Source organism: Odocoileus virginianus, chromosome 18, assembly GCF_023699985.2.
Source record: "Odocoileus virginianus isolate 20LAN1187 ecotype Illinois chromosome 18, Ovbor_1.2, whole genome shotgun sequence".
In the NCBI taxonomy this organism is placed as follows: Eukaryota; Metazoa; Chordata; class Mammalia; order Artiodactyla; family Cervidae; genus Odocoileus; species Odocoileus virginianus.
In genome coordinates this window covers 29881088-29953176 of record NC_069691.1, presented here as the reverse complement: position 1 = coordinate 29953176, position 72089 = coordinate 29881088, and the positions used below count along the sequence as shown (strand labels likewise).

At 38.3% G+C, this 72089-nt stretch overlaps 1 long non-coding RNA gene across 2 annotated transcripts; it reads right to left on the bottom strand.

Moving 5' to 3' along the window:
- Positions 1–23081: 23081 nt before the first annotated feature.
- On the bottom strand, positions 23082–32493 carry LOC110130557 (uncharacterized). 2 transcript variants are annotated; one of them, XR_011492804.1, is made up of 3 exons: positions 32318–32493; positions 31982–32200; positions 23082–23875 (listed from the first exon to the last, which is right to left on the bottom strand). It is a non-coding gene; the product is annotated as an uncharacterized lncRNA (long non-coding RNA). The 2 variants fall into 2 exon arrangements; XR_002311885.2 differs by having other exon boundaries at positions 31982–32493.
- Positions 32494–72089: the final 39596 nt, after the last annotated feature.

Genomic DNA, 72089 nt, shown 5'->3' with positions numbered 1-72089 from the left:
ATCCACACATTCAAAGCTTTGACATAGTCAATAAAATAGAAGTATATGTTTTCCTGGAACTCTCTTGCTTTTCCTTTGATCCAAAAGATGTTGGCAATTTGATCTCTGGTTCCTCTGCCATTTATAAACCAAGCTCGAACATCTGGAAGTTCTCAGTTCATGCACTGTTCTCTCACTTGGAGAACTTTGATCATTGCTTTGCTAGTGTGTGAGATGAGTGCAATTGTGCGGTAGTTTGAAAATTCTTTGGCATTGCCTTTCTTTGGGATTGGAATGAAAACTGACCTTTTCCAGTCCTGTGGCCACTACTGTTTGGGTTCTCCTAAAAGCAGGTCCTGAGATGAGGAGTTTGGTCCAGAGAATTTATAGGATATTGATCACAAGTAGTAATGTGAGGAGCAAGGAAATGAGACAGGAAAGGGAGGACAACCAGTAAGTGGTTGCCATTGACTGAATGTTTGTATCTCCCCAAAACACATACGCTGAAAACTATCCCTACTGTGATAGTATTTGGAGGTGGGTTCACTGGGAACTGAGTAAGTCATGAGGGTTCTAGCCTCATGACTAAGATTTGTTCCTTTATAAAAAAGTTTCCAGAGAGATCCCTCACCCCTTCTATCATGTGAGAAAGCAGTGATAAGATGGCTATCTATGAACTGGGAAGCAGGTTCTCACCACACACTAATGCTCTAGCATTTGATCCCAAATTTCCCAGCCTCTAGAGCTATGAGCAGTACATATTTGTTGTGCATAAGCACCATCCCTCTTCGATGGCAGTCTTCTATAGTAGCTCAAAAGGACTAAAATAATGATCTCTAAGGAGGGGATTACAGCTCTATGCCACTGGGCTCCATCCCTCTGGGATTTAAATAGATTGAGCTGAACACAGTTCAGAATTGCTCCAACAAGGAATAAGGAAGTTGGGGTATTTACTCAGCATTTCCTGTACCTTGCTTCAGGGTTACCTGCAATAGTCTGCAAGCATGTGGGCAAGCACCAGCAACACCTGCTGCCATGACCCTAGGGATCACCCCAGTCTATTTGACCTGGCTCCTGGGACATTTCCTCCTTGGCACTCACATACCACTCACAAGAGTCTGGTTGAGATCTAGTCACATTAGAATACAAAGAATTATCCAATTTATAAATATCCACAGTGCATCACCTGTATATATTTGTCCCATCTGAAATTGTATTCCATTTAGTCCTGCAGTCATGTCCTATTCTTTGCAACCCCATGGACTGCAGCATGCCAGGCCTTCCTGTCCATCACCAACTCCCAGAGCCCACTCAAACTCATTGAGTCAGTGATGCCATCCAACCATCTCATCCTCTGTTGTCCCCTTCTCCTCCTGCCCTCAATCTTTCCCAGTATCAGGGTCTTTTCAAATGGGTCAGTTCTTTGCATCAGGTGGCCAAAGATTGTAGTTTCAGCTTCAACATCAGTCCTCCCAATGAATATTCAGGACTGATTTCCTTTAGAATAGACTGGTTGGATCTCTTTGCAGTCTAAGAGACTCTCAAGAGTCTCCTCCAAAACCACAGTTCAAAAGCATCAATTCTTCTGTGCTCAGCTTTATTTAAAGTCCAACTCTCACATCCATACATGACTACAGGAAAAACCATAGCCTTGACTAGACAGACATTTGTTGGCAAAGTAACGTCTCTACTTTTTAATATGCTGTCTAGGTTGGTCATAACTTTTCTTTCAAGGAGTAAGCGTCTTTCAATTTCATGGCTGCAGTCACCATCTACAGTGATTTTGGAGCCCAAAAAAATGAAGTCTGACACTGTTTCCCCATCTGTTTCGCATGAAGTGATGGGACCAGATGCCATGACCTTAGTTTTCTAAATGTTGAGCTTTAAGCCAACTTTTTCACTCTCCTCTTTCACTTTCATCAAGAGGCTCTTTAGTTCTTCTTCATTTTCTGCCATAAGGGTGGTGTCATCTGCATATCTGAGGTTATTGATATTTCTCCTGGCAATCTTGATTCCAGCTTGTGCTTCTTCCAGCCCAGCGTTTCTCATGATGTACTCTGCATATAAGTTAAATAGGCATGGTGACACTATATAGCCCTGATGTACTCCCTTTCCCATTTGGAAACAGTCTGTCGTTCCATGTCCAGTTCCAACCATTGCTTCCTGATCTTCATACAGATTTCACAAGAGGCAGGTCAGGTGGTCTGGTATTTCCAGCTCTTTCAGAATTTTCCACAGTTTATTGTGATCCACACAGTCAAAGGCTTTGGCATAGTCATAATGAATCAAAATACCATCCCAGCTCTTAAGACCTGTCTACTTTACTGGACAAGATAAAGTAGGTACAAAATGGGCATTGCATAAGAAAGTTAAATACTAGTGGTGCACATTAAATATCATCAGGGAGAAATGGAAAGCTTTCTGCATAAAGAAGAATTTGTCTGGATTATAAACAACAAAAGATGGTAATATTTAGATGATAGATTTGTTTGACAAGAGACATGATGTGCAAGAGAGGTTAACGGGAGAGGAGTTTGGAGGCTGGGTCTAGGTACTGGAAAACTGTTAGTGCTATGTGATGAATTAGGTTTCATTGCCAGTGCAGGATTGATTAAAGTGTTTGGGATAGATGTGACATAGTCATAGATTATAAAATAAATAATATCCTGCAGAGCCTTTACATCTCACTTACAATGAACAGGATAGAAAATGGAATAAGTTTTTTGGGTTTTTTTACAAGTTATGTTTAACGTGAACTGCTATTGCAATTGTTACTATTGATTATGTTACTATTTTGGTAAACTCTTAAGCACACCTTGTACTCAAGATCCCAGGTCAAGGAACTTTCCGTAAGTGATCAGATAGCAGACATTTTCGGCTTTGCAGGTCACGTGGTAGCCTGCTTCCATTACTCGTTTCTTCCGCCGAAACATGAGAGCAGCCATAGACAATACATAACTAAGTGGATAGGGCTTGTTCCAACAAAACGTTATTTACAAAAACAGGCCGGATTTGACCCACTGGCTATAAGTCACTGAACCCTTCTCTGGACAAATGTTCCTCTAATGTTCATAAGCAAAAATGACTGAGATTTGTTGAATATTTCAATGCAGCAGGTCAGAGGTAGAAGTTTGCATTTCTGACAAGTTCCTGGGTGGTGCCAATGCTGTTTGTCCTTGAGTCTCAGAGGGGATTATATCAAATTTTCAACTAAAAATGTTATTTTCATATTTGACTCTTGGTATATCTTCTCCCAATTACCCCTAGGAATTTATACCTCATTTCGAGAGCCAATGCTTTAAGCCTGCATTCCCTACCTTGCCTTAAATTGAGTCACTTGGGACACTTACTATAAATACAGATTCTCAGGCCCCTCTCCCTGGGGATCCTAATTTATCTAAGGATCTGTGATGGCGCTTCAAAATCTGTGTGCTAAAAATCCTAGGTGACTGTTATGATCAAGCAAGTTTGGAAAACACTGGAAACAGAATCAGCCTCCAGTTTTCTGTAACTCTCAGGAGTGATTAACATTGTTGAGATCCTGCCATGAATACAGTACAGTACATAAGGATATATAACATGCTGTCTTTGGCCTAAAGGATCTTTGGTCCAAGGCATCAGGGTTAGAGGCAATACTTCCCTTAGAGCATTCAGAGGATCTTACCTTTAAACTCATATTATCTATAGAAACATAGTCACTCAGTCACTTCCCCAGTGAATGTTGCTTTACTTTCTTCTTCAATTAAAGCCAGTCTAGAAAGAATTGGGAGTGATATTTACACTCCCCTAAGGAAAATGGGGGTAAACACACCTAACACTCTCACCTTAAGAAAAACACTTAACTAATAGAAACAGGGATTACAGCACACCCTTGGTACTTGGGGCAAGAGACTCCATGACCCACATCCAGAAAAAAACGTTCTTTAGAGAATGTCTTCTTCAGACAAAGAAGTGCTTTTGCTCACTAGTCAAATATCAGTACTGAAAAATACATGGGTTTCCTTTAAGACAGCTATTTCTGTTCAAAACACTAGCACTGTGCAGAAAAGAAATGATTTGATTTAAACTATCTGAAAATCAATTCTTTAAAGAGAAGAAGAAGGAAGAAGAAAAAAGTGTATCAGTGGTACTTCTCAGACTATTCGCTCAAAAAAAGCCTAGAAAAAGAAGCACTGTTGCCAAAATATTTCCAAACTTTTGTCAGTATATTGTTCTAAATTTCTGAGGAAAAGGGACCTTCTGTTTTTGCTTATAATGCCTCTCCAAGGGTCTCTGATCACTGCAGCTCCACCTAGTAACTGCTTGCTTACACAATCCAAAGGACAGCTCAAATAGCCATGAGTGCCCCCAGAAGACTTTCTCTAACCTTCAGTTCATACGGTTCCCCTTCCACCATCACGCCATGATTCACCAACATCTACCTAATAAAAGCTAAACTCCATGGTATGGCATGCAAGCCCCTCCAGGATCTTACCCTTTCCAGCTCTTCCAGCCTTATCTTTGGCTAATCCCTCCACCCAGAAACCACCACATGTCCTTGACTGTACAGTGACATCAGCTTCATCGAAGCTTCCTGAGCACATCAGACCTGATCATTCCTCAGCGCTTGCTGGTTGCTCCGCGTGAACCCCTACTCCTGTAGCACTCGTCCCCTCCGCACTGCGTGCCCAGCAAACTGACTCATGCTCCAAAATCAGTGCAGTGCAGTCTTTCCTGGAAAGTGACCTCTGACACAGGAGCATGAAGTTCTGTGTCTCCACCGAACCTCATATCTAACTCCATCAAAGCATTATCAAATCATGTCATTTATGTTTTATATCTAATTCCAAACAAAACTAAAAACTTCTTAAGAACAAGGACTATGCCAGCTCACTTACCTACTTCTAGTTCTCCTCCAAAATGGAGTACTGGATATAAAACACAGGCTCAATACATGTCTGAAAATGACATTGAAAGAATCAACTGTGTGAAGATACTTACACGGAAATTGCTGTCAGACCTGACCTTGGCTAATTAAATGATGAACGTATAAGCTATTAGCCTGTGAAAAAGTAGTGAAAGTGTTAGTCGCTCAGTCATATCTGATTCTTTGCTACCCCATGAACTATAGCCCACCAGGCTCCTCTGTCCATGAAATTCTCCAGGCAAGAATACTGGAATGGGTAGCCATTACCTTCTGCAGGGGATTTGCCCCCACCCAGGGACTGAACCCAGGTCTCCAGCATCACAGGCAGATTCTCTACCATATAAGCCACCAGGAAGCCCATTTACACAGAAATTGCTGTCGGATCTGACTTGACTAATTAAATGATGAATATGTAATCTATTAGCCTATAGTTCCCACAACATTCCTCCTGTTTATGAAAAAGATCTAGTTTCTAGGCTTTTCATCCATTAACTCTATCCTTGTACCGAGCAGATGGCATCACATACAAACAGGTTTCCAACAGCCTCCGATCGGTCACAATCTTATTTCTGAACTACTTGTCCTAACCTACTTCTTATACTATACTCCCTGTGTTCCTAATTCTTCTGGCTTATGACTTCATTACATGATCTCCAGTTTACAACCTCACCACGTTCTGTAGGCCTGAACTTGGTCTTGTATTCCTGGCTAAGGCCTGTGTTCTTCTCCTTGACTATATAATTTGAATTCTCTCTTTGCATTCATGATTCTCTGTGAGTAGGCACTCTTAGCATCCAGCCTATTTTGAGAATTCCTGTGGTTAATCCTCTTGTTGAACACATGTCCAGTCTTCTGAGTGCAACACAAATACAAGGGATGACCTTGAAGCACTAGTTGAGGAAAATGACTTATACTGCAGACTTTTAGAAAAAGGGAGTGTAGAGTCAAAACCATAATACATACACCATGTCAACTGGTACATATTATTCCATTGTAGAACTATTTGCATTCACCTAAAAAAAACTTATTAGTCATCAAGAGAAAGATGCACTGAAGTGAGGGAAGAGAAACATATCTTAGAAGTGTGTAGAGGAAGATGATAAAGGGATGAATGAAAATGGTAAAAGAAAAGCAATTTGGTATAATTATCTTTGGTGGGATATTTAAGGTAGAAAAGTTTTGCACCTGGTACCAAATCTACCTGAGCCAAGTTCTATTGCAGAAGAAGTAGAAGCAAAAACATTTAAAAGAAACTACCAGAGAAATGAAACATAAAGAGTCTCAGCCCAATACCCTGAAATTGTATGTCACCTACAGAATCCTTATATTTCAGTGTTATGAGAGAGAGGAGTAAACTGTGTTATTTTGGTTTTTTTTTTTAAGAGTAAGAGGTAGAAAAGAAACTCCCAGGTCTGACAAGTCATTGCCCTAGAAATGGGAGAAGAGGAGGAGATACTGGTGGTTAAGAGCAGAGAAAATAGGAGTCAAGAGGACCTGCGTTGGAATCTAAGACCTAACCATTTTAGGCAGGGAGACTTTGGAGAAATGACTTGGCTATGCTGTGTGTCAGTTTCATTATCTATAAAATGAGAATAAATATACCTAACTTTTAAGTTGATTTAAGGATTAAATGTAATAATTAATGGGGAATAGTTGGTGTAACATGATTTGAGAGTGTCCTCATGTCTGATATGGCCTATGAAAAGATGGAGACCTAACTCCTACTCTTCTGGATGGTGTCCATGCAGTTTATAGGCTAAGAATAATCTGTGATTCACCCGTGGCCATGACTATTAGATTGTTACTGATGAACCAGAAAATGAATTAGCTATTTTGTGGTTTCCTTTTCTTTAAATTAAATTCTCTTCATTTTGCTCAGGAATTCTCTCTTGGATACTTATATTGCCAACTTCATTGATAGCAATTATTTAGACTGAAAAATTCAAAGACATCATTAATTCCTCTTTCACTCTATATCCAACCCAAGAACCACTTCTGTCAAGTCATCACCTTCACTGCTACCACCATAGTCCAAGTTACCTGAATTATGGCAAAAACCTCCTACATGGTCTTGGTAATACTACCCTTGCTACCCTATAAGTCATTCTGAAAAGAGGAGACAAAATGATATCTTTTAAAAACACCTTTCAGATACATGCATTTGCTCAAAATCCCCCCATTGACTCCTTTTGTCACTCAGAACAAAAGCCAAAGTCCTTTTGATGACATGTAAGGTCCCTGGGTCAGGAAGATCCCCTGGAGAAGGAAATGGCAACCCACTCCAGTATTCTTGCCTGGAAAATCCCATGGACTGAGGAGCCTGGTAGGCTACAGTCCATGGGTTGCAAAGAGTCGACACGACTGAGCAACTTCACTTCCCAAGGTTCCACTAATCTGGCATCCTGCCTCCTCTGGTACCCTACCTATTATCACTCTTACTCCCAGTGTCCACTCCACACAACCTGCATGGGTTTCATGGTGATTCCAAAATACGCCAACTTGTCTTACAGCATTTGCTCTGGTCTGAAACACTCTTCCTCAGGATACTTGCCTGACTTCCTACCTCAGAATTCCGACATCTCTTCTGAAATCACATGTCACTATAGAGTACGACTGCCTTTGCCTGGATTTCCCCAAAAGCAGAGCCTGAAACAAAAGTTTGCATGCATGTGGTTTGGGGAGAAAATTGATCCCAAGGAAAGGAGTCAAGGAGGAAGGAGCGAAAACTAAACCAAGGATATCTCAGTGACTTGATCAAGCTCAGTCTGGCTAGGTCGCTCTGTGGTTCATGAAGAATGTGCCCCAGAATCATCTACTCAGATGAGGAAAAGGCAAATATGTATCCACCACTCCCCTCTCCATTCAGTCAAGGGTTATTGAAGGGAATGTTACTTCCCTTGACCAAGTGAGCTCATGCATTTACTAGTTTACAAGTGAGTTTCATGCATGTGTGCTAAGTTGCTTCAGTCGTGTCTGACTCTGTGACCACCTGGGCTGTAGCCCACCAGGTTCCTCTGTCCTTAAGATTCTTCAGGCAAGAACACTGGAGTGGGTTGCTATGCTCTCCTTCAAGGGATCTTCCCAACCCTGGGATCAAACTCATGTCTCTTACTTCTCCTGCATTGGCAGGTGGTTCTTTACAACTAGTACCACCAGGGAAGCCCATTTATTAGGGCAGTCAAGAAGAATAAACTCAGTGGGGCAGAGAAGTCACCGTAAGGAGACTAGAGGTGAAGGTATAACTAAGTTGATAAGCTCTTAAATGACAGGAATCTGGCTGCTGCAGCAAAAGATAGAATAAAAAAGAGATGGCTAAGTGGATATTAGACAAGAGCTTAAGAGTTACCTCTACCTCCTTAACCCCTTTATCCAAAATAGCATCCAACCCCTACCCTGTCATTCCTATCCCGTTATTACTATCTCATATATTCATTTGCTTATAGACTTAAAGTTCTTCCCTACTAGACTGGAAGCAGCATGAACCATGGTTTAGTGTATTCTGTTTACTACAGTATTCTCAATCTGGAATGGTATGTGATCAATTCAGTTCAATTGCTCAGTCTTGTCTGACTCTTTGCAACCCCAAGGACTGCAGCATGCCAGGCCTCCCTGTCCATCACCAACTCCCAAAGTTTGCTCAAATTCATGTCCATCAGGTCAGTGATGCCATCCAACCATGTCATCCTCTGTTATCTACTTCTCCTCCAGCCTTCAGTCTTTCCCAGCATCAGGGTCTTTTCCAATGAGTCAGTTCTTCGCATCAGGTGGCCAAAGTATTGCAGTTTCAGCATCAGTTCCTTCCAATGAATATTCAGGACTGATTTCCTTTAGAATTGACTGGTTTGATCTCCTTGCTGTCCAAGAGACTCTCAAGGGTCTTCTCCAACACCACAGTTCAAAAGCATCAATTCTTCAATGCTCAGCTTTTTTTATGGGATGTGATACACTGCAACAAATATTTGTTGGTAAATGAATGGTTTTGTACCTATAAGCTGATATGTCTGTGTGTGTATGAGAGAGGGAGGCCTAAATATCAGGCTGTCTTTACATAATCAAAATATGTTGGTACTTTTTGCTGTTGTTTTATCTGTCCATTCAACTTTGCTTACAAGGGCTTCTTCATTCCCCCTAAGTGAAGTTAAATTAGGTTTAAGCCAACAGGCATCAACAAAAATCCTGCTGATGCTCTAGATCAGTGTTTCACAAATGCAAACATATAACTTCAGAGTCAATTGAAGTGCTTGTTATAACAGTGTGCTGGGCCCCACACCAGGGCTGGATGGGGCCTGAGAATGTACATTTCTAGTAAGCCCTGTGTTACTGCTGCTCAGGGTCCACATTTGGGAAACCACTTCATTAGACTGTTCTAACAGCCCCTTGAAGTGGGCACCTTGCCCGTTACATAGCCTGGCCCAGGATTGGTGAGACCCAAGGGAAGAAGCAGGTTTGTTTCATTTAAGCTACTACAAAGCCCAGTACAGTCCTGCTTCTTGGAGACTTTACAAGGTCACCATTCAACATGGGATTTACTTACTGTGTTCAACTACTTCTGATGAAGAGTTCAGGCCTGTTTAAGAGCTCTCTTTACAGTCAGCACTAGGACCATATTTTTTAAATAAACCATATCTTTCTTTAATTGGCACGTCTAAGTGGAAGCAGAAAAACAGGATATGAAGACCAGAGTAACAGCAGTGAAAATCTCAGAAATCATGAGGAAAATGAAAAAGGGCAATCCTGATTTGGGGGCAGAGTTCTTTTATGCTTGATAACTTTGGAGGAATCAAACTGATTTCTTTTGAAGAGGAGAAGAAATTGCAAGACAAGCAATTAGTTCTCCATTCCCCAGGAAAAGGTAGTTGACTATATGCAATGGTCTGCTGCTACTATTGCTTTTAACGCTGTGGTTCTCAATCAAAGCCAGCTGTCAGCTGCACTGAATTCATGGGTAACTTGGGGAACAAATCAGATGTGAGAGACAGATACACAGTGTTGCAATCCTGGTCTTTGACTTTGCTTTCTCCAATGACCATTTAGGAGGTGATAGAAACACAACATGCTACTCCAAAAAATTAAACCTCTCATGGTTTGCTGCACCCTCTTACCCCATCCCACCACTCTTAACAAATTTGGCCATATTTTTATATAGAACCTATTTGGGTGTTAGATTTCACTGGAGTGATTCTTTTTCAACAAGAAATATCATTTGCTACTCCATGAATAGAAAATCTCTTATGGCCCAAGATTAGCAAAGCTAATCTTTGCTATATTAGAGAATATAAATTTAATTTACTAGCTGAATTTAACTGACTAGCTAATCTACCAGAGAGTTGAATCTCTCTCCAGCTAGAGTGGTTTTTATTCCTATTGGTTATGATAAACTTGGGAATTTTCTTCAAAGCTTATCCTAATTCCAAAAAGATTGTCTGAGTCTTTTGCATTCTGATGTTCTGGTGGAATTATGCATCACTTTGTATGTTAAGGTTTTGAAATTATAGTCCTTTATTAAAACTGAAGTCTTAATATACTTAAGGTATACAATACATACATAGAAATATATGTAAAATACAGGTATATAGATATAAACAAAGATGCTTACAGTATAACAATAAAATTCTCCACAAATGAGCTTTGGGCCAAATTTGAATCTCTACAAATAGCCTTTGCAAGTCTCATCTGAAATATCTTCCAATTCTTGAAAGCACATCTCATTCTCAAAGTTTTATTTCAATTAAAATCATTATTCCTTTAACTTACTGCGAAGAACAAATAAAATTTTGTAATTATCCTCTTAGAATAATTTCTAGAGCTCTTTCTTTGACTTCATCAAATGGCAGAATTCCAGAAAGCATAACCTAGTATTCTACAAGACTTATAAAGATATTACTTTACCCCTATCCATTTACATCTTCTGCCCCCAATTTTCTTGAGTATCTTAACAATATTTGGTATGATCTCAGACTTGCCTTAATAGAATAGGTGTATGCAGGTTGTCCCGAGTTCTAGTTGTGGACCTGCCATGGGGTCTTATTGCACATCTGAAATTGAGCTATTTGCATTATTCTAAACAGGATATGATCAGATACAAACTCCTTAGTTAACCACTCAGGAGTAAAATGCATTTTTTAAGTTGGGGGCATGTTTCAAAATAAAAAAGCAGATTTGAATCAGAAAGATGGCATTCCCAGAGGCACCTTCCAGAATGATATGATGTGATAGTCTCACTAGGCAGCACCCTCCAGGGTGATCCAGGGTCAAAGATATGGGCTGACAATCGGTAGAATTATGTCTGGACTATGAAGAAAAAAAATAAAAGAGCTCCAAGAATGAGTGCAACTTTCCAGTTAAACATACACAAGATCTTTTTCAATATTAAGCAAAACACATGGACATTTAGTTTACTTCATTATAAACCCCCAAATCGCAGCAGCATTAATGCCAAAGTGGTGTCTGAGGGCCCATTCAAAGCAAGCCCGGAAAACGCTTCTTGAGCAAAAAGGCAACTCTCAACACAGGGTATCAGGGCTTTACCATCTCATTGTTCATCTTATGCTCATGTTGGCAGTAAATAAGAAGCAAATTACGGATTGAATACTTCCGCTAAGACAATCTTTTCCCTTGAAGAATCTAACTAGTTTACGACAAATGAAAATGTGTGTGTGTGTGTGTATAACTTACTCATTAGGTGCATAAATGGTTGATGGATTTTCATTGTTCATTTAGAAGCCATCTGATAATGCTGGGTCACTACACACCATAAAATGTCTTAAGTCCCTTTGCCACAGTACGCTACAGAGCCCTTATATTTATCTGACTCCACAGCAGTGGTGATCTGGGCCAGAGGACTGTAGAGGGTTTCAGAGCAGCTTCCTTCTGTGCATCCATTGTGAGAACCCTCTGGTGGGCTGATCTAATATAACGGACTCTGGATGGGTAGGTCTAGTGAATAATAAAGGGATAAAATTCAGAAGTGACTTTGATTTAGATGACAGAATCCCCATGGAGCCAATCATCATCTGGAGAATGACCTCAGAAATATCCCTTTCTTTGGATTTGTCTTATCTGTAGAGAATTTCCAGGCTAAAAACAAGAATTGCACAGTGTTTGTAGATCGGAAAATTTGACATGTGTGAGTGCTGAGTCACTTCAGCCATGTCCAACCCTTTTGCGACACGATCGTTGGTAGCTCTCAGGATCCTCCGTCAATGGGATTTTCCAGACAAGAATGCTGGAGTTGGTTGCCATACCCTCCTCCAGGGATTCTGACCGACCCACAGATCGATTCTGTCTCTTATGTTTCTTGCATTGTCAGAAGGGTTGTTTACCACTAGTGCTACCTGGGAAGCCACTGGAAACATTTTAAGTATGGACAAAAATTGAAATTTCTGGTAACCAGAGAGAATTGGATGGCAGCAGGGAATATGGAAGCAGAAACCAAATGGAAGTTTGGAGTTTCAGCCAAAAAATGATACGAAGAGCAAGGACACACTGCACCTTATTTTTATATAGAAGCACTTGATCTCAACGAGTCAATGGGACAGAAAAGGGAGAAAAAAATGGTTTGTGGCTTGTATTTTGGCCTCTAGTTTTTGGAGGTAAAAAGGGTGATTTTTCTAGGTCCCGAGTTTCCCATCTACAATAAGAGAAGTTCATCGGAAACCTCCAAATTTCCTTCTAGCTCTCAGATTCAATAATTATAACACATAAGTAACTTGTAATTCTGTCGCTACCGTTTCAAAGCACCTACGCTGATTTCTGTGAGAACCATAAATAAGGGAATAGAAAACATGTGTTATATCTCATTTTCCATTACACCTTAATTTTATGGTAGGGCCAAGGCTCTAAGAATATCTCTATGATCTGCTGTGTACACACCCAGCCTGTAGGCCAAGTCTTGCAAAATCAACCGTTCTGTTTCTATTACTGCATTGAGTCACTATAGCTGTGAAGTATTATATCAGAATCATGTCAGAAGACAATATTCAGTGACAAGATACAAAGGTTCTTAGCCTCATTCAAGCCAAATATCTATTATAAAAATAAATAAAATTTAGAGTGCTCAAGCCATCTGGGTTGTTGGTACTGAATCTCCCCAACTGATTGCAACATTGAACAATCCTATGCTTTCCCAGGCATTAGGAACCTGGTCTTTGAATCTGAATATGAGCTGTCTAACCTGCATTAGTAATGAGCAAAATGAGTCCAATCCATGGGCCTCATTAGTTGCTTACTTTGATCAACTCTAGGCTCTGTTATGTGATTTAAATAGTCCTTCTACTTGATAAACATGAGTGGGAAAATAAACATGACTTTTGAAAAGTGCAGTCATTGTAATTTAAATGTGCATATATGATGTGTCTTCATTAATTGCATAAATAATACCTGCTACATTCAAAGAATACCTGAGTCTGTTAAAATGTTACAACATTTTCTTCACCTTCTCCAAACACCAAGCCGTGATGGACTTAGGGAGAAAGGAAATATCTTTTCATATTATTTCAATCAGCCAGCCATGATCTATCATCATTCCAAACAAAGACCTTATGACAAAGTGCTGTTTCATTATTCTCCTGTCACACATAAAATGGATTTTTCCCATGAATCCTACCTAAACCTCCACTGCCCATGGAAAATTTGTGCTTAAGAGACTAGATGCTGTTATTCAGAAGCATGAACACGTGATATTGCAAACTCTGCTAGTGCATATGCACACTCACAGGCACACACAGACACACAGTCAGCACCTTGCTCAGACATTTCTGCATTATTGGCCGTGGTACACAGCACACTCTGCTTCTCCACATTGTAATTCTGAGCTGCAGCTCATCGGAGCACATGCCTTATTTTTGGCAGCAGCACAACCCAGATGTGCAGCCCTTGGAAGGAATCAGTCCACCAGTGTCATCTGGCTATCACCTCCCTCGCCTGGATTCTCCAGTGTGTCCCAGAGTGGTGCTGGGTTTCCTGCCAGCTTCACCTACTTTCACACCATCCTCTCATACATGGGAGAAATTGGTTCACTTCAGATGTTGCTAAACTGAGAAGAAACAGATCACAGGCAGAAGGAATTTTCACTTCTAAATTATTGGGAAAATGGGAAAGATTTTTCCATGCTTTCATGTGTAGTAGAATGCTCTGTTCATACACGAGTGGCTGGGCTGGGCAGTAATCAACAGATGCATGACCTGTTCTGGAACGGAGCTGAATTCTCAATCATTCTGCTCACTTCGAAATCACACATGGTTGCAGGTAAAACCCCAACCATGGGCTCGCTTTGGACAAAGAACGATTGTTTGTGGGATTTTGGCCCCAGAATTCTCCTGGGCTTCTGTGGTTCTAGGCAGAAATGGTAATTCAATCAGTTCAACTATACACAAAATAGGAACTGATTCTGACAGATTGCTCAGTTTCAAACATACCCAGTCCCTGTTTGAAACAATTTTGCCTGATTTTCAGGGAGGCTCTACATTAATGCCTTGCATTACTTCGACATAAAGGCAAAGCACTGACTTTCTCTAGTAGTTTTGATATAAAAAGGAAGCAATTCCCATCCAGGCTTAGCAAATCAATTGTACTACAACCTCACGGTTCTGTAGCTCATGGACAAAATTTATTCCAAATATCTTTGGAGGTTCTTTAAAACAAGAAAAGAAAAGAAGGGCAAAACAGGTCTATTTTAGACCAGATTGCTGTAGTAATGGAACATCACTCTCTTAAAGGAACATTAGTACTATTCTTAACACATCCAGAAAGAGTTTCTTCTGCACTTTCTCATGCTGTCCAGAACAGTGTGATGTTAATAAAGACAGCATCCTTGTTTTCTAAAAGTTTTCGTCATTCATTTGGACGGTAATGCTTAGGCAACACTGAAGAAATGTAATAGATTCATAGATTCATAGATTCAACAGTGTGGTATCCTTCAGGTCTTTCATGTTTACTGTTCCATGGGGATTTGAACAAGATATTGACTATCCTAACAGTGGAAATGGCATTGATGTCATTAGGTGATTTGAGTTCTCATGTTGGCCCTGCCAATAGCTGGCTCTGAGTTCTCAGGCAAAGCACTTAATTTCTCTGGGCCTCAGAATCCTCGTGTGGAAAAGAGATCAGCAATTTTCCAATTTCTTTAGCACCAAAATTCATTTATGCAACCACAAATCTAACATATAAAACAGATGAAAGTAACTCAGATATTAGTGTTGACTCTTCTAAATTCAGACCCATAGTATGTTGACTGGCCTTCCAATAACCCCTAAGATCATGTATATGAGAAAACCTCATTCTAGTTATAATGGAATCATCAAATGATGCCTATTTGCTGAAGATTTTATGCAATTGCTTTACCAACCCTGAATGTCCAACTTCTGGAATTTTTATGAGAATAAAACCTCAAGTATTTAAGCCATAATTAATTTCAATTTTCTTTCCAAGTCACTGAATCTAATCTTAACTAAGCAAGTTGTGAACCCCCCTCCTCAAAAATATTGAATTACTTTTCCTGTTTTCTATCAGATGTGCTCAGGGAGGAGTCTTGCAACAGAAGTACTGGGACCAGAGGAGTCAGGTGCTTTCCTGTGCAACCTTATCTTTCCCATACTTCCTATTATCAATTGTATCTTACATTGCTACAGTTTAAAAAAGCCAAACTAATACTCACTTGTTCGAGGCCTAGAGAAGAAAGGTGAAGATAGAATTGGCAAAGAGTTGGAAGAGGCGAAGGTCGATAAGGAAATCTGTATCATCTGAGTTGAGACAAGATTTGGGGGATTGTACATTCAATCCATTGCTTAATTCCCTGTAGAATGTTCATGCCACACATTTAGATGAAGCACCACTGTGTAGTAAGTAGTAAGTGTTAGCCATGTAGCAATGAGTTACACATTCCCTGGGTCAGAAATGAATATGTAAACTGGTGGGATACACAAGTATAGAAACATGTATTTCTTTATATGAAGAAGCACTTTGCATCCCTCCAAGCGGGTCACTCAGCTTCTACTGGAATATTATCTATGATGGAATCTTATTATCCCATGCCTCCTGCATGGTCTCTTCCATGAGCAGATGGTACTAATGGACTTTATCTAAAAGGGCACCCTGCTGCTCTATCCCCTCTTTCTTTACAGCACTTAATCACCTCCAGATATATTACATAGTGTATTTTTGTTTCTCTGGTTAATAACTCATCCCCCTCACCTTAGAACGAAAGGAATGTGATAGTAAGAACTCTTATTTTGTCCACTGCTTTCTTTCCAGTGCCTAGAAAACTACCTGGTACCTCATAGGTTTTCAATAAATATTTATTGAATAGATTTGTTTTAAAATGGTTCTTTTTGCTATTGAGCCAAAACATACCCTTATTAAGTCTATTTAATTTCAGTTTATTGTTGGATTCACTTTGTGTTATATTTCACTTTATAATGGTGAAAGAAAGTTGTCTATATCTAATGCTAATATCTTGACAGTAAAATGAGACATTAAATGACAATTCTTTCAATTAATTCTTGATAAGCATTCTGGAATCAAATCAAATAACTTTCATGTATTTTCTGTACGACAGCTCATCAATTACTAGGAGACAGTTATCCTATCCTATCCCTCCTACACCTTCACCAATGGTTTCTTATTCTGCCAAAAGTTTACAATTCCTTAAGTTCTAACTCATGTGGCTTATCATGCCTCTTTGTCATTCTTGTTTCTCCCCTTCAGTGTACCCTAATTGATCATAATTCATTTTAAAATACAGTGCCCAGCACAGTGTAGAATAGTACTCTCAATTCGATTTCCTGAATACCATGTTTTTATTAATGCCTCCTTAGAGACATTTGCTTCAATTCTTAAGTCATGTCTTCCCCTTTCTTGTACCCTAAACATTATGGAATATTTAATGTGAATATAAAAATGACTATTTAATAGTTGGTTCAGTCCAATCCTTATTAGTTAAGTCAGAAAGAAGCAGTCTGACGCTGAAGAGCAAGCCTGGAGGAAGCAGGAAGTAAGTAGCCAGCACAAAAAGTGCTCTGGCTGAGAAGGAAAAAACTTTGCTGCACAAGTATAATATTATGCAAATTATGATGTCTTCTGCAAACACATCTTCCAGTTGTAACAAGGCTGCTCATTCAATACTGAGAAGCATCTGAGGCTATTTCTACAGGCTACCAAAACATCTGGAAGAAGAGAGGTAAAAATCATCCAGATGTTTGATGAGCGAAAGAATTAAGATGGGAACTAGTTGCAGCTGTCATTAGTCCTTTTTTCAGTACATTTATAAGACATCACTGAACCTCTTAATTTTTTCCAGTGTATCAGCTTTAAACACACACACACATGCAAACATATATACACACACACCTAGAAGATTGTAAAGAACTTCCATACCTTTTACAAGGAAAGGAAAAGAATTTAAAGTTCAAAGAAGCTCATCAATGAAACTCATCAGTTTGAGATCACTATTTACAGTTGAAAGTTATAGTGGAATTCAGATTTTAGTTTTTCAATGTCTGTGAACCTTCAGAAATTTTTTGTCTTATACCAAAAAATGTGTTGGTTCCTATGACAAATATCAAGTACCTGTTTCTAAAACTTTCAGATTCTGTTTAGTCAATTCTCTCAGAAATAGCTGCCTCTTGTGTCCCATGATTCTGGCAGTCGCTGATACAATGATAAGAAAAATCAAGATCCCATGAGTCTGTGGTTACTGCTTTTTCCATAAATCTAACACCATGAGATATTTCATACAGTGAAATATTATATAGTAAAATTATGTTCCTCTATTGCATTCCCATTAGTAGAAAGACTAGCAAAAAAAAGACAAAAGAGCATTATAGATGGATCTGTTTCCATAAACAAATATTTCTGCCAAAAATTATACAGATTCCTTGCATTTTAGTTTATACTCTGAGTTATAGTTTATTTTTCCAGTGGAAAAGAGACATATCACATTGGCTAAGTGAATAGGAAAGTTAGTGCAGGCATTTTTTTTATCTTATTGCAATGAAAAATATTACTATGATAATTAGAGAAATTTCTATGCCACTGAAAAATGGGAAAATAAAAGAGTGTATTGCAAAATCTAGAAATTTATAGCACCACCTATTGGTTTCAAAATAAATATTGAAATTTTTCTTCTTTTACTAATTATGAAGAATAGTATACAGAGGCATTATTATAATTTTGAGTCATTGTACGAAGATTAATTTTTTACGTCCCAATGAATGATAGTATGAAAAGTTTTTGAACAAAACTCATATGTAGGACTAATACAAAGTAAAGTTTTTATATGCCAGGGAAGTAAAATAGAGTTGAGATTTGTACTCTTGCATTGCTTATGCCTAGTTGTATTAAGTTTTTAAAATTACCTTTTCAGTGTTATTTCTAAACCCATGAAGTGTACTGGGCTGCATTTTTTCTATTGGGCAATTAGAACAGTTGGGTTAAAACTCACTGGGCTTTTAATTTCACCACTCATGCCTTCCATAAAAGCTGGGAAAGATGCTGAAAGTCTCTGGTAACATTGGCTACTGTAGCCTCTCATTCGGATGCTTGTTACACTTTTCTTCAATCCAGCCTTCATAACAATGAGGGAGACTTTGTGGGAATCTTAGAAAATCTTCCTTTCCACTCTTGCTTTCAGCATGTTCCAGTTTGCATCTTTCTCCAGAATGCATGACCCTTCCTAGGGGCAGGGAAGGAAAGAACCATTCATCTCTTTCCCACAGCACATGGACAACACTATGGAAACTCCCTTCCCCACCCTTGGGACTTCCGAATTTACGAAAGGATCAGTTTAAGTCTGTAACAGAAATTATGAACGTATTTACTCTGACCCTTTTCTTTTGCATAGATTATTTTTAAAGTCAACTTTTCCTTTATAAGACTTGAAGTAAAAGCCTTGAGGGCATCAAATATGACAACCTGCCCCTAATATTTGTAGTGGGTGAATGATTTGGAAAACTAAACTATATACAGAGAGCCTCAGAATAGAACTGAAAGGAAAACAATCCCATTTTGACCCCACATTAAACACTAGTTTTAAATGGTTTCCATTCATTAAACCAACTATTCTCTAAATTTTCAACAGGCATTAAAATATGAAGAACGACTATATTTGAAAGCAGAGAAAAAGAAAGAAAATAATACAAAAATAATAGTGGACTCTAAAATGAGTCAATCAGAAGAAAATAGATAATGTTCAAGGAAGGAAGGATTAGGCTGAACTATATAAAATTACATTTTTGTAATTCAAAAATTGTCAAACAGTCTAAATTTCACATGATTCAATCTAGTATTAAGTGTTAGAAAAAACAATTCAATCATGTTTAGAAATAAAAATGGAAGTGATAGAGGGAAAGAGCCAATAATACTTCACATAATTCAGAGAGTATGACTTGGCATTTGAGGATTTATTCACCAAAGCTTCAAAGTGGCTCATCTATGTCTGGCCTGGCACTCATTTCTAATCTTGAGCATTTGTTACTACTTTCTTTCAAATGCATCACTTCTCATCCAGTTTCTAACAGGTAGTTTAAATGTTTCCATATTTGGAACTACCTGTCCTTAATGGAATAGATTTCAAAATGGGATCCATGATCTTATTTAGGAATTTTTTCATAAAACTGTTATTTTGCTTTTTTTTTTTTTGCATTTTTTTTTTTAGATTTTCAGACGGTTGCAAACAGCCTGATTAGGCTCACTGCACACTCCCCACCCCCCAACTATTCTAAACAGGCTTCACACTAAGCAGCCTTCACAGTCTCCCTGTGGGTCTTACTCACAGAGCAAGTCATAATAACAAGCTTCTATGCCCTGGCTGGCTTTTTGGCTCAATGGGACGTTTCTGCTGCCAAATTCTGCTTCGAGGGCTTCATGGGTTTATCCTTACATGCACCTTAGTGACGTCCTGTATTTTGTCTCTTCTAAACTCAAGTTCATTTTCTATGTCTACTTATTGCTAAGCGGGCGACAAAATGTCTACATCTGAAAGGAAAGAAACCCCTCATATATTTTTGCCTTTTCCTCTGAAAAATATCCTGTTGTGCATGTGGGGAGAAGCATGTTAGTAATAAGAGGAGGAAATGATGGGGTCAGCCGGACTGTTAGAGACAGTCCAGATGAAATTTAAAGACGGAACTGCGGTGACGGTTTTTGAGAAAACTGGGTGATGTGCGTTTCAAAATCTACAGCCCAAAATCCAGACTCGGCTAAAACATACCAAGAAGCTTAGCTCAGACCTGCAAGGTTCACTCCTTCTAAACATAAAACAAGGAAACGTGGAAGGTTTGCTCTTTCTCTTTAATAAAGAACATTAACAACCTGCTTTGGGGAACACAAATCTTTTTATGGAGTAAGAACTAGCTCTTTAAAAATGGGAAATACATGTGGGATGGTGTTTATTTATGCACACGTAAGTATACACATATGCAGTGATTATTAATATTTACATACACATACACGTATGGAAATAATTGTCTCCAAAAGTGGTTTAGATCTAGAAACAATTGGCAGACAAAGAAAGTAAAGCTGAGAATAGTCCAGTCTGCAAAACCATCCCAAAGGACAACAGTCCCAACAATAGGAAGGCTGATAGCATAATAATCCCCATAAAATAACATGGGGAGGAGGGAGTGGAGGATTCTCCAGTATTTTTATGGATTCATAGGAAAGATTTTAGAACACAAGTTCTTTTCAAATCAACTTTTATTTTCTTATGCAAAGAGAGATTGATAGCTTCAAAGGAAGGTAGGTGGGTGTTAGAATCTTGCCAATGGGTGATAACTGCCACACTTGGGTGGGTGTTTGCTAGATGGAGGGAGAAAAAACAGAAAGCAAGCTGTCCCTTCTGAAAAGATATTCCCAACACAAACATGCCACTGTCCACTACAGCGGATGTGCTTTTTTCTGTCCTTACAGCATCCCAGGTTGATTTTTATCTCCGTACAACACATGCCATGGAATATTTACATGTTTGGGTACATTAACAAAGAGAAAAAACACAAAACAAAATAAAAAGACCCACACAGCACACACACACACACACACACACACACACACACACAACACATGGGATTGTGCTCCTTTGTTTTGCATTTTCTGTAACCCAGATTGCGGTAATTATCTCCCTGGCTTTACAAGCCTTGTCTTTCATTCTAAAGGCAGTTTTTGGAATCGCGTTACACTTAACTCAGTTTAACAAATAAGAGTAGTCTGGCAAAATGGCACCATGTGCTTTCCACAAATATTTGTGGTATAGGCAAGCTCTCAATGTTTTCATTATGCCCAAGGTTCTTTGGTTTGAAAGCAAGTGGAATAACGTAAAGAAGAGAGAGAAGCATGGATTTGGGAACTGGGTGCATGTTGGATGCACTTTGCAGATCCTTCTGTGCCAGAGAACTGAAAGGAGGGAAAAGATACAATTTAAAAATAACTGGGAGAATAAAAAGAGCGAAGGTTTGGAGGCATTTAGCAGAGCACAGTTTACCCTGGCGTGAGCTCCGGGCTAATGATGAAATAATAACATTTGGCGCTCAGAGCCCCAGAGACTGACAATGTGTGCACTGTGGGCTGTGCGCTTCCCATGTTTGCCGGGCTCTGTAGTCGGGACAAAGAATTGTAGCACAGAGGCAAGCAGAGAAGGGGTGAGAGCGAGAGTCTGCACTCAAGTTGACTGTAATATAAATATACATACACTGTGCTACAGATGTTCCTCATTGGCGAAGGCTGGCACATCATTATGCTCTGTGCTTCATAATATTTTAATGAGCTTTTTCTCCAAATAGCAACAAAAATGAACAATAAGAAGCTCTCAGGGAGAGAAAGTTGGTGTTGTTTTTGTCCCTGGGAAAAAAATTCTCATAATAGGTTATATTAGTAATGGCAGAAAAAAAAAGAAAAAAAAAAACACTAGTCTGGGCTTAATAAGATGGAATCGAGTTTAAAATATAGTTTCTGAAACTAGTTTCCTTTTTTTTCCCTTTTCTTCAACTCTAACAGTTCATTTAGGCTAAAGGAATAGCGTAACGGGTTATAGCGTAATTCTGGGTGATTGTTTCTCTAGCTCTCCCCTTTTTCTCTCTCCCTCTTTTTCTCTTTTTAGAGAAAAAAAAAAAGAAAGCCCTAAGTGGAACTGTTGCAACAATGCTGTTAATATATTGTGCCAATTAAAGTCTTGAAATAAATAACAAACCACTTAATCTGTGTTGTAAATGTCGTGCTGATTTAAGCATTGTTACGCATAGATTATATCTCTTCAGGGTCGGGATGGCTGGGTCCTCAGTGGAGGTTTCCTTTTTGAATATGTGTGTGTGTGTGTGTGTGTGTGTGTGTGCTCCCTATTATTCTTTTTTTTATTTTGCTATAGGGTAAATTCCAAATAAAGACCTAAAGACTTAGGGAAAGTTTGCTACCTTCTATACTGTAGCCAGTTTTCAGCATTAGTACCCCTGCAAGGGAAAGAATTATTTCTGGCCATGTTCAGTATTTCCTTTAAAAAAAAAAAAACTCTACGGCAAAATGAGAATATGTCCCTTATTTTAGGCTGTAGTCTTTTGAAGATGTACTTTACACAGATCTTCTTATTTTAAGGTAAGACAAGTGAGAATTTAGTTTGTGAACATGTGAGCAACAAAATTAAAATAAATAGAATAATACCCACTAACCTCTAGATGTTATTTTGAGAAAGACAAGAAATTTCCACATGAAAAATTTTGTATATTCAGGTATGAAGTACAGATACTGTCTTAATCAGTGGATTAGACATCATTATTATTTGGAATGCCCATTTCTCATGTAAGCATTCTATCATTTCTAAGGTTGATGTTTTTTATTGATGATAGAATATGCCCAGACCTCTTCCCTTTTTGTAAATCTCACTGTACTATATGTAAGGATTAATGAAAGAGGGAAATCTCATTTCAAGGAGTTCATCAGACAATTAGGCTTAAGTAACTCAAATTTGCTTTCACTTTTTTGCATTTTGACATTAGGAAATGACAAACAAAAACAGAAGACCTCAAGGATAAATTCATATGAAATAACTTTTAAAGAAAGTTTCTAATATATTATTTAAAGACGACTTAATTGTCTACCCCTCTTATATATCTCCTTCTTTGGAATATAAAGTACTGTTAATAGGGAAGGCTGGAGGCACTACACATCTTGTCATGCCCTCCAAATCAGAATTTAAATGAAATTGAATTATGATGAGTACAGTTTTAGTGTCAAGTTTATTTCAATTTTTTTAGAAGTGGATATCATATGCATGACAGTTTTGTTAACTTAAGTGGCCAGAATATATTAACAATCTGAATTTCACTTCCAGGTATCCTAGATAAATGCCCTGGATGTCATAATGCAGTGTGTATGTATACGTGTGTATATGCTGAAAAAGAGTTTTCTGTGTATATAAATAAACTGATGTAAAAGGTACAAAATGGGTATTTGTGGCTTTTCATGAATTCTTGATTCCTAATAAGTGGCCTGAAGAGTTAATAATTTTTTTAAGAAAAACAGATTAATAAGAATAAGTTAAACTGCATGTGGGTAGAAACAGCTTGTTGAATAAGATGTAGTAGAGTAATATAGCTCTGTGCTTGAAAACCTGGACTTGGTGGTAGGGGGATCATATGGACTCAAACCTTCACACTTTCATTTAATAGCTGGGACCTTGAGCAAGTTTATTAGCCTCACCACACTTCACTTTATCCATCTGTGAAATGGAGATGATGGTAATACCTTCCTCATAGTCTCATAAGGATGATATGGGTTAATAAATGTAAACTGCTTGAAACAGTGCCTGGCACATAAGTACTGAATAAGTATTTGCTATCATCATCATCATCATTATTATCATTGCTATTTAATGAATCCAGTATGCTACTATTTTATCTTTCTGCTTGCTCTTTGAACCAGGCATCAGAAGTCCTCAGTCTCAGATTCAGCTCCACATTGACTGGCTTTGTGGTCTTCATTTAGCCTGTCTCGATCTTCTGTTTTCTTTAGCTGTAAAATTAGAGGAAATTAAGAGATAATTTATGAGCCTAGCTACATGTTAGAACACAAGCCTTTTACAATAATTCACAAGTTGACTACGGATATCTAATGATGCTACAAAGAAAAAAGTGATTCAGGGGAGCTGAAGTTCAGGGCAGAGGGGTTGAAAAGTGTCAAAACTGTCACCCTCTCCCAAATCGTGCCTGAGAGAATTTTACCTTCTGTATGTAGTGCCTCAAAATCTAAGGGGCCACAGCATAAAATATTGGGGCTACCATGAACAGCTGAGGGCCACTATGGTCTAAGGCTGCCTTTAGAGGCTTTAGTCTCCATTTCTCTCTCTCTCTCTGGAGAATAATTATTACCTAGATCCAAACCAGGGATGAGACAAACCATAAACTTGTCTTCAGGGATCTACGTCTTCTTTTCTCTAGACCATCAGCCTTCCTGGCTCTCTGGAGTATTTTAATCCATTCCATAAAATTAAATTAATATTTAAAAAACCAAAAACAAACAGAGGCATAAGGAGATTCTCTTGGGAGCTGAAGTTGCATTTTCTTTTTCAGGAGAGTCTCTCCTGTCTGACCAGAGGACACTATGCAAAACAATGTGCTTCTCAACTGGAGTCAGTGTGGAAGATAAAAGTTTCCCTAGATGTCAGCACTGACAGTTTCTACCTATGAGTGTTGAAAAGATTTAATACTCTATCTATCTAATGGCAATAACACCTAACAGGTCCTGTGTACTTACTCTGAACCATGCTGCTTTCTAACTGCCTTCCATACATTAACTTGTGGATTCTTCACCAAACTCTCTAAGGGCATTTTTCTTCCATGTCTCAGATGGAAAATTGGACACCGAGGTGCAGGTCGCATCAGTAGTAGAGCTAATGCTGAAATCCAGTCTTCCTCTAACTGGAGCCCCTCGTCCCCAGGCAGACATGCCAGGACCCAACTCCAATAATCAGTGCCACACAATAAATTTTAAAAAGCAAAGTCCAAAAAGCTTCCCAACCAGCTATTAGGATTTATGACTACTAACTCAGATGATAAGATACATCTCTCTGCTACTCGCCAGTTTTAAAAATAAGAATGTTTTACTCTTTGGATGGTGATTTCACATCTTGTTCTGATTTGAATTTCCCAGTGACTTTGAGAAGTAAGAAAAACATCCAGATTTTGGAAAAGTACAAGTTAACACTTCCTTTTCTTGCCCATAGTTTTTACTTTAGGTTGTTTCTAAGGAAATTTACTCGGCACTACTTATACACTACTTATACTAGCAAGCTGCGTAAGAAAACCCACTAGTTCCTCTTAAGATACCGAACCAGGATCTAAGCTTGGTAGCAGTGGGAGAATCTCTGGCTTGTGTGGATCTGAGAGACCTCCTTCAAGGTGTATTAAGGCTGTTACTATTACTCTACCACAGTCACCACGTGGGTTAAAACCTCTAGTTCAATTAGCATTGTAACCAAATCTAACCCTTCCACAGTTGCCCAAGAAACAAGTGACTCCTTCATTGAGGAGAGAGTCCTGGCTGCCCTGTCTAGCCACCCTGCCTAGGCTAGCTTTGATTCCTTCTGCACTGCCAACCTTGGAGGACGGACATTTTATTTTATTACAGCAGTGCCATCAAGCACACGTCTCCACTGAACTAAAAGGAAAAGGGAAGCTCAGTGTGATTTAAAACTCTGAGTGAATTTTGAAAGAGTAAGTGGAGTTGAAGCTGGATTAACTCGGAATATGAATATTGTTTTCTATTTTAAGAAGTTAAAAAAAGTAAGTTTATGTCAAAAATATATTTTGATATTAATATCTTTTAATTTTTGCCTCAAGAAAATAAATGGCAATGCCAGCAGTATTAAGCAGAATTAACAAATTGTGGTTCTTTATTAATATCAATTATAGCTCTACATATAAACATCCTTTTCATCTAATCAGGATGGTGTAATGCAAGACATGTGTTACCAAAATCTTGATCACTATTAGAATGTGTTAAAAAGCTCAAGATTTAATGAAAAGAACTCCAGATTATGCTGGGAATAATGTAAGTATACATGTACATGGACTTGCCTGGTGGCTCAGACAGTAAAGAATCTGCCTACAATGCGGGAAACCCAGGTTCAATTCCTGGATCAGAAAGATCCCCTGGAGAAGGGCATGGCAACCCAATCCAGCATTCTTGCCTGGAGAATCCCATGGACAGAGGGGCCTGACAGGGTACAGTCCATGGGGTCGCAAAGAGTCGGACACGACTGAGCAACTAACGCTTTCACTTTCACATACATGCACACTATAGCTTGTGACCTCAAAAAATAGTACACTAGGTAGTTATGCAGCCAAGTCTAGAGTACTTTCTGCTAGGTGTGTCAAGCCTAGGATTTTCCTTTTTTTTTTTTCTTTTTTGTTTCAATTTTTTTCAATAATTCATTTACAATGGTGTGTTAGTTTCAGGGGTACAGCAAAGTGAGTCAGTTATACATATACATATATCCACTCTTTTTTTGGATTCTTTTCCCATGAAGGTCATTATAGGATATTGAGTAGAGTTCCCCGTGCTATAGAGCATATTCTTATTAGTTATGAGTGTGTATATGTCAATCCCAATTTCCCAATTTATCCCTCCCCCATCTTACCCTGTAGTAACCAAAACTTTGTTTCCTACATCTGTGACTCTACTTCTGTTTTGTAAATAAGTTTATTTGTATCCTTTTTTTTTAGATTCCACATATAAGTGGTATCATATGACATTTGTCTTTCTGTGTCTGATGTTCTTCACTCAGTATGACAGTTTCTAGGTCCATCCATGTTTCTGCAAATTGCACAATTTAGTTCTTTTTTATGGCTGAGTAATATTCCCACTGTATATACATACTATATCTTCTTTATGCATTCCTCTGTTGATGGACATTTACGTTGCTTCCATGTCCTGGCTAACAGTAAATAGTGCTCCAATGTGCATTGGTGTACATGGAGAAAAGGGAACCCTCCTAAACTGTTGATGGGAATATAAATTGGTGTAGGCACTATGAAGAACAGTATTGAGGTTCCTTAAAAACCTAAAAATAGAACTACCCTATGACCCAGCAATCCCACTCTTTGGCATATACTCAGAGAAAACCATTATTTGAAAAGATACAAGCCCAGAATTTTCTATTCACTTCTTTACTTGCAACATAAAGTTTAGAAGTTAGGGTAAATGGCTTTGAACTCTCACACGACCATTTAAGAGCAGCCCAAACTGGGGAGAGTGACTTAAATTTTTTGAGCCCAAGTTTAGTTGTCTTCAAAACATGAGTAACAATTCCTGCTTTATAGCATTACCAGAATTTAAGAAAATGTGTATGTGGTCCCCATCAGAAGGCATGGCTGATAGTAGTTGCTCTATAAATAATAGAGCTGTTGTTTCTGTCATTATTTCTACCTTACATTCTCTATTTATTTGTATGTTGCTAATACCATCTCAAATCCAGTCAAGCTCTTTGTGATTAGACTGAATACTTCTACCTTGGTCAGAGAGCAAATAATCACGTGGAAAAATTATACAAAGGGCATGACAGTATAGGGATTGAGAAAGAGAAGATCAAGACAAGAAAGCTGAGTTCTCTCTTATTGTTTTCCTGAACCTGATATTTGAAGGGTAAGGGAGTAACATGTGATAGTTTTATCTTTAGTGCTGAGAGGTGGCAAACTGTCATGCAACTCAAGAAAAGATGTGATACTCAGGAGTAAGACTTTGGTTGCAGAAGCAGTCCTTTGTCAATATGACTCACTGGCAAATATCCAAGAATGTACAATTCTAATTCCTCTTTACTCAATGAATGTTTATGTTTATTAAAAAAAAAGCTTATAAGCATTGGCTTGATTTCCCTATGAAACAAAATTGCCATCATAAAGAAGACCTTGTTGTAGTTACTGAGTAGATTTGTTTCAGCACACCCATCTGAAAGCATACTACTCCAGCACATTGAAAAAAAGAGTCCTACTCAAATTTAGGGAAAAATCTCATAAAAGAAGGCCTCCCTCGAAAACCTAGTGTTGAGCAGTCTGCCAGTTCTTTCTTTTCCAGGGGACTGGGAAATAGTGCCTATGAGTGTGTCCCTAGATAAGCAGCCCAGGAACAGAACTGGAGGAAGTTGAGACACAGATGGCAAATGTCTGGGCTGTCCTTCCTGGCACAGGCATATTTGTGACCAGCTCCACGTCCCATGCAATGGATTCAACTGGATAGGAGCCTAGCCCATTACAAATGATGGAGGGAATGGAGAAAATTGTTTCCCACAGAGAGGATGAAGTTCAGAAGGCAAACTGAATCTGCAGGAGAAACTTGCAGGCCTGCATGACCCTGGAAATATAACACAATCCAATCTAGCCCAGAGGAGGAACTTCTTAGGCTCCACCATATGGTTCATAGCTCTCACAGTGCTAAAAGGAGCTTTTTAAAAGAAAACCTAATAGACATTTTCCCACTAGAATGGGCCTCAAAAGCAGAGAAAATTTTTACTGTAATTAGAAAATAAATTTGATATTTGCCTGGGGAAGACGAGTGAGGCTTAATCTGGGTGATTCCAAGACATTTCTTGGTGAATGTAACAGGCAGGTCAGATTTAGCTCCGTAGGAGGAAAAACTCTGACAATTACATCTATCCAAAACTGGATTGGTGTTTGTGGTTTAGTTGCTAAGTCATGTCTGAGTCTTGTGACTCCAAGGACTGTAGCCTGCCAGGCTCCTCTGTCAATGGGGATTCTCCAGACAAGAATACTGGAGTGAGTTGTCATTTCCTTCTCCGAGGGATCGTCTCAGCTCAGGAATCAGTCCCAGGGCTCCTGCGCTGCAGACAGATTCTTTACCGACTGAGACATGAGGGAAGCCCAAACTGGAAAGCACTGAAGGTATTCCAGCAAAGACTGAATAAGCACTGATTGGGCATGTTCTGAACTTTTATACCTTAGAAAAGTACTAGACTAGAATCCTGAAATACTATTAAAATATTAGATAAAAGAGAAATGTTGATATCAGAAAGCACTGAAAAACAAAGCTGCATTGAATTATTTGTAGAAAACAAAGCTAAACTGCTTTCCTCTTAGCCATCCCACTCGAAAGCCCTGCCATTAACGTAGGAGTTTGGTGTCCAGAAGCTAAGAGCGTTCACTGGGGATAGTGCTTGCTTCCAGTGACTTCAGGAGGAGGATCAAGCAAGAACTAGATGATGTTTAATCCATGTGTTTCCAGTGGAATAGAAGCACCCTGGTTTATTTGACTCTAGTGGGAGCCTTTTCATAGCTCACAAGGTGTCCTCTGCTGATTTGTACTACAGAATAGAGTATATTTCTCCAGCCTATATTCATAATATCTTTGCTTTTCCATTTTTTTTTTTTTTTTTGCTTTTCCATTCTTAAAGAGAATAATTTTAGTCACAACTGTGTCAGAATCTTGTTTAATATCCTTGATCATAGAAAATTCCATTGACTTTTGCTTCTCAGTTTTCATTACCTGAATGCTCTCCGCCCTTTCTCCACTCTTCAAAATCTATCTGATACTTTTTCACCCCTGGGACCCTCCTCTGGCTTTCCAATGAATTCTTTCTGAATATTCTTCCATCTTTTGGGCTTCCACAGAGCGGTGTATAGATCCCTACCATAGAACATATGACCAAGACCCACTACAAAGTTTGCATAGCCCAGTGCAAAATGAAGATATGGGTCCCTTATTTATAAATGGGACCTTTGTGATTGCATAGATGAAATGTTCATGAAGCCAACCCTATTTCTGATGCTGTAGTCAGATCCTGTGTTACATATTCTATGTTGATTTCAGGCTACTAGTCACCAGTCACCCTTTTTTGTGGTAGCATCCAGAGTTCCACTGAGGGGTTACTTCTTCCCCCACTGAGTATGTCTCAGTGCATCTATAGATCAAGGTGCCCCAGCCTCTCCTTCTAAGGAATAGATACGTGACTAAATTCCATTAACTCCTCTCTCTCCTCCCTTCCTATCTGTTCTCCCTCTTTCTTCCTCTCCTTCTCCTCAGTTGCTGAATCTTGAAGAGAAGGATAAAGAATAAGGACAAAAAGGTTGTAATGTATTTGTCCCCAGCACTGCCCTCCAAGGCTGTTGAGACATTCTGATACTCACACCCTCACATGTGCTGGTTTTCGAGTTCTATTTTCTAAGCCTGTTTCTCCAGGCTTCCAGTTGGTCCTGTGAATGTCCCAAGAGCTTTCCCATAACTTTATCTCCTATTCAAGCAGCCAAAATTTGTTCCTGTTTCTTGCAATCAAAGGACCCTATGAATGATAGCATATCTCACTCTTACTGGACTGGGGATTCTTTAGTCTAATTAAAATTATAGCATACACACATTAAGTAAATACAGAAAAGTGCAAAGTGTTTCATATATGGGATTTCTTTTAATTTTCAAAATGAACCTACAAGAGTGTCACCACCTCCACTTTTTAGATGACACAAATGAAGTTCTGGGAGATCAAATAATTTCTGAAAGTCTCCTAGTTACTTATTTATGGAATCAAGATTTAAGGTTTTTTCCAACTCCCAAGACCACATTGTTTTTGTTGTTGTTGTTCTTTGTGTATACCAATTGTCTAGCACGTTTCTTGGCACATTGTATTCCCAGTAACTATTCAGCGAGTGATTGAATAAAGAAGAAATGTTCCTACCCATGTCTTCATTCAGTAGCAGTTCATACCAATACCTAATGGCTGACAATTATAAAGTCAAGTTTTATCTTTTGCCTCTCTCATCATAAAATTTTATTTGTCATTTACTACTATGAAAACATTAGCAGATTCATCACTTATTTCTAAAACTGGCTTAGCATACCAATAATCTCAATTTATTAAGTGATTTTTTTTTAGTGGTTCACTGTGACTGTCACTTTCAAGATCAAAGGCACAATGACTGGCACAGATATATATATATATATATATATATATATATATATATATATATATATATATAATATACATTTTTGACTGCCAAGAAACAAACTGAAACTTTAGCTATGTTGGCCTTCACTTCAATAGAGACATTCGGAAATGATTTTCCTTTATCCATAAATCTTTGCAGAATCAATAATGGGGAAGGGGATAAAGGAATACAGAGTCTGAGAGTCTGCCTGAAAATGTAATTGTGCCAAAGTCCAACAGCACTGAGGAGAACCAGAAAGTCGAGAAGGTAGCTAGAGCAGTTCCAAATTCTACATGGGATCTATCTAACTATTGTATAAACAGAGGAAATACATCTGGCAGGTAAAAACAAAACCCATTATTTTCTCTCTTATGTGCGTCTAAACAATTCAATGTAAATAAGATGTTACTGAGTAAAGGACTAATCTTTACTGTTCCATGTACAGGTTCAGAGGTAAAAAAAAAAAAAAAAAAGGCAATTAATTACAAAAGCTTCCAAACAATGCAAACAGCATTAAGCACAGTAATTATAAGATAAGCACTGAAGCAATTTTCAGTTGATTGGGTGTGGGTGTACAGACGTAAACCTACAGTTTGCCTGCTGATGCAAGAATGGTTTACATGCCAATTAGTAGTTATTGCTACTAATTATTAAAAACATTTTTAAGAGTAATTAAAAATTAAATGCACCTGTATGATGGCTCATAACTATGTGGTGGTAAATTGCTCAGATTTTCCATATCAATCACACAGGAACTAATCGGTAAGATGGAGAAGCAGCATGACCCCAAGTATGAGAAGTCCAACCACATATGCATGTGCCTTCTCTGAGGAAGCATTGCTGGGTTGTGTTTTTTCTGCTCAAGTTTCTATGAATAAATGCTACCAAGTCAAGGTCTTTACAGCTCATGAGGATAGTAGTTGAATGTGTAATCCTTTGCTTCTGACTTTAGTTATAACCTCATTGCCATAAAATATTGTTGAGAAACCAAAGAAGCAAGGGAAAGATAAGACAGCCCCATCTAAGATCTCACTTGCCTTCTTAAAAGCTGTGCCAGAGAAGACAGCTTTAAAATTTTAGAATGAATACCAGGATCCCAGTCTCACCATTAACTGTGTGACCATGGTCAAGGGCTTCCCAGGTGGTGCTAGTAGTTTAAAAAAAAAAAAAAAGAAAAGAAAAAACCCACCTGCCAATACAGGAAATGCCAGAGATGCAGGTTCAATCCCTGGGTTGAGAAAATCCCCTGGAGGAGGGCAAGGCAACCCACTCCCGTATTCTTGCTTGGAGAATTCCATGGACAGAGGAGCCTGGCGGGCTACAGTCCACGGGATCACAAAGAGCTGGGCCCATCTGAGAGGAAGAGAGATGGGCACATCACTAATCCAGCTGCCACCAGCTTCTTTACCTTCAAAGCAAGGAGACGGATTAACTGCCCTTGTAAATTCCTTCCAGTGATAAAATCTGTGTCCTGATTGGGCTAATATTCATGGGACATGAATGAGAAGAAATGGATAATATTTACTGAGTATTCATTCAATCTCGGGCTTTTCCATAAGTGGTTCATATCCTTGGCTATGGTGCAGAATCACCTGAAGAGCTTTTCAAAGTATGTTGTCAGGGCCTGGTCTCCAGAGAGTCTGATTCAATTGGATGGAGGTGGGAACAGGATATCCATAGCTTTTCAAAGCTCTCCAGGCAACTCTAATGGGCATTATAAATTACCAACATGCTTTCCATACATTAGATCACTAGTTCTGATATTTTAAAATACTCTGTGAAGTATGCATTTTTGTCCCCATTTTACAAACAAGGAAATATATTTAGGGACTTTCAGTGTCTATCATAATACAAATGTGACAGAGACAGGATTGAAATTTTGGAAAGCTGACATTTTCTAAGCATCTCTAATCCAAAGAACCTGAGTTTTCTTAACCTTAAATATACTACCAGTTTTATATGCTATTGACTGACTTATTGGTCTTCTTTGGTTCCTATTTTTGTTATCAAAGCACCTACCCTTAAATGTGTTTTCTTTAAATTTCTTTACAGTTCTCAAATATATAAATGGAATCAAACACAAAATACGGGTTATGAATTTGCTTGTCATTCCTATAAAGGATTCTTTAACATGCATGTGAGCTCAGTAGCTAGGTCATGTCCAACTCTGCGACCTCATAGACTTTAGCCCAGCAGGCTCCTCTGTCCATGACCTTTTCCCAGGCAAGAACAACTGGAGTGGGCTGCCATTTCCTCCTCCAGGGGATCCTCCTCTACCAGGGATTGAACCCACATCTCCTGCGTCTCCTGTGTCTCCCGCATTGCGGGCAGGTTCTTTACCACTGGAAACAAAATGTTGGCAGTCCAAGTGTGATGTTCTGGAAGGTGAGAGCAATCAGGCTCTGTCAATAGGTGATGAAGACCGAAAAGTGTGCAGGCGCAGGAAGAAGAGGCCTGAGAGGCTCCTGCTGTCTCACCACAGCCTCGTTGGCGGAAGGTGATGGAGGAACAGGAACCTGGGCGACCAATGAGAAGCGAGGGGAGTTGCTACTAGCCTCTGCCTAGGGCCTTGAGGTTTTGTTTGTATTTTGTTCATCCTAAGGCAGTTACATCTATTTCTTATGATTATCTCCCTGGCCCCAGGACATTCCTACCACTTATTTAGTTACTATCTCCACTGGAAATCTACTTATCTTTTTAAAAGGCAGGGAGCAATTTATGTCCCATCATCATTCTATTTACAATCTTAATCCTACACAGCCAAAATAAAGAAAAAAGAGTCCTTACCTGTACATATTGTGAATCTACTATTTGGTATGTTATTGGAGCTTCAGGATAAAAACAACAACAAAAACCAAAAATACGCCTCACACGGCATTTACTGCTCTGCTTTTGATGGAAGATCCCACTACCTACCTGAAAGCAAGAAGGAATTATATTCTCATGCCAGCATATAATTGGCAGGCCCATATTTTGTTTTTGCTTGTTTCTTTCTTTCAGCAAAATCAGCCTGCCTTCTTTCTGACTTTCCCTGCCAACCATATCGAATTGTGTGAGGTTTACGGATGTACAGTCATTCCTGGGCAACCTGAAAACAAGGGAGACAAACAAGAAGATGCTGCAAAACAAAGGAAAAAAATGTGGTGAAAGTATGAGTGAATAATAGAAGACAGATTTGAGATAATTATTGGAGAGATGACAGAGTATATCACCATGATTTGTTTTGCCAGATTGTCGTTTCAAAGATAATGAAGAACTATTAAATCAATTTCTTTCTCCCCCCCTCAAGGAAATGAGTACATAGATATTAAAGAATAAATGAAATGAATATTCAGATACTAATTATAAAATATTAATTATGATAAGCTTGAACAGCTAGTTATTTTATACAACACTAGAGATACTCGTTATGCAAATACACAAAGTCTACCCAACGGTTTTATAGATCCCTGGCATTAGGTCCAAAGCAGAAACAGGATAGAGGTCCAACTTGGTTGGGGGTCACTTTTATTGCCAATTTAAGTAGTGTCAGATTAGTGGGTATTTAACTATCACTAAAACAATTTAGGGCTCAATTCACCAAAGTATCATTTTTACTAATATTTTAGTGAAAAGTGAAGAATTATGCCTCCCGATACTATCCTGCCATGTGGAAGCACCACTGTTTTCTAGTCTCTAGTAATGAAACTTGCATTAGCAAAAGTGGGCTGGTTGCCTACCAAGACAAAAAAAAAAAAAATAATGTCCTTGAGAACTTGGTATCCTGCTGTATTTTATTGCAGTAAAACCATTTCACCATTCCTCTTCACTGAATGAGATTTTTTAAAATTCCTAAATCATGAGCCAAATTAGTCTAACCCATCCAGCATTTCATGGAAATCCTTCAGTGTAGGATTATTATATCGAACGACCAACTTTTCTGTTTTAGGAAAGTGAAAAAAAAACCCACATATTTCTCTACCAACAAGAAACATGATCCACTCCACATTCAGAAAGATTTACAAATGCCACAACACAGTTATCTACCAGCAAACATATCATTTCTTTGTTTCGTAGGACACCGAGTATGAATTATTCATGAGCCCCCATTTCAGATGCTTATTGTGTCTGGTGGCAAAGTCTCCGCCTGTTCAGCCCCAGGAAAGCTCGGGCACTCTGCTCGCTCTGTGCCATCCAGGGACCAGCCGTGTGCTCTCGAGTTACTAGAGCAGTGCGGGCGGCTCCAGAGGCCTCAGCTGTGGAGACAGCTGTTTGCCCACAGTCTGTGATGGCAGAAATGTGTGGTAGGCTTCCCCCTAACAGCATGCCCCCCCCCCACACACACACACTCCCGTGCCATGCATCATGCACACACCACCACCGAAGGGATGCTAAGAAGCCCCACAATTTGGGGACCAAAATGAGCAATGCACCGCAGTTTAGAATAGCTCTGTATCTTGTATACAAAATTATTGGATAGTAGGTACAGTCTCAGAATCTAAACCCTTCTTGTAATTTATGTATCAAAAAGTTTGTGCATGTGTGAAATTCACACGATTTATTATTTGGTTATTGCCTTATTTACTTGTTTAATGGATTGATTGATGTGCCAGGATCCCACAGGCAGCAGAGGCTTTTTATTTTTTTAAAGATTATTTTAAAGGAAATAGATAGCCAGCAGGCGTTCCACAACACAGTCAAGGCCTCCTTAGTGGTGTGTATTCATAATGAATTCCTTTCAGTTCTTGCTTGCTACCTGACTGTGGCTCTTCCTTGACACAAAATATTGCACCTTGTGCACAATAGGAAGTGACAAGGGTGGAAAAAATTATTAGTCATGGAAGGGTAAAATATGGGGAGAAAATCTGGATCGAACAGCAGCATCAAACAGCCAATATAGTCATCTATAGTAAGCAATCCCTTGCTTGGAGCTTGAGCTGGAAGTGATAGAAAAACTTCACTACAATGAGCACTGTTAAAATTCCATCTGGTATCACTTCTTTGCAGAAGAGCGAGGTTGCAGACAGAAAAACATCCCACAGTAAAAATTCCTCTCATAGACCTTGGGTCATCTGTTTATCTTACAGGCACTGACTTACTTTCATTTTGTAAATAACTGAATTGGTCAATGTAATAAAATTAAATTCTCTGTAAATGTTGAAAGATACTTACAAGAAAAGTTTCATAGATGTCTTACTAGCACAGCTCTTGAATTCTATTCATTACGTTATGAGGGGATTTTGATGTTGTAATTGGTCTTGGTGAATAGGGATCAGATCTGGAGATGGGGGCACCCGTTTACAGAAATGGGATACTGAATTCTGCAGACTCACATTCACTCGTCGTTCTATGTGTATGATGTTTGCGTAAGATCTCTGTCCCCTCGCTTTCAACCGAACTCTAACTTGACATAATGCGGCGTAGAATGGCACCAGTCATCGGGCTTGCATCAGAAATTCATTTTATTTGGATTCAATTCAGACTCTTAACGAACTGATTCCTGTAAATGCAGCAGATGGAAGTGAAGCAAATGGGAGCGTGTGTGCGGCCTCACACCCAGCATCACTGCTGCTTCCCTGTGCTAAAGCCTTTCCTGAGTTAGCTGGTTAGTTAGTTAGCTAATTAGTTAGGCACACTCCAACTGAAAGTTTTTATTATAATTAACACATTTATCCTACCCATCCACCAAACTGAGGCATGAAAATCTACTGTCCAGCCAAGGCAAGTCCATTCTTTCCTTAGCTTTCTCTCTCCTCATGATAAATGTGGTGAGTTTTGCCAGAAGATGGCCCAATGGTTTATAAACCTGGCAAAGCTGTAGCCAGAGCTTCTTTGCTAAAGGTCAATTAAAAATGCTCATTGCACTGTAAACAGAATTCTCCATAGAAGATTGCCACATAGTGCCCAGAGTGGTCTCTTAATACAAAATATCAATTTGATTTTCCTCAGGAGATTTGCTCTCCTTTTGCAATGCAAATATTTTCAAGTGTACTAAACACGTTTTAGCACCTCAACATAGGCACTAAAACTATTTGCATGCAAAATTACCCAGAGTAGGCAGACAGGCACAAGCTTATGCTAGCACCATATGTGCTGAAGAATTTGAGCCAGGAAACAACTAGTATCTGGACGTTATTTACAATTTAAATTTAATTTTACATTATTATTCAAACGAGAGCTTATATATAAAGTCTCTATTAAAATTAATGTTTCACATGGAACAAAATTTCACCTAAAATTGCATGCTTAATAGTGTTGGGCTTTTTTGTTCCAGCTGTCTAAACCACTCAAGAAGGACAATACGGGCAGTTTTGTCCCTTGCTTTCCAGCTACCTGAGTGCGGGGTTCATTTTGCCCTCTAACAACTCTCAGAAAGGGCAGCAAAATTAATGTTGATTGGAAGGCCCAGAAAGCAACACAAAACATAGACCAAGCCAGACCCTTGCAAGTGCAGAAGTGATTTGAAGAACTACACACCACTTGGACATAGCCTAGAACATTGTCCACGTTCAGATTGTGAAAGAAAAAAGTCATTTTTTTCTTCCAAGAAACTCCCCTTCATATTTTGTGAACATGAGAAATGACTGGTTAGACATTTAGTTTGCAAATTGCAGTGTCTTGTGGTGTCCCAGGAAAAGAGCACTTCTTTATGTACCCTGAAACACTGTTAACCCTTTCTCTCCATTATGCTTTCAGAGTGCCTTGATGGGGAAATTAGAAGTCTATTGGCAATGTCTGGACGGTATGTTTAACAATTACTTGTTCATGCAGATCAAAATAGAACTCTGTCCATCTTTTCAAGTAATTTAGCATTTCGAGTTTGGTGAGATTTCATCTCTTTCATCTCATTAGTTTAAATGTTTACTAGTTTATTTTTGTATTCATTTTAGGAGAAAAAAATTCAGCTGAAGCAGAATGAGTATTTCTAACCCACAGCTATGGAAATAAATTTAGAGTGGAGGGAATATAAGAAAAATCAGTATACTATATTTCATCACAAGAGCCAGGTCAGATATACCCAGAATCTTAACTGCAAGAGATCTTTCCCTTGGATTAAAGATCCTCAAATATATTGTAAATCTAGCATATAAAATTTTTCTTTGAAAATTTCAAGTATTGTTCTAGGTTAAATAACTCTTTTTGCTTCCTTTTTCTTCTTTCTTTCTTAAGCAACTTTCTTTCTTGACTTACAGTCAGCCTTAGAAATGTTGAATCATTGCCTAGGTGCATGAACTGAGTTCTGAGCAGCCAACATTTCTATAACATAAGCTCTCTAAAAGAGGCCCACAGAAGAACCAGAAATCTGTGGTTGTGTAGAAATTTTAATGAGAATGGAAAATCTCCACGTTTAGGCGTCTATCCTTGCATATTAATATCATTACATTTAAAGGGTGGTTTGATTTCAAACATTGAATTAATTAAAGGAACTTCCAGGTCGAGTTATAAGGCCAAATCAAATGCCAACAGCTCCCTCTACTGGCTACTAGAGGAAATTATTTGCTCTCTGGCTGAAACTCCCAATACTTCGGCCACCTGATGCGAAGAGCTGACTCATTTGGAAAGACCCTGATGCTGGGAAAGATTGAGGGCAGGAGGAGAAGGAGACGACAGAAGATGAGATGGTTGGATGGCATCACCGACTCAGGGAGTTGGTGATGGACAGAAAGGCCTAGCGTGCTGTGGTTCATGGGGTTGCAAAGAACTGAACTGAACTGAATGAAAACTTGTTGTTTATTTGAGAAGCATCTTCAAAAAAATAAATTCTTTGGAAACATTGAAGCTTCTGGGGAAAGATGAAAGACGTTCATATGTGATGATGGAAAAACACTAAGAATCACAGAAATTGATAGTCATGTGAATTTTCTACTATCAATAAAGAGTTCCTGTCTCCACTAAAAACCATCTGCTCATTCTCTTGCCCTGAGCCATCTATTATATAGACTTTGGATTACAGTTAAAATATTATTAAGGCTACCTTTAGCTTTTCATTTTCCCAAATCTAACACAAATATTAAATTTATTTTCTGGAAGTTGAAAAATATTTGTATAAGTATCAATTTTTTCCATGTTATTTGTCACTTGCTGAGTTCCACAAAAGAAAAAAAAGAAAAGAAAAGAAGGACTACTTTTATTGTTATTTCATTGAGAATAGAAAGATCACTTTTAAGTTGCATGCCATTTGGAAGCAATAATGTTGGTTTCTTTTATTTAAACTCTAAGATTTGGTATAACAAATAATCTAATTGGGGCAACAAAAGTAAAATGTAAAAAATAAGCTACATTTTCCTCCCAAACTCTGTGCCTCGACCTTCATGGAGAGTGCCATCCTCTCCCACCTGAAACAATCGATCTATTTGGTTTCACTCACTTAGAGCTGTCTATCCCTCCAATCTCCTCCCAACTGCCTGCAACTCTTGGCCTCATGGTCACACAGCCATATTCCTGGAACATAAATGGAAAATGTAATAGCACACTCAGAAGTTTTTAAATCCCACTCATTTCAACAAGTGAGACTTGAAAAGATTAATATGATAGGTGTGTGAGAGAAGTTTTAGAATTTTGACATGAATGCACCATGAAGGAAAAAACTCTCCTTTTTTAGAAAGAAAGGAAAGGAGCATGGCGGAGACATCAACATCCCATTCTATGGATGTGCTTTAACAATGCAGTCCCCCTCCCCCAGCTCCGTTTAGCATGTAAATATTGAAAACAATCATGTAATTTTTGAAAGATTACCAAGGTAGAATAATTACTTCATTCTTTCTTACTCTTTCTTGCTCTACCAAACTGCCACCCCATTTCTTCCACCCACACAGCCTCAAACTGTATGTATGTATCCTTCATGTTTGGGAACGGGCCCATTTCTGTTAAAAGAACTATCTTGCATCTTAAACTTGATATCTTAATTTAGAAAATCACACTTATTTCCTAAAGCATCCATAATTGGTGTCAAAAGCCTCAGAGAAGATTTTTATGACACGTTCTTCTTTGTTTAACAGTATAATCACTGTTGAATTACAGTTCATATTGGTATGCAACATTTTAGGATTTTCTTATTTCACTAATTCACTTTGAACACTAAATCTATTTCAGAAGTGGAATTTTTGAAATGTTAACTTAAAAACATGACTTTGGAATCAGACAGGTCTGGATTCAAGCCTCACCTCTTGTGTGACCTAAGGCAAGTCATTTAAACACTGGGAGCCTCTGCCTTCTCTTTGGTTAGAAGAGAATAATAATAACATCTCTGCCTCATTGGGTGGTTCGCTGCGGTTGCCAAGAGACAATATGTATAAAATGCTCTAGCAAAACTGTACCTAACAAGCAACCAATGTTGCTATTCCTGCTTAATAAATAAGAAAAAGGAGTCTTATGTGAATGAAACAATGTAATTGATTATTTTATTTCCTGAGGAAAAAATGCCATAATAGTCAACCAAGGGAGCATTGGATACTGATGGCTTTGACTAGAAAATTGAAAAGAAAACATTATCTAAAACAAGGATTCAAATCCGATGAGTAAAACAGACATACTGCTCATCTGGGAGAGCACAGTAGAATTCTTCCTTGTGCTGGGACAGGTACTGGTTTGCAGTAGGGCAGTAGGTTAGAACCTAGAGCCAGAGAATAAAGTTGTCTTGAGGAACCATATGGAGAGAATGTCTACAGGACAATATGACCACAAAGGATTGTGAATCATTGTTGTTGTTGTTATTGTTGTTGTTGTAGTCGCTCAGTCATGTCTGACTCTTTGCAACCCCCCATGGACTCAGGACGCCAGGTCTCCCTGTCCTTGGCTGTCTCCCAAAGTTTGCTCAAACTCATGTCCATTGAGTGGTGAAGCCATCCAAACATCTCATCCTCTGTCATCCCCTTCTCCTCCTGCCCTTAATCTTTCCCAGCATCAGGGTCTTTTCCAATGAGTTGGCTCTTTGCATCAGGTGGCCAAAGTATTGTAGTTTCAACATCAGCCCCAGACTTTCCAATTAATATTCATGGTTGATCTCCTTTAGGATTTACTGGTTTGATCTCCTTGCAGGTCAAAGGACTCTCAAGAGTCTTCTCCAGCACCACAGTTGGATAGCATCAATTCTTTGTTGCTCAGCCTTCTTTATGGTTCAAATCTCACATCTGTAGATGATTACTGGAAAAATCATAGCTTTGACCATATGACCTTTGTTGGCAAAGTGATGTCGCTGCTTTTTGATATGTTGTCTAGGTTTGTCATAGCTATTCTTCCAAAGAGCAATTTTCTTTAAATTCCATGACTGAAGTCACTGTCCACGGTGATTTTGGAGCCCAAGAAAATAAAGCCTGTCACTGTTTCCATTTTTTTCCCCTATTTGCCATGAAGTGATGAGACTAGATGCCATGATCTTCGGTTTTTGAATGTTGAGTTTTAACCCAACTTTTTCACTCTCCTCTTTCACCTTAATCAAGGGGCTCTTTAGTTCCCCTTCAATTTCTTCCACTAGGGTGGTGGTATCTGCATATCTGAAGCTATTGATATTTCTCCTGGCAATTTTGATTCCAGCTTGAGCTTCATCCAGCCATTTTGCATGATGTACTCTGCATAGAATTTAAATATGCAGGATGACAATATACAGCCTTGGCATAATCCTTTCTCAAATTTGAACCAGTTTGTTATTCCATGTCCAGTTATAACTGTTGCTTCTTGGCCTGTATACAGGTTTCTCAGGAGGTAGGTAATGTGGTCTGGTACTCTCATCTCTTTAAGAATTTTCCACAGTTTGTTGTGATCCGCACAGTCAATGAGCTTCCCTGATATCTCAGTTGGTAAAGAATCCACCTGCAATGCAGAAGACCCCAGTTCAATTCCTGGGTCAGGAAGATCCCTTGGAGAAGGGATAGGCTACCCACTCCAGTATTCTTGGGCTTCCCTGTGGTTCAGCTGGTAAAGAATCCGCCTGCAATGTGGGAGACCTAGGTTCAATCCCTGGGTTGGGAAGATCCCCTGGAGAATGGAAAGGCTACCTACTCCAGGATTCTGGCCTGGAGAATTCCTTGGACTGTATAGTCCATGGCATCACAAAGAGTTGGACATGACTGAGCAACTTTCAATTTCACTTCACAGTCAAAGGCTTTAGTGTAGTCAATAAAGCAGAAGTAGATGTTTTCTAGAATGCCCTTGTTTTTCTATGGTCCAACAGACATTGGCAATTTGATCTCTCATTCCTCTGCCTTTTCTATATCCAGCTTGTACATCTGAAAGTCCTTGGGTCACATACTGTTGAAACATAGCTTGAAAATTTTGAGCTTTACCTTGCTAGCATGTGAAATGAGCACAGTTGTGCAGTAGTCTGAACATTCTTTGGCATTGCCCTTCTTTGGGATTGGAATGAAACTGACCTTTTTCAGTCCTGTGACCACTGCTGAGTTTTTCAAACTTGCTGGCATATTGAATGCAGCACATTCATAGCATCATGTTTTAGGATTTGATATAGCTCAGCTAGAATTCCATCACCTCCACTATCTTTGTTCATACAATGCTTCCTAAGACCCACTATAAAGAAAGCTGAGTGCAGAAGAATTGATGCTTTGAGCTGTGGTGTTGGAGAAGACTCTTGAGAATCCCTTGGACTGTAAGGAGATCCAACCAGTCCATCCTAAAGGAGATCAGTCCTGGGTGTTCATTGGAAGGACTGATGTTGAAGCTGAAACTCCAATCCTTTGGCCACCTGGTGCAAGGAGCTGACTCATTTGAAAAGACCCTGATGCTGGGAAAGATTGAGGGCAGGAGGAGAAGGGGAAAACAGAGTATGAGATGGTTGTATGGTATCACTGACTCAATGGACATGAGTTTGGGTAAACTCAAAACTGGTGATGGACAGGGAGGCCTGGCCTGCTGCGGTTCATGGGGTTGCAAAGAGTCAGACTCGACTGAGCTACTGAATTGAACTGAACTGAAGGCCCACTTGACTTCACACTCCAGGATGTCTGACTCTAGGGAAGTGATCACACCATTGTGGTTATCTTGGTTATTAAGACTTCTTTTGTATAGTTCTTGTGCTGCTGCCTCTTCTTAATATCTTCTGCTTCTGTGAATCATTGAGAGAATCATTTGAGCACCCATACTTTGGAAGTAGATAGACCTTGTTCCAATCCCACAGCTGGGTACCTTTGAACTGTGTGAACTTTGGGCCATTTCTTCAGTCAGCATGAGCTCTAATTTCCAATTCTGAGAAATAAGAATATTGTCTAACTCAGAGCTAGATGAGAAAATTGTGGTCATGGATTATTATAAACGATTCTACCTGATCCAACTCCTCTTTCTTTAGTCTTTCTCTTTGCTTCTTCTACTGCAGACAAAAGGGTCTTCTTGGAAGCCTGAGGCTCTTATTCTTGCCATGTTCCTCACAGCACATCATCTTCTTAATGGTGGCTCTGTCATCATCTCTTAGCTCAGCCATTGTTTCTTGTGTACACTTTCTTTGATTTTGCTGAGTGAGCCAAATTCCTTCCATGCCTTCTTCAACTACCTTACAGTTCTCCTGTATCATGGCACAGGTTTAATATAATTTGATCGAGTCTCTCCCTACTGGACTATGAGCTGCTTAAGCACAGGAAGTGTCTGTTTTTGTTTACCATTGCATTCCCTAGCAGCAAAATATAATTACTGTTGAATAAATAAATGCAAATCCAACCCATAAGAGATACTTGCAAAATGGTAGTTATTCCTACAAAAGCTTAGCATCAAATAGAACTTAGAGGTCCTTTAGAGATTAGTCTAAATCACTTTTCCTTCCACTATGTCACTAGCACATTCACACCCTCTTTAGATTCATGAGCAACGCATCAAGACCTCAGAATCAACGCATCAAGACCTCAAATGGATGTCTGTTAAAATCTACACTTATTATGCAATGGCATCCACATTTCCCTTGGTTCTCCTAAATCACATTCTCTTTTGTAATTAAAACAATGTCTCCGTTGTAAAAAGCTATGAGTGTGATGACAGTAACTCTGAACTATGCCCTGCAGTGGGGGATTTTATGTAGTGATGAAACTGGAAATCATTTACTTTGGGGAGAGAATCCTGTTGGGATTTCTGCACAAGACTTTGTATACAGTGAGATGCTGTACATATTTGTGGGCTGGGGGGGTCCTAGAGCTGGATTTTCAGATGTTCCTTATTCCACTATTTGTGTATTTACTCAGCTCCTATCTCCTACAAATTCTGTCACTTGGTAGAAATGGCAATTATGCCTGGGAAATGTTCTAGTGCCATAGTAAATGTCAACAGGAGTGTGGCAACATGAGAAAGAAAGTGTAGTGGTAAAACTGCAGAAACATGTAACAAAATTTTTTCCATTCATTAAAAAAAAATTACCCTGAGAGACCTGAAAGGCAGGAAATGCTGCCACTTTATTGCCTTTTTAGTCAACTGCCTTTATAGGCATATCCCTCTAACATATATTATTGATATTGATCCCCCAGGGCCCGCCACAGTTTCCACCTCCTCCCTGTTCTGACTACCCCAGGACACTCTGACCTTTTCTATGAATTTCCATTATGCCTCTTTGCACTCTCTACTCTTTGTGAATTGTTTTTGATATTCATTTTTCTCTCAACCACCTTGGAAGTAGGAACCCATTGGAGAGGACTAGGTATGAACACTAAGGACTTTGAAAGTGCATACAAATTTTGCAGGAGAAAGACTCGCTTGGAATTCCATTTCTTGATCCTTACTTCCAGGATCTAGATCATTTATAGATATCTTACCAAATTACTAGAATTGAAGTAGATTAAAACATGGTGAATTAGTAACCGATTACTTTATTACCCTTCCTCCTACCATGTTGTGGATTACAAAAATTTAGTTATATTAGTTTAAAAACTTTTTATACAGCTTTTGTACTTTTGTTTTTATTCTTTGGTTAGGAAACACAGACAAATTCCTTTAGAAAATTTGAACAATTCAGAAAAGTATTAAAAAAGAACTTACAAATTAGCAGTTGTCATATTTGAGGGACTACTCTGTATGGTAAGTAAACACACAGCACAGGAATATATACATTAAAATCTTTATTATATAAACTACTTATTATAGGAAGGAGATATTATATAATCTCCTAGATGTATCCCTTGTGATTTAGACCTTGTTAAAAAAAAGACTTTTGTAATAATCCTCCAGCCCATTGCATTATGACATTTCATTATTATTTCCTAACAATGATTAAAAAAATAGCTGCCCACCTCACTAAAGTGCCTGGAGGCCAAGAATGAAGGTCATAGTCATTTCACCAGGTTTGGTCACTGGTTTAAGAAAGGCAATGTGGTGTCCCAGAGAAGGGTAGACAGAAGTCCAGGACTGTTCTAATCATGATGACCATTTACTACCGTGACCACATTTAGAGCAAGGAAAAGTGGTCATTGTTTAAGTCTCAGTCCCTGGGGCCTCAGATGGTAAAGAATTCACCTGCAATGAAGGAGACCTAGGTTTGATCCCTGGGTGGGGAAGATCCCGTGGAGGAGAAAAAGGCAACCCATTCCAATATTCTTGCCTGAAAAATTCCATTGACAGAGGAGCCTGGTGGGCTACAGTCCATGGGGTCTCAAAGAATTAGACACAACTGGGTGACTTTCACTTTGACTTTCCTTTTTGTAAATTATTAGCAATATTTTCTCTACTGTCTTATAGAGTGGAGGTGAGAATTAAATGTCAGGGCATTCTGTACATATGATATTACTATTATTTATACTTGTCTAAAAAGACATTCATTTATTTAGAAAGAAAAATCACAAAAAATTCTTGGGTCTATCCTTTTCAATGCATAGAAATGTCTACAGATTTCACAGAGATGCTATTTGTTCTAAAAAAAAGAAAAAAAAATAGTGGACTATTTGTGCCCCATGGAGAGGAGGAATGTATTGAGATTGGGAACTAACTTTATTTTTAATAGAATATATTTCTTAAGAGCCTTTTTTTTCTGTCATTGAATTCTATTAGAAACTTAAAACCACTTCTGTGTTTTCAATCATCTCTGCTTTTCCTCTTTTGGGTCCATAACACAAAGTCTTATACTCTTTAGAGGACAGAGAAAACAAAAATTAGTCAGAGTTCTTCCCTTAAAGGCAGGCCTGATGCCCTCTCTGGATGTGGTTTCAACAGGTCCTTTGTGGTCTGGGACAGAATGTCTGGCCAGGAAAGCAGAAGGCTGTTGGCCGGTGTCCTGGCATAGTGGATGTGGACACTTCTCTGTTCCCCCTCATCACTGCCTTGGTCACCCTGCATTTCTCCTGACACCTAGGCATTAACCTATGCGATAACTAACCACATTGCATAAAAATCCAGTGAAGCATGAGCCTTATTAATAGTGTGAGTCTCTAAGATACTTCTCATAAAAAAAAAATAAGTGGTCATACCACAACTGGTATGATATCTGTACTGTCTATTCTCTTATTTTTTTCTGAAAATTTTCCTTGTCACACTATTCTCATTCTCTCAGTGATTATTTGGGAACATAGCACTCAAGAAGGTGAAAATTTTCTTAGTGTTATCATAATATCAATCTGGGCCAGTATGGTTGATGTGGGTTTTATTACTTTATTGAATTTCCCTCTGTGTTTTATTTCAAGAGTTTGTATCATGGTGGATATGATTCCATAGGCATGTATTTCCAAATGATGGACTGCTAGACAGATCTTTCTTTCCCCTCTCTTTAATTCAAATATCTGATGTCTCCTTCTTAGCAGGGTCTTAAAAAAATGAATCTGGATCCCTGGAGTCAAAACTCTTAGTGGTATCTCTCCTGCCTATCTATAATAAAGGATCTCAAATCCCTCAGGATCAAATAGTTTAAACCTGATACTAAAATCCCAGGGAAATATATGCAATATACTTTGTGGCCCATGTGTGGTAGTATGATTCTTGCATCAAGAAGTAAATAATAATTATGGTTTACTTCACTAACATAAATGTTTACATAAAATAAAAAGTAAAAAAAAAAAAATGAAGGAAAAGGGCTAATTTTCCACTTGGCTCACAGTTACCATTCCAGAATACAGGTTATAATACACGTTAGGTGAGAATGTCAAATCCTGTGGTTATCTGCCCTCAAATTTCAAGACATCACTATTCAGTTTTCTATATGTTCAAACGAGGAAATATTCAAATAAAACCTGTGAAGGCAACTTTTATTTTTAAAAGCAGATTTAAATATATCAGTACCATCTACCTCTTTCCCTTGTTTTAAAAAGATCCTCCAGCTTGCCAAATGTAAAAAATTGAACCAAGTCATTTATATGTTATCGTTAGGAATGCAAGTTTGTGTGCCCAGCACCCAGTGAGGGCAACAAAATCAAAATATTGGCGTTTGGAGCAGAGAAAATGTTCTTTCAGGGCCATGCGAGGAGAAAGGGTAGCTCATGCCCACAAAAGCCCCAAACTCCCCAAAGGGTTTCAGTAAAGCATTTTTAAGGTCAGATGAGGGATGGCTGTCCCAGAGTATGTGAGCATCTTGTACACAATTCTCTGATTAGTTAATGATGAGGTAACAGGGCAGTCAGCGTTATCAATCCTTTGGGGCTAGAAGCGTGCAGCTACAAGCTCAGAATCATCAAGTAGTTAGCTTCTTCTATTTGACTTTTACTGTCTGAAAGAATTCAGGAAATATGCATGAGATACTATTATCTGGACATTTGAGAGAGAAGCTACAGCAGGGGACGGGGTAGGGGTCTGTCCTGGGAAAGACCCAGAGAGTCCTGCTCAGTAACATTATGTGAAACAACAGGTGAAAAAGTGATGTGATGGGGGAAAAAAGAGAAGAACTTGACTGGCTCTAATCCTTACTCATTAAATGCTTCTGAGCAAGATAACTAGTATCTCAGGACCTCAGTTTCCTTGCTCAGAAAACGGGGATAAGACCAGGGCCTCCCTTCCAGGGAGGTTGTGGAAGTTACATGAGAGTCTAAGTGCATGACCTGCTGGCCATGGGCAGTTTTAGCAGCTGGGCCCTTTGCACCCCAAGCCTAGCCTCTTGTCTGAGTGGGAAAATACTGGATAGTGGTGTTTTACTGCACATCTTTCCCAAGACTGTGCTTAGTAATATCCCATTAGTGGTTTGTAGTCTGCCAGGTGGGAGTATTTGCACTAAGGAGGCTACAAACCAGAATTTTTTTCTTCCTGGAGGGCTGGTTGTTTAACCAGCATACCACTAGCTCTATCTCAGTAGATTGAAATGAGACTTGAGACGGTATTTCATGGCATACTAATAGTACCATAAGTTCAGAAACTATTTCGTATGCATTACTATTTTCAGGTAGAACCTTCAGTTCACAAACTATGAAGGGATGCAGCCAGAAATAGAACTAATATTTCCAGTTCAGTTCTGCATCACTTGCACCCACTCTGTTAGTTGACCCAGCTTGAGAAGTCTGTATGCTATCCTGGTTCAGCAGAGAGTAGAAGATAGGTTGGTTATTGTTGGCTTCAGAAGTTAGAGAGGTACACAAATTGCCTGATTTTTAGCTCTGACTTTTTGGTGTATTCCTTGCAACCTTCTCTGAGGTTATATATAATTAATTGCCTGGTGAATAATATAAAGAAGTCTCAGGTGCACTGATAATAGGTAATATTTTTTATCTTGTCTGTATTAAATAGAAAAGAATCTTTTAAATATTTAGTTTTGACAAAATTGTGTATATATTTAAGACATACAACATGTTTTGATATATATATATATATATATATATATATACACATCTGTGAATGATTACCAAAATCAAACTAATTAACATATCCATCACCTCCCATAGTTACATGTGAGTGTGAGTGTGTGTGTGTATGTATGTGCATGTGTGAGTATGTGTAAGGTGATAACTCTTGTACTCTCTTAGCAAGTTTCAAGTGTATAATACATTATTATTAACTATAGTCACCATACTGTACATTAGGTCTCCAGTGATCTTACAATTGAAAGTTTGTACCCTTTGATCAATATTTACTCTTTTCCCCAGCCCCCAGCCTCTTGTAACAACCATACGAGTTTGACTTTTGAAAGAAACAGTTTCCAGGGGAAAGAATAGGATTTGAATGGAACCTTGAAGAATGGAAAGGATCCATCTGGTTGAGAGAAAAGAGAGAAACATCAACAAATACAGAAAGCAAAGGAAGTGCAATGACCATATGAGAGAAAAGTAAATAATCGAGTATGCTTGGAGAGCAGGATTTATAGGCAAGTGCAGTGGTGAAAGGGACTGGAAGGTTAGATGGAACCTGATTACAATATTGAACTTTGATGCTAAACTGACGAAGGTCTGGGAGAGATGAAAAGAGTTAAAGCAAAGGAGTTTCAGTGTTTGCTTTAATAAGTTTATTTTTCTTTTAATAAATATGCTTGTAGTATACACTTGGGCTTCCCAGATGGCTTAGTATAAAAGAATCTGCCTGCCAAGCAGGAGATATGCATTCAGTCCCTGGGTCAGTAAAATCCCCTGGAGAAGGAAATGACAACACACTCCAGTATTCTTGCCTGATAAATCCCATGGACAGAGGAGGTTGATGGGCTATGGTCCATGGGGTCACAAAGAGTCAGACAACTACTTAGCGACTAAACAATGAACAACATACACTTCAGTTCAGTTCAGTTCAGTCACTCATTCATGTCTGACTCTTTGCAACCCCATGGACTGCAGCACGCCAGGCCTCCCTCTCCATCACCGAGTTTACCCAAACTCGTGTCCACTGAGTTGGTGATGCCATCTGACCATCTCTTTTTCTGTCGCCCCCTTCTTCTCCTGCCTTCAGTCTTTCACAGCATCAGGGTCTTTTCAAATGAATAAGTTCTTCACATCAGGTGGCCAAAGGATTGGAATTTCAGCTTCAGCATTGGTCCTTCCAATGAATATTCAGGACTGATTTCCTTTAGGAAGGACTGGTTGGATCTCCCTACAGTCCAAGGGACTCTCAAGAGTCTTCTCCAACACCACAGTTCAAAAGCATCAGTTCTTCAGCACTAAGCTTTCTTTAGAGTCCAACTCTCACATCCATACATGACCACTGGAAAAACTATAGCTTTGACTAGACAGAATTTTGTTGACAAAGTAATGTCTCTGCTTTTTAATATGCTGTCTAGGTTGGTCATAACTTTTCTTCCAAGGAGCAGGCGTCTTTTAATTTCATGGCTGCAATCACCATCTGCAGTGATTTTGGAGCCCCCCCAAAATAAAGTCTGCCACTGTTTCCACTGTTTCCCCATCTACTTGCCATGAAGTGATGGGACCAGATGCCATGATCTTAGTTTTCTGAATGCTGAGCTTTAAACCAGCTTTTTCATTCTCCTCTTGCACTTTCATCAAGAGTCTCTTTTGTTCTTCTTCGCTTACTGCCATAAGGGTGGTGTCATCTGCATATCTGAGGTTATTGATATTTCTCCCAGCAATCTTGATTCCAGCTTGTGCTTCATCAAGCCCAGCGTTTCCCATGATGTACCCTGCATATAAGTTAAATAAGCAGGGTGACAATATGCAGCCTTGACGTACTGCTTTCCCTATTTGGAGCCAGTCTGTTGTTCCATATCCAGTTCTAACTGTGGCTTCCTGACCTGCATACAGGTTTCTCAAGAGGCAGGTCAGGTGGTCTGATATTCCCTTCTCTTTAAGAATTTTCCATAGTTTATTGTGATCCACACAGTCAAAGGCTTTGGCATACACTTAGTTGTTAATATAAGGCAATTTAATTTACCTTGCTCTATGCAAATTGGATAAAAAATGTGTTGCTTTTGGTATACTAAGAATGTATAAAAGATCCTCTCTCAAATCCTGCCTCATCCAGTATTAAGAACATGAGAAATTTACCTATGGTTACTTCAGAAAATATATACAATACACATACATTTTACCATACAAGCTTAAAATTTTACATGCAATAGTATAGTATTTCCAGACTAGCTTACAAAAATTCAATATCTGTAATATTATCTTGAGGGAAATAACATGTGTTCAGTTGAACCAATCACAATAGCTACCTATATTCAGTTAATAGTATATTGTAGATTATAGATTTATACCAACCAATACTCAAGAAATTGAATCTGTGTGATAATATTAGCTCAACTAACCACCTTGGATACATAAGGAAATTTGACATAGTAGTGGTCTACTTTTCTGTTTATATAAACTTATAATACATAAATATAATATATATAAATGTATAAAATATGAGTGAAATATTTAGTATCATCCTCAGCTTTACAGAATTGGTAACTATACTATAACAAAATGTTATTTCTATACTCAGTGTACATGGGATGACATGCCATCAGCTTCTTTAACTTTGAGTTAACAAGCACTCAGTTACAATATATACCCTATAGAAGCTCCAGATAATCAACTTTTTACAAAGGAAATTGACTCCTTGAAAGACTAAAGCAGAATGTTTAGCTGTATCTTTAAAAGGCTTTATCAATGAGAAGTGACATCTAAAAGACAGTTTTAACAGCAGAGGGGAGAAAAAATTAAAATCTTGAAAACCAAAGCAAAATGCAATTTAAACAACATTTAAAGAGAAATACAATTCACGAGGCTAATAAAATTTTGATCTATAGGATTTAAGCAGTTCATTAAAAGAAAGTAAGCATCACATTGCAAGTACTGTGTCCCCTCATTCCCCTTAATCATAATTTTCAATGTTAGTTTCCATTCCATTGTGGTTAGAGATGAGAGGGTGGGGAGATGCTGATAAAGTAAGGATCCAAGACATTTTATATGAATGTCACAGATTTCAAGTGAAAAGGAGTACTCAACAGGACCAGGACCATAAGTTCATATTATCAATATTTTCTTCCCTGATTCAATTTTTAACAAGTGAAAGTAAAAGGTATTAAGATACAAAATCTTAGGATACAACCCTTGCTGTCCTATCCTTGTTTGCTCAAAGAAAAAAGATCACACTCAATTTCTAGTAGCATACAAGTGTATTTCACAAAAATATAACAAAGGGTTTATAAATTTGTGGTGCCTTTTTTTCGAAGAGGATTTAAACAAGATGTAACATAATCAGATGTGACATAATGCTACTGGAGATGCTACTGGAGATGAGTGGAAAAAATCACTCCAGAAAGAATGGAGAGACAGAGCCAAAGCAAAAACAACACCCAGTTGTAGTGTGACTGGTGATAGAAGCAAGGTTCAACGCTTTAAAGAGCAGTATTGCATAGGAACCTGGAATGTTAAGTCCATGAATCAAGGTAAATTGGAAGTGGTCAAATAGGAGATGCCAAGAGTGTATATTGACATTTCAGGAATCAGCAAACTAAAGTGGACTGGAATGGGTGAATTTAACTCAGATGACCATTATATCTACTACTGTGGGCAAGAATCCCTTAGAAGAAATGGAGTAGCCATCATAGTCAACAAAGGATTCTAAAATACAGTACTTGGATGCAATCTCATAAACGACAGAATGATCTCTGTTCATTTCCAAGGCAAACCATTCAATATCACGATAATCCAAGTCTATGCCCTGACCAGTAACACTGAAGAAGCTGAAGTTTAATGGTTCTGTGAACAGCTACAAGACATTTTAGAATGAATACCCAAAAAAGATGTCCTTTTCATTGTAGGGGACTGGAATGCAAAAGTAGGAAGTTAAGAAACACCTGGAGTAACAGGCAAATTTGGCCTTGGAGTACGGATTGAAGCAGGGTAGAGGCTCATAGAGTTCTGCTAAGAGAACATACTGGTCATAGCAAACACCCTCTTCCAACAACACAAGAGAAGATTCTACACATGGACATCATTGGATGGCCAACACTGAGATCAGATTGATTATATTCTTTGCAGCCAAAGATGGGGAAGCTCTATACAGTCAGCAAAAACAAGACTGGGAGCTGACTGTGGCTCAGGTCATGAACTCCTTATTGCCAAATTCAGATTAAAATTGAAGAAAGTACAGGAAAACCACTAGACCATTCAGGTATGACCTAAATCAAATCCGTTATGACTATACAGTGGAAGTGAGAAATAGATTTAAGGGACTAGCTGTGGTAGATAGAATGCCTGATGAACTATAGATGGAGGTTCATGACATTGTATAGGAGACAGGGATCAAGACCATCCCCAGGGAAAAGAAATGCAAAAGGCAAAATGGTTGTCTGAGGAGGCCTTACAAATAGCTGTGAAAAGAAGAGAGGTGAAAGCCAAAGGAGAAAAGGAAAAATACACCCATTTGAATGCAGAGTTCCAAAGATAGCAAGGAGAGAAGAGAAAGCCTTCCTCAGTGATCAATGCAAAGAAATAGAGGAAAACAGAAGAATGGGAAAGACTAGAGATCTCTTCAAGAAAATTAGAGGTACCAAGGGAACATTTCATGCAAAGATGGACTCAATAAAGGACAGAAATTGTATGGACCTAATAGAAGCGAAAGATATTAAGAAGAGTTGGCAAGAATACACAGAAGAACTGTGCAAAAAAAGATCTTCATGACCCAGACAGTCACAATGGTTTGATCACTCACCTAGAGCCAGACATCCTGGAATGTGAAGTCAAGTGGGCCTTAGGAAGCATCACTATGAACAAAGCTAGTGGAGATGATGGAATTCTGGTTGAGCTATTTCAAATCCTAAAAGATGATGCTGTGAAAGTGCTGCACTCAACATGCCAGCAAATTTGGAAAACTCAGCAGTGGCCACAGGACTGGAAAAGGTCAGTTTTCATTCCAATCCCAAAGAAAGGCAATGCCAAAGAATGCTCAGACTACCACACAATTGCACTCATCTCACACGCTGGTAAAGTAATGCTCAAAATTCTCCAAGTCAGGCTTCAGCAATACGTGAACCATGAACTTCCAGATGTTCAAGCTGGTTTTAGAAAAGGCAGAGGAACCAGAGCTCAAATTGTGAACATCTGCTGGATCATTGAAAAAGCAAGAGAGTTCCAGAAAAACATCTATTTCTACTTTATTAACTATGCCAAAGCCTTTGACTGTGTGGATCACAAGAAACTGTGAAAACTTCTGAAGGAGATGGGAATACCAGACCACCTGACCTGCCTCTTGAGAAATCTGTATTCAGGTTAGGAAGCCACAGTTAGAACTGGATATGGAACAACACATTGGTTCCAAATCAGGAAAGGAGTATGTCAAGGCTGCATATTGTCACCCCACTTATTTAACTTATATGCAGAGTATATCATGAGAAATGCTGGGCTGGAGGAAGCACAAGCTGGAATCAAGATTGCCAGGAGGAATATCAATAACCTCAGATATGCAGATGACACCACCCTTATGGCAGTAAGTGAAGAAGAACAAAAGAGCCTCTTGATGAAAGTGAAAGAGGAGAGTAAAAAAGTTGACTTAAAGCTCAGCATTCAGAAAACTAAGATCATGGCATCTAGTCCCATCACTTCATGGCAAGTAGATGGGGAAACAGTGGAAACAGTGGCAGGCTTTATTTTGGGGGGCTCCAAATTCACTGCAGATGGTGATTGCAGCCATGAAATTAAAAGACACCTGCTCCTTGGAAGAAAAGTTATGACCAACCTAGACAGCGTATTAAAAAGCAGAGACATTACTTTGCCAACAAAGGTCCATCTAGTCAAGGCTATGGTTTTTTCAGTAGTCATGTATGGATGTGAGAGTTGGACTCTAAAAAATGCTGAGCATTGAAGAATTGGTGCTTTTGAACTGTGGTGTTGGAGAAGACTCTTGAGAGTCCCTTGGACTGCAAGGAGACCCAACCAGTCCATCCTAACAGAGAGCAGTCCTGGGTGTTCATTGGAAGGACTGATGTTGAAGCTGAAACTCCAATAGTTTGGCCATCTGATGCAAAGAACTGACTCATTTGAAAAGACCCTAATGCTGGGAAAGATTGAAGGCAGGAGGAGAAGGGGGTGACAGAGGATGAGATGGTCAGATGGCATCACCAACTCAATGGACATGAGTTTGGGTAAACTCTGGTAGTTGGTGATGGACAGGAAGGCCTGGCATGCTGTAGTCCATGGCGTCACAAAGAGCTGGAGACGACTGAGCAACTGAATTGAACTGAATGAACTAAACTGAACATAATCAGTGGCCATTTTCAAAATAAACTAGAATGAGTAGGATACAGAGAAGAAAAGCAAGAACAGCTAACAAAACCAGATTATCTTCCCATGTCCCAATTTTTGCGCAAAAGAAATCTTCCTGCTGGGCAAGTACACACATACAGCTCAGAACTACCATTAACATGGTACATGCATCTCATCATCTCATCAGTCACTATGCCCCATTTCTTTAATAGATCCCAGCTGGGACACAGCTAAAGAACAATACAGTGGAAAGCTTAGAGTTTAGGCTATGGGTCAGGCTCTATAGACTGAAATCTGGCTTCACTGTCCACCACTACAGAGACTGCATATTTCAATTTGAGATGTTGATAATAGTACATCCCTCAGAGAGTAAGAGGAGTAATTGTATTAATGAACATAAAATGGTTAGCACATGACTAGGCACATGGACAGCAAGTTGACCATTGTTACTAGTATTTTACTGATGTTGGTAGTGAAAGAAAGTATGCTATCAACAGTTTGATCTGACCACAATAAGTAACTATATCAGTCCATTTCAGTTCAGTCACACAGTCATGTCCAACTCTTTGCAACCCCGTGGACTGCAGCACACCAGGTTTCCATGTCTATCGCCAACTCCCAAAGCTTTCATATATATATATATATATATATATATATATATATATATATATATATATAATTATATACCTTAACAGAAATTGAAGTTATCTGAGGCTTTGTGTGGTTGCGTGTGTGTGTGTGTGTGTGTGGATGGATATGTGTAGATGGTTGTGTGTGTGTGGATGTGTGTGGATCGTTGTGTGTGTGTGGATGTGTGTGTATATAAACCTGCATTGCACCCACCACTGTTTGTGAACCTGGATGGTCGTGTAACTCCTCTATGCCGTTACTCCAATCCTCTTCATTTCCCACCTCTCAAAGGTACCATGGTGTTGTTTTGTGTTATTTAGTTGCTAAGTTCTGTCTGACTCTTTCGTGGAGTCATAGACTGTAGCCTGCCAGGCTCTTCTGTCCATGGGATTTCTCAGGTGAATTGCCATTTCCTTCTCCAGTGATCTTCCTGACCCTGGAATCAAACCCGTGTCTGTTGCATTGGCAGGGCGCATTCTTTACCACTGATCCCCCCTGGGAAGCCCCAGAGCACCACAATTCTGAGGTAAATCAGAGCTCCACTAGATTTCACTCTTCATCCTCTCACAGAGGTCCCAGCTTGAGCTCTGACTCTGCTGGGGAGAAGAGGAGGTGAGAAACAGCTGGTCCTTCCTGGGATGTGTGACTAAGGATAGCCAGGAAATTCAAGAGAAAAAAGCACAGACAATGTGGGGAAAGTTCTGGTCCTGGAAACTGAAGGGCAAGGACAGAGGGAAACTGTGAAGACCATTCTTCAGTAGTTTTTACCCAATCATGAGAGAGAAAAAAAGGATAAAGCTAAAACCCTTCCGAAGATTCTTTCTATTCCACCTCACTTCTAGATTTAGATTTTATATTGACAATCTAAGCATTTTTTTGCCTTGAGATAATTTGGCTAGATTAGGGTCTTAGAAAAGAAAAACAAGAAAGCTTGACTACAACATTTGATCTAAGGAAGTTTCATGAGAAGATGAATGAAATGTGAAATATTTGTATTCATGGGGCAACTACTGCTTAGGTATTTACCTGCCTATAGTCCAGGAACTCACAAATAATGCCTCCTACCAGACCAAAGTATCACTGTTTACAGTTTAAAACTAGCTGATAGTGGAAATCAACTTTATCTGATAGAAGCTTCAGGAGGAAATTGAAGCTTTCATTCTAACAATGTTTGTTAAAAGGTGGTCTCCTAATTTTATCTCTGTTAAGTCACAACTAGTGAATTTCCTCATTGACGTATATGTTAAAGATACCATAAGGGAAGGTTTTTTTTTTTTTTTAAGTGTCTCCCACATTTTCTTGATTCCCAGAGTTTTATACTATACTATTTATAGAAATAATGTATTTGGTATCTGATGAATAAAGGTTAAAGAACCAACTCCATCAATTACTATGTGACCTAAGTTAGAGCCTCAAATTCCTTATCTGTGAAAATGAAAAAAACAACACATTTATAATTTTGGAATGAAACTTAGAATTAATTGATATAGTGACTGATATGTTGTAGAATCATAAGTAATAATAACTAATATCATAAATATTAATGTATAAATAATTATATTTGACTCTTTGTGGATGAATATAAGTATTTATATTTCACCAACAAGTAGTTGGTGAAAATTAAAGGAAGTGTTTGAGCACAGATCACACATCTGGGTTACATTCTCCAAATATTTGAAACCAAGATACCTTTATCCAAAAACCAGATATCAATTTGAATGAATTTTTACATCATCTAGAAAGAAAGAAAGAACCTAAAACTAATCCTTGTCAGGACCTACTCTAGGCTATAGTACAAAGTATTTAGGCAGAATGCATTTAGAAGGAGGACAGTTCTCCTCCATTGGCCTCCATTTTGTCTGAACCAGCATTTGTTCTGGCTGGTTAATGTCGATATACATGGATTATTAAATATTTTGAGTTGTATTCCTGACTATTAGTGCTTTGAAAATGCTACTTAATATTTAAAATTTTATCAAAGTATAGATGATTTACTGTGTTGTGTTACCTTCTGCTACACAGCAAAGGAACTCAGTTATACACACAGACACACGTGTTGTTGTTTTTCATATTCTTTTCTGTTATGGGTTATCACAAGATACTGAATATAGTTCCCTGTGCTATATAGTAGGACCTTGTTGTTTATCCACCCCATATATGACAGTTTAGATCTGCTATCCCAAACTCCCAATCTATCCCTTCCCCACATTCCCTCCACCTTGCCAAACACAAGTTTGTTCTCTATGTCTGTAAGTCTGTTTCTGTTTCATAGCTTTGTTCATTTGTGTCTTAGATTCCATATGTAAGTGTGATATCATATGGAATTTGTCTTTTTCTTTCTGACTTACTTCACTTAATATGATAATCGCTACATCTATCCTTGTTGCCAGAAATGCACTATTTCATTATTTTTATGGCTGAGTAATATTCCACTGTATATATGTACCACATTTTCTTTAGCCTCTTATCTGTTATGGACATTAAGGTTATTTCCATATCTTGGCTTTTGGTAACTAGTACTGTTATGCATGTATTGGGTTGGTCAGAAAGATTTTATGGAAAAGCCCAAATTAACTTTTTGACCAAATCAATATCTTTTTGAATTATAGTTTTGTCTGGGTATATACCCAGGAGTGAGATTTGCTGGATTGTATGACAACTCTATTTTTAATTTTTTGAGGATTCTCCGTATTGTTGTCCAAAAACACTGTTAATCCTCACTGCAAGCCTTTGACATATCATTGTCCCAATATACAGATGAAGGAGCTGTGAAGTGAGGTCCAAACTGATTTGAAAATATTCTTGTAGGGCCAATGTTTATTACAAAACAATAGCAGGACTGTATGTTTGTCATCTCTGTGTCCTAGTATCCAGGAGAGTCCTGCCAGGGAGTTGGTGCTCAAAAATAGTTTACTCCATTGAATTGAATAGAGGGTTGTTCATCTTTTGGGGCTTGAGGAATATTTCACTTGTCCAAATTCCATGGGGATTCAATTCAGGTTTTCATAGTCATACATTCTGTCCCAGGCTACAGCTTTAAGAATTTGAAGATTCCACCATGTCTAATAAGCTTCCCTGGTGCCCACAGTGTGGGAGACCCGGGTTCAATCTCTGGGTTGGGAAGATCTCCTGGAGAAGGAAATGGCAACCAACTCCAGTATTCTTGCCTGGAAAATCCCATAGATGGAGGAGCCTGGTAGGCTACAGTCCATGGGTTCGCAAAGACTAAATGACTTCACTTTCACTTTTCACTTTCTGGTGGCTCAGTGGTAAAGAACCCACCTGGGATGCAGGAGATGTGGGTTTGAGCCCTGGGTTGGGAAGATCCCTTGGAGAAGGGCATGGGAACCCAATCCAGTATTCTTGCCTGGGAAATCCCATGGACAGTGGAGCCTGGTGGGCCACAGTTCATGGGTTTGCAAACAGTCAGACACAGCTGAGCAACTAACACACACTATGTTTAATGCATCAATAGACGCAACTGCAGAAAATTTACTTACATTAATCTCTCTCCCTCAGTTCAGTTCAGTTCAGTCACTCAGTCATGTCTGAATCTTTGCGACCCCATGAACCGTAGCATGCCAGGCCTCTCTGTCCATCACCAACTCCCAGAGTCCACCCAAACCCATGTCCATCGAGTCAGTGATGCCGTCCAACCATCTCATCCCCTACCATCCCCTTCTCCTCCTGCCCTCAATCTTTCCCAGCATCAGGGTCTTTTCAAATGAGTCAGCTCCTTGCACCAGGTGGCCAAAGGATTGGAGTTTCAGCTTCAACATCAGTCCTTCCAATGAACACCCAGGACTGATTTCCTTTAGGATGGACTGGTTGGATCTCCTTGCAGTCCACAGGACTCTCAAGAGTCTTCTCCAACACCACAGTTCAAAAGCATCAATTCTTCGGCACTCAGCTTTCTTTATAGTCCAATTCTCACATCCGTACATGACCACTGGAAAAACCATAGCCTTGACTAGATGGACCTTTGTTGGCAAAGTAATGTCTCTGCTTTTTAATATGCTGTCTAGGTTGGTCATAACTTTCCTTCCAAGGAGTAAGCGTCTTTTAATCTCTCTCCCTATTATGGTATAATTTATTCTCAGGAAAGGGGCAAGTACTTCTAGAGCTCTACCACAAGTGAATATGATACTAATGAATATATACAAATATACTCAGAAAACTAATGTTAGAAATAATTAGCAAGTGATAAACTGAATACTTAACAATGGAAGTATGGCTTAATGCAGTCATTATGAATATTTTCAATTACTTTATAATTTTGTATTAAATAAACATTTTATTAAAGTATAACACACAGAACAGAAAAGTATACAAACCTAACTCTGCTCTCAATAAGTTATCAGAGAATTACACTCTTTAATTGCCATTCAATTTTTAGAAATAAATTATTCCCATTATACCAAAAACCTACTTCATGATCCCTCTTAAATACTACCTTCACTTTCTCTAAGATATCTATTAACTTGGCTTCACAGAGTATAAAGGGAAATACCTATTATAAGTGAAAAAGGTCAGAACAAATTGTTTATGCAGTATTCTCCTAGTTATGAGATTATTGTTATGTAACTAAATGTGCAGGAAATTGCTAGAATGAAACAACCAAAATGTTCTCAGTGATCATCTCAGCAAGCAGATTAGGCATTATTTTTATTTTCTTCTTCTACAGAAAGTATACTTTATTCTAATAAATAGTTGAAAGGCAAATATTATGCAAATAGAGTAAAATTTATTACAATTAATTACAAACATGATTTTTTCATACTTGCTAGGAGTTGATGTTATTATTATAGTCCTAAAATGTGGAAAGGCTCAAAAGTTAGCATAGGAAGTTACACTAGTACATACAATGATATTTAAGATTATATGTTCCCTATTAGAATTTAGTCAATTATCATACACCTTTGGTTACGCCATGGACACCAGTTACCATGGATCCCAAACACACACCATGAAACCACATGTGGTATGGTTAACCCTCCTAGCTGGTGTGAGTTTGGATTTGCTGCCAGCACAAACCTTCTAAGGTTCCCATTATAATAGCTTTGCCATGTTCCAGGTAATTTCTTCCCTATTGTCCTGGCTCTGCTTGGAAAACAAAAAAGTAGAAAATGATGCTGGAGATTATAAAGTCAAACTAGCAGGAATTATACCAACTGGGCAGCAGAAGGTTCTGAGTTTTGGACATCAGTTGAAATCCACGAGTACATAGACAGCATTTTCTGCATCTTGCTCAAAATTAACAAGAAAAAAGTATATATCTGTTACCTTTGTTTGTACAGAAGGTAGGTAATGTATTGATGTGAGGATAGAGATGTGGAGAAAATTTTACTTCTCAAAATTTTAGTTCTCAAAGTTTAGTTCTCAAAAAAGTCTTAAATATATGACTCAGATGGTAAAGAATCTGCTTGCAATGCAGCAGACCCAGGTTTGATGTCTGGGTTGGGAAGATCCCCTGGAGGAGGGCATGACAACCCACTTCAGTATTCTTGCCTACAGAATTTCATGGCCAGAGGAGCTGGGCGGGCTACTGTCCATGGGGTCCCAAACAGTAGGACACAGCTGAGCAACTAATACACACACACACAGTCAAGATTAGCTGGATTCCTTTTCATTCCACACTTTCTCCTAATATTTCTTTTATTGGTTGTATATTTATTTTGAAAACAGATTAGAATTCACTATACAGAAGGGATGGATCAGACCTAGAGGGAAAGAAACAAGAACTAAATAGAAAACAAATGGAAAGGAATTCAACAAAAGTAATTCACAATATCCAAGAGAGAAGCTGACAAATTTCCTAATCACAAAAACTTCCCTTTTGGGAAGTCAGTTTTCCCAGAAGGAGCTGGAGAAGGGAACAAATATTTAAATCACTGATGGTAAAAGCCTACTCATCCATCCAGGCAAAGGACCCTGATTCTGCTCTGTACTGTGGAGAATATTCCAGACTGAGTTGTCCAGGTTGCTGAAAAATTGCAAAATTTGAGCTGGGGGAAGGGATAGGAAATTGTTTCAGTCTGTGGCTGAAACCTCATAAATAGTAATGAAGTTAGCAAATTTTAGGCCTCAAACTGCACTCTCTATTGTCCAGGAAGATACTATTTTTCCTGGAAAGAAAAGCCCAGGACAGTGGAATGTCTCAAAATCCTGCTGTAATAGCCAGACTGTAGAATTTAGTGGCCAGCAGTGACCCAGAGTGATAATTTTTCAAACCCCGACATTTATTTAATGCCTTTAATGTGGTTATGTAAAAGTATTTCACATACACACTATTAATATTTAGGTGCCAGGTGGCTGCTAAGCATAGTGGTTTATTATTTATGAGTCTTTTTCTTCTGGTTCATGGGAAGATGAGTGACTGCCATTGACCCAAGAAGGATTCCTTTAACATCACCCACTAAATTCTTCAGAGAAAGAATAACAGTAACTTGCAGCTGGGTGGTATTACAAAGTATACTAATGTACTAGAACAGAGATCAAGAGAATTGCATTGTGGTTGTTCATTTGTAATGAGTAAAAACTGGAAGTGGGTGCATTTGCTTGGCCTCTCTGAGACTCAGTTTCTCCATCTGTCAAATGGGAATGTTAACAGTGTTTTTCTCAGGGCCACGTGCTGTATGCCTGTCAGAACGCTTTGAAAATAGAAAATGCTTAAAATTCATTTTCTACCTCCATTTAGAGGTTTCAGTTCCCTCATATGGAAAAAAAAATAGTCGTTAAACATGAAATGTCAAATAGTTTCATTTCACCTGATAACTCTAGCCAATTGATATGAATTTCTTGGAGTGCACCCTGAAAAGGATTTGAAATCCACTGTATCTGAAAATGCTAGATAAATTATTCACGTCTGCCTTGGATCAAGAAAGAAAAATGGCTAACCATGTGGTACTTATTTCTAAACTCCCACCCCAACTCCAGATCCTAAAGTCTCTGATTTTGAACTTGGCCTTTGTGTTTATGAATTACCTGGGGGGAAATTAAGGAAAGCTAATTAGGATCATTGTTACTAGATCTTTAAAGCAGCCCTAATAAAACTGGGTAGAGCCTGGCAATTTCCCTACTCAGCTTGGGGACTTTTGCTCACAGACATTGCACAGAAGCTTGCCTTGCTAACTTTTGACCAGTGAAGCTCTAAGTCAATGGCTGGTATTTGAATATTTGCCAGTAAAAACAACCTTCTGGAGTTTTATTGCCTTATATATTCCCAAAGGAGTCATGATAAGATCTCTGCTTATCTTATTTCTTTAAATCATTCCACTCACCTTACTTTACTTCTCTGAATTTCACAGGAGGAAGACAAGGAATTATGTTATTGGGATAAATGAAATGTAGTCAACAGTTTGATCATTAATCAATATAAAAAGTAATTTCAGAAATTAAGTGCATCCTCATGTATAATTACTGAATTTACTGAGACTAATGTTTTAAATATTAAGTTCTGTTCTCATGAGTTTTCACATTTATGTAAAAATTCTTTTAAAAAATTACTTTTTGACTACCCCAAAAGGTTGCAACCATAATGCAGCTATTATGATTAGAATTTATTCTATTCCAGGTGTTGTGTATTTACATATGTATAGTTATTCTTAGTGGTTGTAAATATAACAGTTATAATTTTAAATTCTCATTCATGCAGAATTATAAATATTTTCCTGTGTTTTTCATCTTCATTATAAACAGAAGAGGTCATGATAATTGTAGCACAGTATGTCATCAATTTTTGGACCAGAACTGATTAGCCATTTGCTTCTCAAAGAATTTTTATATTGTCAGAGCCATATTATGGTTTGAACTTAGGATTGTCTACACATCCAACATGTTTTACTACACAGACTGATTGAGCTTTGCTCTTTTACATTGAAGAAAAATATTTTCTGTAAAAAAACAAGCTCCATAGTCCATCATTAAGTGTTTAAAAAATAACAGTCAGACTATGTCCTAGGTGAAATATTTTACATATGTCACATTTTGAAATAAATACAGTTTCATTGCTTTCAACAATGCCATAGAGTTTTGATATAATGAATATAAAAGCATTCCTTTAAACATTGTGCCATAAAAAAATGTCATCATGATATCTGAAACATTCACTGTCATCTTAAATTTTGTCAACATGACTAGCCAACACCTTTATAGCTATGGACCTCCACTGGGCCTTCATGGAATGAGTTACCACGACTCTCTGGTATACAAGAAACCTCCTAAGTGAGCAAACTTTAAAAAGAGGTGAAATATAGTTGAAAAATACAATAGGGTGGTTTTTAAATAAGACAGCTTGGGAAACCTTGCTGTGTGATCATGGCAATGCCATTTAACTTCTCTGTTTTTGTTTCCTCATCATATAATTGATATAAAGATTCAACTGTTCTTTGAACAGTGTCTAACATATAATCCCTCAATAGATTTTAGCTATTGTTATACAAATTTACTCCAAAGACAACGAACCAGGATTGGAGGGAGAGTCCAAGAAAGGCATGATGCTTGTCATTCTGGTGGTCTTCTAGTTCATCTTCTAGGAACTCATGACAAACCCTGAGGATGGGAACCTACTGAAATAAATAAAAAATGAAAACCAAAAGAATCATTTTGTGAAAATTTTCAGCTCATGAGAAGAGAAAGTAACCAGGTGACAAAGACAAAGGCTCCCAGTGGTAGATGAGGACACTGGTATCCTCACATTAGTCAACACATTCATCTTCAATGCAGTCATTGACTAAAATCATCTACAGCAGTGCCTTAATGTGACAAACAGCCACACATGCCTATTTGCCACTGGTAGCAAAGAAAACATGATCCTAAAAAAGCTAGAGGGAAGACAAAAATGTAAATAAATAAATAAATAAATAAATTTCCCAAAATTCTCAAAGAAGAAATTTAGAGGGTCTCTTCCTGATGGTGGGGGATTTTCCACTGAGAAATAATGTTTTGTGGCACTAACTTCACCCACAGACAGTTATGATATATTGCACCAAGTTTTAGCAGTGTGAATAGAATAATGATTTGCTACAAAAATCCAGAAATTGGTTTATTTGACAAGCATTTACTGAACAGCTATGATGTTCAAGGCATTGTTTACTGTACCAGTGAGAGTCGGATAAGTGATATCATCATAACAAAGTACCCCCAAATCTCACTGATTTATAATAACAAGCATCATTCTTCATCTATGGTATAGGTCTCTCATGTTAACAATGGTTCTCCTCCATCATGATCTTCACTTAGGAGACCCAGCCAATGGAGGAACTTCTGTGTGGCATACTGATGGCCTTATGCTAGAGAGAAAAGAGAAAGGGTGAAGCACTAGTTGAATGATGAAGCCCTTCTGTGCTCAAGGACTATGTATCAGCCCCTTCCACAACCCTCTGAATTCAACAGAGCAGGGATATGTGATCTCTTACAGAGTAGGAAACCAGTGGTGGGGGAAACATGAATTTTCAGCCAACAGCTACACAATCAACTTGCCATGTAATCTATCTTGTAGAATTTCATTTGGTCAAATTAGTCTTAAATATGATACTTATTGGAATAAACATGAGGGCATCAGCACAAATTTGATAATACAAAGTCAGTGTGCTTTTAAGTGTTAGCTCCTTGAGATTATTTGGAATTGAGGATCATATGAGTTCAGGGCTCAAGGATTCAAAAATATCTCCAGATTCTTTCATCATTTCCCAGAGGAAAAGCAAGAATAAGTAGGATACCAGACATTTATGCAATCCCTATGAGATCATACAGGCTAACAGAGGAAAGTTTTCAAAAGGCAAAAATATTGTACAGTTGCTTTGCAATAGACATTATTCAGTAAATACAACATCATTCATGGCCTGGAGACATACCTCCTTGGGTTGTAATCCTGGCAGGTATCATAGATTCTACAAGACTGGGCAAGTTACATTCTTACAGAGATCTTCTTTTGGAACACCCAAGGCTTACAAAAAGTATAGCTATCTTTCAGATGAGATTTTATTCGGAGTGTTTCTTGTTCAGTGACCCTTCCTAACTGCACCCTTCCTTCATTTATTTGTTTTGGCCAATTTTATCTTCAGCAATCCTAGATTTCTGTAACTGAATTGATCTTGCCCTTTACTGAATTTATATAGATGAAATAGTCTTGTTTTAGACTTCTGAAACTATTTGTAGACCTTTCCCTTCACATATTTGAAATAAATGTGAGGCATTAATTTTAGTCAGACAACACTGAGCCAAATTCACTTGGAAAAATGCATTTCAATGTGCAATTTATCACTCAGGACCTGTCCACTACTCCCTGAGAGGAAATTAGGCACTTTGAAATGTGCATTAAACTTCTCCTAGCTACTAGGTACCATTTAGGGCTGCGGGGCAATAATTTACTTAGTGGTAACTTGGTGACCTCTAAAAGTTTATGTTATTTTGAAAGTTCTTAATTTTCTTCCACAAAATAATTAATGCACTAGGAGGCTGGGTATGCTTATAAATATGTTTCCAGATAGGCAATAACTATTGAATAGAATAAATAAGAGAGTGTCATCAAGCAGATATAGAAATGAAACATTGCATAAATGTGTTGTCTATACTATCCACACAACAGATGTTTGTCTCACAAAACAATTATTTCTTTGGATTTCTTTTTATTTATAGGACTGTCTTACATTTTATTGTGATTAGTAATGCTCGTAGCTATAAGGATTTCCAGATTCACATCACTGATTTTTCCATAGTACAAAGCACATTTATCCAAAGTTAGAATAATTTGCTAAATATCTTGAGAGTTCTGATAGCAACTTACATCCTGCTTCTTCCTTGACTCACAGCAAAGTTTCATCTAGGTTAACTAAGTTGGTTATTAAGTTTTACTACCTCCTAGTTCAGTTGCTCATTTATTAAAGTGCCTCAAATTAAGCTTCATCCACCAAGTTAAGTACAAGTGATATCCTCTGGATCTTGCTGTCACTTGGGGAGAGAGAATTACTGATAAAAAGAAATATAGCATTCGTCTATTCTAAGGTACAAAGATTTTCATATGTTGATATCTCTAAAATTTGGATATGTCTTATAATTGATGTGCCTACTTTTTTTTAATTTTATTTATTTATTTTACTTTACAACACTGTATTGGTTTTGCCACACATTGACTTGAATCCGCCATGGGTGTACATGTATTCCCCATCCTGAACCCCCCCTCCCACCTTCCTCCCCATCCCATCCCTCTGGGTCATCCCAGTGCACCAGCCCCGAGCATCCTGTATCATGCATCGAACCTGGACTGGCAATTCATTTCACATATGATAATTTACATGTTTCAATGCCATTCTCCCATATCATCCCGCCCTCGCCCTCTCCCACAGAGTCCAAAAGACTGTTCAATACATCTGTGTCTCTCTTGCTGTCTTGCATACAGGGTTATTGTTATCATCTTTCTAAATTCCATATATATGTGTTAGTATACTATATTGGTGTTTTTCTTTCTGGCTTACTTCACTCTGTATAATAGACTCCAGTTTCATCCACCTCATTAGAACTGATTCAAATATATTCTTTTTAATGTCTGAGTAATATTCCATTGTGTATATGTTGGTAGCATCTTTTTCTCTCTCGTTGTTATAAAGTGATGGCACGTTTTGTAATTGATGGCATATTGGATTTTTGAAACATAAAAAAGCGGTATATTTTAGAATTTTGAAGACAAAGACCTGAGTGAAAATAGCTCTGAGGCTTCCCAGGTGCTCAGTGGTTAAGAATCCACTTGCCAAATCAGGAGTTGCAGGCGATGCAGGTTTAATGCCTGGGTGGGGAAGATCCCTTCGAGGAAGAAATGGCAATCGTCTCCAGTGTTCTTGGCAGAGGACCCCCAAGGGCTATGGTCTGTGGGGTCCAACAAGTGGGAAGTGACTGAGGCACTGGATGCACTCACAAGAAAATAGCTCTGAGACATGAAAATATTGCCATTAAGACAAGCAAGATAATGTTTTCATACCCATTTCAACTATACTGTCCCTCTGAAGATGAGTTTATTCCCACCAACGAGTTTTGCAGATGTTTGAATGGGGCAGAAATTGACCATTATAGAAAAGTAAAACGTGTGAAATTTTGAGGGAATATATGTATACCATAATGAATCAGCAGAAATATGTGTTTGAATAACTAAAGATTATTCTTACTACTCTCCAACCAATGGGAGCTGAAATAGTGACTTGCCAGGGAAGCAGAGTTTGGGAAAGAAGCACTGACCCAAAAAAAGCTTGTGTATACAATTAATATATATCTTTGGTCAGAAGAGACTGGTAAGGGAATGTCTTTTTCAGAAAAAAATTCCACTCAAATCATTTCAATTGCATCTACTATGAACCTCTTTGGATGAACCATCAAGTTCACATGTGGGTGACAATGGAGACAGGTGGGTAGAGGCACAGGAAAGAAGAAAAACAGAGAAAAAGAAAAAAGGAAGGAAAGATAGAAGGAAAAGAAGAAATAGAAACGATTACATGTCATCAAGATGTGGAATTCCTCAAATTATACCCTTGATGTTACCCTGAATTTAAAAAGATATTTGCCTAAATATTCTACAAATTTTTATTAATAATTAATTTTAAAAAAACAAATATGTTCCATTCTCTTAGTAAAAGGTGATGCCCATTAGAGTTTGTTTCCCATATTATCCTGAAGTATCAATAAACAACTGGAAATCCCACTTCTCATATACAAAATGTCAAAATTCTAAAATATGACTTCATGAGTATTCCAATACCAAGCTCCCTGAATAGGGCACTTTTCAGGAAAGATTTCATTCAAATTTAAACAGCGATGTCATAATTTTCAAATGAAACATATATAGTTGCACATCTTGTGAATTTAAGTCCTACAGTACAGCATAACTGTAAACTTTTATATGATAAGAATTATTTTCTGTATCTACATACCTTGATAGCTTTGTGAAGAAAGAAGTTAAGATGTGATACACATAATAATATGGAAGATTCTGAGACTTCTGCATTGTTCCAGCCAACATCACAATGGATTCACACTGAAGTTGAATGTGAAACATGCATTTGAACTCTGAAAACTTTAGTAATATTTATACATCTATAAATTCTACATTTGCCTGAAATTACTCTTCAGAGTCTCTTTATAATCTTTAAATTATAGTTAATTGACATGATTAAGAAAGTCCCAACTTCATTGGAAATTAGGGTAAATAATATAATTAATTTTTTCCTTTTGATTCACTTCTATTGACTCTAGTAATCCATCTGTACCTTGTGAGTATGACCAGGGTCTGGAGGCAGGCAGTAAAAACTATTAAGTTTGAGAAACATGACCCTCAAACTTTTATTCATACTTGCAACCTTTCAAACATCCAGTTAATTACATTACCTTCATAAAATAATGATAATTATATTTACTTTTATAGTTATCAATAAGATTAAATAAATAATAATAAATAAATTAATAAATTAATTAAATAAATAATAGATAATAAATCATAAGATGATTTATAAGATCATAAGATCATAAAATAAATTTAATCATAAGATTATTAAATAAAATAAATAATATATATAAAATTTATTATAATTTATTATAATTAATAATAATAATTAATGATGAACTCATCTATGCAAACATCTGGCACATCAAGTATGTTCAATCATTGGTTGGTTAAAATAAGTCCCCCATAGCCAAAGAGTAATAGTAGCTTACTTTTTAGTTATGTGTTAGAGGCTATTTGATGATTTACTTCTACTTTCTCCATAAATTTCATAAATTTCAGCAACTCAACTCAAAAAATATTTAATAAATGATGTCATACATCTAGAGAGGATAAAAATTATAAAGTACCTCCCATAGAAGTGCTCATAGAGAATGTTGACATGTCGATCACATGAGAAGAACCCTGTACACCTGTTTTGCTGTCTCAGCAAGAAGTGTGGATTTCCTTATGACAAAACTGTGGTGAAGAAGATGAATGATAGTGGGTACCATAAAACCACTGATGAAAAACATCCAGAAAAGACGAACTTGAAAAAACTACCTGAAACATAGAAAGAGCATCCATAATAAGATGAAAAGAAAAGCATAAAAGGTATGTTAAAATTCAGATAAATTCTAAGATAAGTTAAAGACAAGAAGACTAGGTAAATATAGCTGGAAGAAATATATTCAAATGAGAATCTTGATCACCTTGCTAATTTGGTAGGTTAAAAAGCAAATAAGCTAAAATCCACATTATCTTTACTGTTAGTTAGTTCAGTCGCTCAGTCGTGTCCGACTCTTTGCGACCCCATGGACTGCAGTATGCCAGGCTTCCCTGTCCATCACCAACTCCTGGAGCTTACTCAAACTCATGTCCATTAAGTCAGTGATGCCATCCAACCATCTCATCCTCTGTCGTCCACTTCTCCTCCCGCCTTCAATCATTCCCAGGATCAGGGTCTTTTCAGATGAGTCAGTTCTTCGCATTAGGCGGCCAAAGTGTTGGAGTTTCAGCTTCAGCATCAATCCTTCCAATGAATATTCAGGACTGATTTCCTCTGCGATGAACTGGTTGGATCTCCTTGCAGTCCAAGGGACTCTTAGGAGTTTTCTCCAACACCACAGTTCAAAAGCATCAAATCTTTACTGTAGCAGACAGCTAGTCAGATATCTAATTTTAGCTTAGTTCACATATTAGGGTCAATGGTCTTTAGGGGTGAGAAAAACTATCCTTTTTTGCTTGAAGTCTTAGATCCATGAAGCATGATATGATTTATTTTATTGATAAAGGAATGTGAGATGACCTTGAGGGAGACATAAATGACTCAAGAATCTGTAGGTCAAAAGGAGACTCTGATCATACTCTTTCAGTGGCCCTGACCCCCTCTTCCATTCTTAATCTTCTCCACCTTCCAAAATCACCAAATCTTCCTCTCATTTCCTACCAGACAAATGATCTTTTATATTTGGTTCCCTTAGAATTACATCTTCTAACCCAAACCAGGATATCAGTAACTTTTCAAAAATTACTTTTTTTTTTCCTGCATGGAAGAGTAATTCTAGTGCAAACTGTTAAGAGAATACTATGGCAGAAAGTGAAGAGGAACTAAAAAGCCTCTTGATGAAAGTGAAAGAGGAGAGTGAAAAACTTCGCTTGAAGCTCAACATTCAGAAAACTAAGATCATGGCATCTAGTCCCATTACTTCATGGGAAATAGATGGGGAAACAGTGGAAACGGTGTCAGACTTTATTTTGGGGGGCTCTGAAATCACTGCAGATGGTGATTGCAGCCATGAAATTAAAAGATGCTTACTCCTTGGAAGGAAAGTTATGGCCAACTTAGACAGCATATTAAAAAGTAGAGACATTACTTTGCCAACAAAGGTCCATCTAGTCAAGGCTATGGTTTTCCTAGTGGTCATGTATGGATGCGAGAGTTGGACTGTGAAGACAGCTGAGCACCAAAGAATTGATGCTTTGGAACTGTGGTGTTGGAGAAGACTCTTGAGAGTCCCTTGGACTGCAAGGAGATCCAACCAGTCCATCCTGAAGGAGATCAGTCCTGGGAGTTCATTTGAAGGACTGATGTTGAAGTTGAAACTCCAATACTGTGGCCACCTCACGTGAAGAGCTGACTCGTTGGAAAAGACCCTGATGCTGGGAGGGATTGGGGGCAGGAGGAGAAGGGGATGACAGAGGATGAGATGGCTGGATGACATCATCACCTCGATGGCCATGAGTTTGAGTAAACTCTGGGAGTTTGTGATGGACAGGGAGGCCTGGCATGTGCTATTCATGGGGTCGCAAAGAGTCAGACACAACTGAGTGACTGAACTGAGCTGAACTGAACTGATGTTTGAAACAGACTCATAGATACAGAGAATAAACTAGTGGTTACCCAAAGGGAGAGGGTTGGGGGTTTAGGAAAAATAGGTGAAGGAAATTAAGGACAAACTTCTAGTTATAAAATAAATAAGCCATGCGAGTGTGATGCAGCATGGGGAATATAGCCATTAATATTATAATAACTTTGTATGGTGACAGGTAGTTACTAGACTTATCATGGTGATCAATTCATAATGTCTATAACTGTCAAATCACTATTCGTATACCTGAAGCTGATATAATATTACATGTCAACTATACTTCAATTAAAAAAAAAGAAAATGAAGAGAATACTGTATTCTGTATTTGAGCACTCCAGAATACATTACAATTTGTAGTAATTCACATATCTTCCTTTTTCTGTTGGCTTAATTGTAAAGCTTTAGAAGGTGGGGGATGAAGAGCAGCTGAAGCTCAGCTATAAATTATGTGACCATCTATCATCAACTTGTAAATCAAGGTTCATGACCAGAGTGTTGTTTGGTAACAGCATCCTTGGTAATGGCACATGGAATAGTCAGTTGTCCAGCCTTTCCAAAGATCTCTCATCTTTTGTTGCCAAAGCTTCATCCTTTTTTAAAAAAACACAGTAAAGTTTTAAAAAAGAAAATAAAGTTTACAAGCATTCTAATAAGGAATTAGGAAGACAGGAGAGCTAGTATTCATCCCCATTAAAGAGAAGGTGATATGAAAATTACTCTCTTTTTTCAGGAAAAAAAGTGTGTATAGTAAGGAAGGTGGTCATGGGGGGAGAACACGTGGTGTAAGTGACCAAGGGGAAAGAGGCTCAGTGCCTATTAGGAGTG